This window comes from Argiope bruennichi, chromosome 6, assembly GCF_947563725.1.
Source record: "Argiope bruennichi chromosome 6, qqArgBrue1.1, whole genome shotgun sequence".
NCBI classification, from domain to species: Eukaryota; Metazoa; Arthropoda; class Arachnida; order Araneae; family Araneidae; genus Argiope; species Argiope bruennichi.
Window position 1 is genome coordinate 83,989,893 of NC_079156.1, and position 62,208 is coordinate 84,052,100.

Genomic DNA, 62,208 nt, shown 5'->3' on the forward strand with positions numbered 1-62,208 from the left:
CTGAGGAAGGTCTAAGATGTGGAGATTTATAACTTCTGTCATTACAATACCTTATTTATGCTATAATTCATATGTAATAAAATTAAAAGAATCTTAGAAGATATTATTAAACTTTTTTTAAAATTATTTTTTGTTACTATTAATTAATGTTTCATTTTCCTTCATTTTCTTACTTTGTTGCCACGGTAAAATTCCTTGATAGGAATCGGGCCATTAGAATGAAAAAGATCTTATGCATATGAATCCCATATAAAAATATTTTAAAACCTCATCTCAGTCTATTTTTATTGACTTATTGTAAAGCTTCTTCATCAATAAATAGCATATTGATGAAAATAATAAAAACTTTCTTCAGATGTGTATAATTTCCATGAATACAACTGATTTATCTATGCGGAAGGGGACTTTGTCGTCAAAAAGGCAAGAGTTGAAAAACCCCGTCCTGAAAAATTTAGGTGGGGCGAGAAAAAAAAAAGTCCCGACACCACTCAACAAACAAAAATAAGGCATCCCTCCTATCTGTTACTTCTTTGTTTAAATAGAGCATCTGCTACGTTCTCTTCTTGTCTTCGACCGTCTATTAACTTTCGAACACACACACTTACGCAAAAGCGGGTCGGATAAGAACTTTTTGGGGAAGGGGGCACGTGCAGTACGGCCAGCCTCTATATATAAAACCCACTGTGTAAGGCTGCTCACTCTCAAGTGTCCCTAAAATTGCCCAACCTCTGGATTCCTGCGATGCCGAAATCTATCCTCAAGGTGGCCGTGGCATAAGAATCGTCTGCATAATTGGTGAAGTTCCTTTCAGTAGCAAACAACTCTGTTGGCTTTTCATCAGCTTAGCCATCCAGTATTTTAATGTGATTACAACTGATTTTATCCTATAGATTTAACAAGAAAATTATGATGTTAGATTATAATTTTAACTATAGATTTTGATAAAGAAGATTGGATTTGAAATATGTTCTTTATCTGCTAGGAAAGTTAAGAAAATCGCAAAGGTGAAAGTCTGGAATATCGTCAAAAATTGTGATTATAGGTATATTTTCAGCTCTTGGGCATTTGGTGCGAAATTGTTTTAAGTTGAACATTCTCTGACTTTGATTAAGGCAAATTTTACCTTTAAAACACACCTTCAAAAGGAATCGTTTTGCTAACGAAATCGAATAAGGTAAAAAGCGATTAAATTTTGCCTTCAACAAGTACATTCTTTATATTTTCATTTCAAGGAAAATTAACAGACAAGTAGCATTTTATTAAAGAAAAAAGAAATCAAATTTGGTTAATTTTCTTACAATCAAGCGCAAACATGCAGAATATCAGATGCAAGCATCTGATTGCAGTAATTTTTATCTCGTTTGTCTTCATCTTCTCAGGAGCATTTGTGATTAAAACGAATTCTTCTTCCGTTAATGCAAATACCTTATTTTTGGATGGTTATGATCGAAATATTGAGGACTCTCTTTCGTTTCTGGATGATTTTGTGGTTGAAGATGTTCTTGACTCGCCATTGTTTGATTCTGACTCCCCGCCTGAAGAAAGAAGAATTTCTAAAAGAAGCTTATCCAATCCCTCAGTTCCACAGTACATGTTGGATATATACGAAAGGCTGTTGGATAAACGACTTCATATAAAATTCGATACAGCAAGAAGTTTCCACAGTTCAAGTAAGTGAGGAAACAAATATTTTCGATGATTATTACTAGTTTTTAAGATTTGATTTTCATACAGAAGACTATTATAAAGATTTATTTTAATTCTGAAAGATGACTGTTTTATATCATTGTTAATCGAAGTATCATTTATCACGCTTTTTCCCATAAGATAGAAGAGATCTTATAGTTAATATTTAATTGAAGAAAAGGAATGTTTTTAAACCAACACAGGTAATCAATTGCATCGATTACAATTCCCCAGATTTCATCAAGTTTTATTATTTTATTATGGTTTTAATTTAGATAACATATGACTTTAAAGGAATTAAACGTCTTAAAGTTTTTTTTTTTTTTAAATGTAGTAAAATAATTTTTAACGGCAAGTTTGAGCAATGATTTGTGAAGTTTTTTACATTCTATTTTCAATGCAAATTCTAATGATTTCTCTAATGATTGGAAACGTATTTAAAAAAAGTATTTTTTTACTTACTTTTTAATTAAATGCAATTTTAATGATTTTATTTTACTACTTTTTTCATTGATAACCTACTGCTTTCAAAAATTTTTTGGTACTTTGATTAATATTGCTTTCTGTTGGTTTGCTGTCTATTTTCATGTCTTATTCGATGGCCAGTTTTGAAAATATACAGCCATATTATAAAAATAATCTTTTGGGAAGTTGAAACTATTCTTATCATAGTTGCTACATCAGATCAATTTATCTGGTAAACAAAGAAAAGACTATTAAAAAAATTTATTGAGATTGTGCTCGTCTCGATATAGTCTTACATTTTCCATAAAGAAATCAGTAAAGCTCATAAACGTATTTCAAATGTAATTGATTAGCTTTAGCATTTTTTACATAATCGAAGTTTACTTTTCTTACCGATGGTACTTGCCCCGATTTGTGTTCCTTTTGATGGTATTATTTTCTGTCTTCTCTTCATGTTTTTATTCATTTCGTTTTCATTTTTCGTTGGTCTTCGGATTCTCAGAATGATAAATAAGATACTTGGATTTTATTTTTTAATCATTAGGGCGGAAAAATTAATAAACTTCTCAAAAATCAATAATGCAACTTTATAAAATTATTTCAGTGGCTGATGCAACTCTGCCGGTTTAAGGGGCCACCGCTAATCAATTGATATGAATGTTATTATACAAAATTCACCATTATTTCAAATTTCTAGATTTACTAGTTTATAAGCATTAATATAAGTTATAATTTCTTTATAGAATCAAGAATCAATCAAAAATCTTATTTTTTTAAAATTATCTTTACTTTTCTAAAATAAACATATATTTTTAATTTAGTGTATTTGTAATTAAAAAAGTTTCATCTGTCCATCCTTACATAGTTTGTGCTGTCGTTCCTCGGAAAATGACTTCCTTGGTGAATTTTAGATTAATCCACCTGAGATAGTTCTGCGTCTTTTATGCACCATCATCGATATTCAGTTTATGAAAACTTTACTAATTTTGCTTTCATTTGACTAATATATTATCATTTAGGTATCGTTATATCCCTACATCAATAATCTTCACATTTCTGAATTACAGCGTGATTATAAATGACTGTTCCAATTTTTCAAGTCTGTTAAAAAAAAGTACAGCTTTGTTGTTCATCGGAAATCAAAAATAATATTTGAAAGTTTGAATTCAATGCAGTTATAAATGTTCAATGTGAACTCTTCCAGAAATATGAAAGATATTGCGGCAGTACGATAACTCAGCCCACAATTTTTTTCTGTGCGTTTGAAATGATGCAGATATGTGTGTATGGTGATACTTGATTTTTTTTCTGGGGGTACATCAAACAGCAGATGTTTGTTCCTCCGCTAACAACTGACATTGATAAACTGAAAGACATGCATATCCGTAGGCTTTTAAAGAATCCCATTAGAGATGCTGAAAAATTATGGGATGATTATCGTATCGCCTTGATATAATAGTTTGTATTTCTGGAGATGCTTACAATAAACTCTTATAACCGCGTTGAATTTAATTTTTCAACCATTGTTTGTAGTTTCCGATGAACAACAAGTTGATTTCTTTTGATAGTTCTGGAAAGTCGGAGTATTGATTCATAATCATCCTGTATAATAGTGCCAGAAGTTAATATCTGAATCATATTAATATCTCTTTACCCTCATGAAACTGAGTGACATACCTTGCACTTTTCTCTTCATACATGCAATTTTATGTTCAAGCGTAAGAAATTGACATTCCTTGAAAACTTTAATTATGCCATTTCCAAAAATTCGTAGAAAATTCTTGCTCTTGAAAAATAGAACAACTTCATTTCCAGTTTAAACTTTTAAATTATATTTTTCAAATGCATTTTATAATTAATATTTTAATGCAGTGGAGTCCTTACTTATTGAATGTTCATAAATCTAAAATCGCTCTGTATCCAACCTTTTTTCAGAAATCTTGGATTTTCAAAGCAATAATTTCAGTATATCGAATTTTATTTTCTATTTATCGAAAAAAAATTTCTCATAAAAATTATGTATATTTATTGCAATCGTAAAACCGACTACTGACTTCATTCATAAGAAAGAAAGTAGATTAAATAAGAAGGAAAAAAAAAGCTGCTTTATGACACTTATATGAAAGAAAAACTCAGGAGATCAGAAAAAGTAATAAACATTGGCTGATTAATCATGTTCTATTTTTAACTTCTGTTGTATTTTCTAATTTGATTCAAAACTTTTGATTTAAATTCGATTTAATTCTAAACGTCTTATAGTGAGTTAGTTAATTCTTTATTAAGATAAAAGAAAAAAGAAAACAGAAAAGAAAAGACATATAAAGCACGATAAAAGTGTGAAATTTTGACATATATATCGAATTTATAGCTTTAAAATATATGTTATTGCTTGGCAACGGATTCTAAAACCCTCGCGCTTTTCCGTTTAATTCGTCAAAATAGAGGTGAGAGGAGAAAGGAGGGGATGGAGAAGGAGATGAAAGGAGGGGAGGTTTACATTTAACAATAAAATAAATTCGTATTACTCGCAGACTGAATTAAAATAATACGGACAGAAACCGCGTTTCTCCCCTTAGTGAGACAGAATCGTCGAAAAGTGGTCTCTCAGAATATTGAAAGGAACAGTACTTGTATTCTTAAATAAATTTATTTGATAGTTAATTCTTTTAAGCCTCCTTCAATACTTAAAAACTAATTATGCACAATTTTTAGTACGAAGATGATAAAGAAAATAGTGCTATGCATTTCTGAATACTGAAATTCCTATGCATTTGAATTTCTCTCACGAATCTTCAAGTTCGATTTATACAGTTTCAACTTTATGTACATTACATTACTTTATCATTATTTACAATCTTGGTTCACTCGATACTTATATATTTTCTTATTTCAAAATTGCTGCTCTTTTCTTGATTTGTTTATTCATTAAGCGTTTTTAGTAATCATGTATTTGCTCTGAGAACCAACTTTTGTATGTTGACACGTGCTTTTTATTTTACTCTAAAGGTATAAAGTAAAATAACAATGATAGTATTTGTATTGAAAGGTATCTGACTTGATTTTGCTCTAGAATACAATGAGTCACGAAATTAAGTTTCGTCACAAACACGAATGGTATTTTTATACAATATTACAGCAGCACAGTTATTTAAAAATTAATTAGAAAAAGTGACAAAAAATTAAAAGAAATAAAATTGGTGTCATGGGAAAAGTTTTTTTCTTTTTTTAATTTTAAGATTGAATAAAAATATTTTTTGTGCAATTAATTATTCTGACGCTATGCAGAAAGACATACAAATTTCTGCTAATTTTTACTTGATTGAAAATTTAATTTTTACGCTATAAAAAGTTGACGGTATTCTTTTTCTTTACAAATAATTGTCCGGATTTTGATTGCAATAGACCGTGCGAATTAAGAGATGTGGGACAAACATACTCACACATCCTCAATGACATTTAATTATATTAAGATTTGAACCGGTTGTGTTTATTTCGGAATACAAATTTATAGAAACTTCGATTACGCGTTTTGAGATGATTTTATCTGTGTGGGCAACTAAATAAATAGAACCAAATCTTATGGTTTTTGTTTGATTTTTCCACTTATATAGAAATATATTTTCAATTTCCATGCTAAACCACTAAAGCTTTAATAAGAAGTATCTTTCTGAATTTGATAATTCAAGATGGAAAATTATTCATGGTTTAAAGATCGTTTTCACCTTTTTTGTATAATTCGAAAATTTATCATAATTGTCAATAATCCAAAGTTGAGATTTTGAAAATTTTTAATGTTTTAAAACTTTCTTAGTAACAGAAAACATGCAGGAATACTGTTTGTCCGTCCATACGTTTGGGATCTTCGTAACTCTAAAACACAACGACATAGGTTAGTAACATTTAACTTTATGTCCTTACAAAAAAAAAAAACAACAACAAACACACACACACACACACACACACACACACACACACACACACACACACACACACACACACACACACACACACACACACACACACACACACACACACACACACACACACACACACACACACATTTGCAGATGTTTCGTATTTGGGAGTAAATGACTCAACTAGAAAAAGATAGTTTTTTTTTATACAAATCTTTGATTTTCTTCACCGCACTAAGACACGTTAGAAAAATTACACACATTTATAAACATATTTTAAAAGGAGCTCTTTGTCGTTCAAAAATTTTAACATAATATCAAAATGCAAACTTTATTTATGTTTTCGTATTACCATTCAACTTATTAAAAATATTAAATTCATCTTTTTAGTATTAGATTTTTTCATAGCATGAAATTTTTTTTGTCTAGAATGGAAATTTGCTACACATACCAAGTCGTAAGAGATAGAAACCTCCAGGAATTTTCCCCTCGAAACTTTCTGGCGTATTTCTTAATAAAGATGTTATCCTGCTCTTCCCCAATAAAATAATGGATATTTGGCGTGGCGTTCATGTCCAGGATTTTCCGAATCTCGCACTTGACAGTTATATGTTAAGTATATAACAAATAAAAATAGTACTTCTGCATTAACTGCAAGCCAATGGCGAGCAATAGTTACTAAAAAGTCTGTTAAAATGCGATCTTTGATTTTTTTCGGTGATTCATTGCTGGCATGTGGCTAATACATAAACCCCAGAAAACCAAATATGTATTTTGGATGCTTTTATATTCCGATTGGATACATTCGATAAGGAATACAGTTTTAGTCACAAGATCACATGCAAACTTTCATTTATTTAAGTCATCGCGTTTACATACATGCAAAATTACAGACCGATAGATGGTTGACCTCTTGACAGATTCAGTTCCAAATTTGATATGGATCTACATTTTTGATACTAAACCTTTGTACTAAATTTCATTGATCTAGCTCTTTACGTTTCTTCGGTATCGTGCTCACTTTTGCTCGGACAACCGGATTTCTTTTGGATTTCGATCAAAATTTTTTAAAAACTTAAAATTTGATGCAAAGACTATAATTTTATCAGCCTAGCTTAAAATGATTTTGAATTATCACGTTCACAGACAGACAGACAGACTGAGAGAAAGAAAGACATAATTCTAAAAAATTTGGATTTGAGGACTTTTGTAACATGAAATACCATCCAAATCTCAAGTTCAATAGTTTTTTGACTATTGCAATACTTACTTTTTGTATATGAGAAAATAAAAAGAGTGAATATGTTCTTGTAGTTTTAAAACGTCATCAGTATAATAGGAAAACAGAAAAATCGGTGAATCGATGTATCATCAATAAATAATATATACTGCATATAATATTGATAAGCACAAGTTTTTTTAACTTGTTTTTCTTTGACATTAACTTGTTTTTCTTTTGACTTGTCCATTTTTATCTATATCCTTACCTATGATACCTCTACCAGCAATGAAGGAAATTATGTGCGTGTGTTGATGCCCTACAGAACAAAACCGACCTTTTTTAGAGTTACAAAATTTAGTATAAATGTATGTTGGTAAATAAGGATAGGGATCAAATTTTTTTTTGAAATTTTTATTATAATTTTTACTGATTAAAAAATAAGTGAAATTTTGGAATTCTGCGATGATTTACACAAATATTATTGCATAAAAATGATTTTCACATCACCCTAAAATTCTGTTAGTTGTCGCACAATCCCTTTTGGAATGCTGGCAATTTTTAAATTTCTTCCATAATTTTCATTCATTTATGAGATATTTAATTGCGTGATTTTAATCATTTGTCGAAAAGTAAAGAAGAAAGTTCTGCTTATTTCTTGCACAGTTTACATGAGGAGTTAGAAAGTGGTTTTGCCGTGCCTCGAAATAAAACTGACAATCAGCATACAGATTACACTGACAATAATGTTAAAGATAGCATTATGATATCCTTTGATTTGACTGTATTGGGGAGGCTCATTTAAACAATAAGGCGAGCAGTTATTAAAACAACATGATTGTAATTTCCATCGCAGTTCGATGCTTAAGAATCTTTTATTGGATGAAATCACCAATATAAAAACTATCTTAAGAGATTTCATTGAAATTAAACACCACCCATTTTCACAGCGAATCATTTGGATCCAGTTGGCTGGTATTTGGTATTCACTTTGGCCGTAAAGGCAAAGCACTTAAGAAAATGAGAAAAAAAAATGGTGTCATTGAACAGGTAATTTAACAAAAATTTTAAATTGATATCAAAATTGCTCTCTTCGATAAAAATGTCTGAACTTTACTGCTAGCAAAAATCAAAATATTTTTTTAAAAAGCATCTAGAAGGAAACAAAGATATTTTGAGTAATTTTAAAAGATTTTAATTGATGCCATTCGATGACATATTACTACAAAACATTCAAACGATACTTTTTATAGCCATAAGTTATAAATGACATTCATATGTAAAAGAAAGGGAAGGGGAAAGGGTTCGCATATAAATGATGTGGAATTGCAACCCTTCTTACTGTTTAGCGTATAAATTCTAGAAACTTAAAAAAATTGCATAAAATTTTAAAATTTAATAGCAATAACTTAATCTAATTTTTCTTTTTGTGTTTTTTTTCCTAAAAAAAACACAATAAAAAATTGTATACCTTTGTTTTTTTCGAGAAGAAAAATAACTTTTTGTCATTTTGTCATCTACGTCAATCCTTATTTCCACCCGTTGCGCATGCGCAGAGATAACGCACAATTTCTTTGAAATTCATGGCTTGAATTGGAAAAAATAGATGATGAGAAAGTTTTAGAAAATGTTTTTTCCATTACTGAAAACATTTCGTGAAATTTAAAAATAAGATACAAAGAATAATTAATGATAAAAAATAAATATAAAACATTGCACCATATGCTTTTTCTTATAGATAAGTGTGATAATAATATTCCAACATTTATTTTACACTTTATGAATTTTTTTTATTGTTTAACTGCTGTTGTGTAAGTCTTTATAAATTAGATAAAAGAAATTAAGGAAAATAATTGAAAGGATTTTTTAAAAATTAAATTTGCAATAAAAATTTGTGCAAAAAAACCAGTTATTTGATTAAAAGTTCTTAAGTAAAAACATATGAACCTTATACAAAACATAGAATTATAAATTTTTTATTAATTGATTATAAAAATTTTCGAAATTAATTGAGAAAGTTGAGATTTAAATTATGTAGAACTGTGCCACACAAACGATTGCAATCAAGACCGTCACTGCGTGATGAAAAGAAAACATCCAGCTTTTTTTTTGGTGAGGAATCAAACATTTCGTATATTATCAAAGGGGGGAATGAGCGTTTCAGACCTACCTAAATCTTAAAAACACATTTTTTAAATTATACCTCTCTATGAACAGAATAACTTAAAAACATTCTTCAGTGTTTGATGAGAAAGTTTGAAAGGGAAGTTTGTTTTTTTCAGAGTTCAAATGAACACAATAACTAAAAAAAATGTATGAAACTTAGTAGATAGAATTTGATACATAAAACCAAAATGAAGATTTGAATCAAATATTGAGCCAAATTCATCAAATACTTGCAGAATGTCTGTAGGTTTCTTTATTTAAATGCAAACGTGACAACTCGGAAACGCTAAGATCTAGATAAATAAAATTTTGTATGAAATTTTATTACTAAAATTGTAATTCTGTGTGAAATTTTAATTTTGATTAGTCAGAAAAAATCAACTCAATGTATACAATGTTTCCAAATGTATATTCATATCTCTCTTGTATTTTTTTCATATTAAATACTCGTGCTCGAGATTCATGTCATTTTACACACGGTTCAGAAAGAGGTAGAGGGACACTATTTGTGTTGTCTTGTTTCCAGCTTGTCCTGATCGCCATCTACCATAATAATAATAATAATAAAGCTGAAACATAATAGCGTTTGCAGTCTTGCCTAAGATTTACAATTTTCATATAGCGGAGAGAGGATAGCATATTTATTAGGATGTGTAAATTTCGAGGACCTCCCACATAGGTTAAATTAATATGTGCTTTCTTAATATCATTTTGTATAAATTTAAGCAGGGTTTACAAAGCTTTGGAGGTAACAAATAATGAGCTGTAACAATTTCATTCTAGAATACTTAGTAAGTGATCTTCTTAGGGGGAAGGTAGTGTCAGTTTTGAAACATAATTTGGTTATTTAATATTTAAACTTCAGATACATCTATTAACAAAAAAAGCGAAAAAATATCAGGATTAATAAATTAAAAAAATAATGTATCAAAAATATGTATCAAAAAGAGTTTATTTGGTATGTGGAAAAGCTTTCTGTTTTTGCACCATTTTTTGAAAATCCATGTAATTTTTATGCTTTTTATTTCTTAGTTGTCTTCATAACACTTCATTTTATATTTTCAAATTTTGAGGCAGATATACATGAATTAATATAGTGTGTAAATTTCTGCTTTATTGTTAATGCTGTTCTAAGTTTATAATTTTAAGATACTAATTTATTCAAATTGTTCTATCACTTTGGAGCTTTTGATATTAAAAAGTCTGACGATCAAATTTTGAACATAATAAATTAAAAAAACACCAAGCTACGTTGTTATAAAAATTAAATTTTTGTCTTTAATCCGATCTGTAACTTTTCAAAATTGCCAGAATATAGGAAAATAAAAATAAACAGACATGCAAATTTTCACCACCATTGAAAATGAATGATTTAACGTAACGTAAAAATTAACGATTTTAACGTAAAAATTATAATGTTATAATTTTTGTACAAGGTTAACATTTTTTTCCCTATGTGCTTTCTGAAAGTATTTTATCTTTATTTTTAACTTAATATAGATTTAAAAAGAGAAAAAACTGTCATTATTTTAAGCCGAATTGGAAAACGTATCAATTTTTAGTAAATAATTTGTAAAGAGTCATTGTGCTTCAGAATTTTTTTTGATACAGAAAAAGTGAAAACTTCCAAATATGAAGTTATTACAAATAATTAAAAAGAAAATGTTTAGAAACTTTTAGTCTTTTGAATCATTCAAAGAAATCATTAATAGAATTTAATCTATAGAACGCAGTTATTTGTTCTGCTTTTATCTGTTATTAGCTGCTTCATTACAGAATCTCTCCTTCTGGTAGAAAGTTGCCATCGACTCAAATTATAGAAAATTTTGTTCAGTGAATTTCGACAAAAAATTTTGCATTTTCATATTATCTCTCGTCGTATAATATACGAAAAAAAACAAACTTATTAGACTTTGAAACAAAATGGGCTGAAATAACGGTACCGTTAAACCAAATTGTATAATAATTTGATCTTTTTTAACAGGTCATGAATAGCGATATTATTTTCTTTTCGAAATAATGTATGAAAAAAACTTGGATTCTGACATGAAATGGGATAAAGTAACTGGAACTAATATAATCTTATTATCTGAAGTATATATCTCTCTATAATAATCCAGATCATATCTGTGTAATTTGGAGTGTTAGCAAAAAGAACGTAATCGGATGCTTCAATTAACCTTATTTTAAGCTAATATTTTCAGATATGAGACGGAGAATTTTTAGGAAATAAGATGAAAGTGGAAACAAAACAGTCTTGAGCATAATTTTTCATTTCACTAAAAACAGGAGTTTGTTCAGAATCATTTTTGTTCTTCATTTTTATTTTTGTATAAGCAATTTAGTTTCATCTTTTCATGCTATTAGTTATTAATAACTTCTTTGATTTGATTTGGCTCCATTGCTAGTCAGTGCTAATGCTTTAATGTATTTTTTTAGCAGGAATTCTTACGCGAATTCTATTTTTCTCTACATATTTCGATAGAATGACGTGCATCAATCGTATTAATTCAAATGCTGCCTATTTTTGCAGTGTATTTTATAAAACGTTCCTACTGCAACTTAAACATTAATTCTGAATCTTAAGGACTTCCAATCTTGGTGATATACAGGGAATTCCTAATAAACGATCTTATTTTAAAATTGTCTACAGTGAAAATATTGTTTAGAAAGTTAGGAAATTTTGTGTAGGATATAATAAAAGGATTGAAATTTGTTTGAGCGGACAAAAAAAAAAATACCATGATGTTTTTTTTCAATGAATTATACAATTAGGACAGTTTTTTTAAATTTAGATTTCACTACCTTTTTATCCATAGAACATTCTAACACAATAATTCATATTCATTAAATTGCATAATCTCTAAAATGAGCTTTAACATTTAATTAAAACGCTTTAAAACACTTTTAGTTGTCTTTCAACAGCAACTGCCATCGAAAATACTCGAGATCACTGCTCTCAACTAACAAAAAAGTTGTCATTTGTCTTTTAACAAGAGAAAGATAAAGCATTCAAACAGGCAAAAGGTCTTTCGATGCAGACACTCGAGTTGCCTTTCGAAATTTATCTTAAAATGCACGAGCAACTGCGAGGTGCAAGGTCTCTTAACGAGGTCTCATTCCATTCGATCAAGAACTTGTATAACTAACTTTCTAACAAAACTTTTAAACAAACGGAGAAAAAAGCAAAAACGCAAATCACATTTTGAACAAATCACATTTCACAGTTTTCTAAATAATAGTTTCGTCTGTAGACAAATTTAAAGTAGGGTGGTTTAATTGAGAACATCTAATGCATTTTAAGAAATAAAAAAACGAATGATCTCAAGAATAAAAAAAAAACAGAAGAAAGGAAACATCTGGTAAACATTTTTTAATACAGAAATTTTTATTCCATTTTACCTTTTCTGCATTCATTGAATCAGCTCTTAGATCAAAATTATAACGATTGTTAGTTGCACATCATTAATTATATTATTGGATTATTTTTTATTCTATTGTCTTTTTTTAAAAATCTTTCTTCATTGTTCCTTTTTCGAACTTTTTGTATTATGTTTTTTCCCACGGCAGAAATACAAGCACTTGTTCTAATGTCTACTAATTCTTTTTCTTTAATACCCTAAGTAAGTATATTTTTAGTTGAAAACCCAGTACATCTAATACATTCTTATTTCCCTTATTCACTCATTTTAGTTTATATTCACAAATAACGGACACATGCAGTGGAATCTTTCATTATATTCATTAAGTATATTGCCTATTCATTTTTAAACCATCAAACTTGAAGAGCCCGGGTTGTATTAAGACATAACAAAATAAGTCTTCTTCTCTTTATGTTTTTAAATACGATGATTAATTTTTTTTTTATTCTGGACAATCCGATGATATAAAAATTATAGTCAAAATTCTTCTTCTCATGGAACGAAAAGAACATGCAAAATATCTAAAATGAAAATATGCATTTTCAATTCGTTTAAAATGTTTTTAATTGCTTATAACCGATCGAGTAAAATTGTACAATTAAACGTTTACAAACGTTGATTTTTAATCAAATAAAATTCCAATAAAAAAAAACATTCCTTAGCATCTACTTTCCAAGAAGTTTTATGGCTCTAGGTCCAACAGTCGGCCATGCAGAGAGTTGCATTTTGTGCGTTGTACAATTATTACATCAAGCAATTTAATGAAAATGCATGAACCTAAAAATATTATCATTTTAAAAGTTGGTGATAATAAATTTCCTACCAGAAAATCGATGTTTCCTAACTGCTATATCAAGCAATTTCATTGAAAGCACCACACTTGTTTTTGAAACTTTTTCTAACTATTCAACTTTTGTCAAAACTATTTCAATAACATTTCATTCATCTTTGTATGTTACTTTAACACATATCTTACTGAGCTATTCTACAACTTCTTCCTTGTCTTTGATTACATGTTGGACTATTTCATTATTCATTTATTACTCAACACATATCAACACTTTGTGAATGTTTTGTATTCAAGGGTCCTAATTGATTTTATCTTTGGGGGTACACGATGAGAGTATGAATGAGAAATCATTCTGCTCAATATGCTGGATCTCTCTCCAATTGAGAGTATAATACATTGATTGTTTAGCATGGTTGCGTTAGGTACATTTCTGATTACTGAACTATGAAAGAAGTTAGTGCATGGCTCTGTGATGATTCTTGGGGCCGCGGTGGCCTGGTGGTAAGGTCTCGGCTTGTGAGCCGTAAGGTTTCAGATTCGAGACCCTATTTCACCGAAGAACCGTTATGTAAGGGGGTCTGTTGCACGTTAAATACGTCAAGCCAAACGCCCTTCCGCTGGTCTGGTGTGGAGGGGAGAGGTGGGTGCCAGCTCGGGTGTCGTCCTCGTCATCTGGCCGCTGTTCAAAGTTACGAGGTCCGTTCCAAAATATCCCTAGTGTTGCTTTACAACGGGACGTTAATATAACTAAACTGTGGTGATTCTTTTGTAACTGTAATTACTGGTCATTCAGTGACTCGGACATAAGATAGGCTGGGAATTGAACTATATGATCATAGTTGAAGTACTAACAACATAAAATGCATAGTTATCCCGGTGCCATTTGGTAGTCTAATCTTTACTCCCTATATATAGCGAAACCAATATCAATGTAACTATTTAATCTTTTAATAATAGCGAAAATTTCAGAAAACGTTTCCGAAATTTTTAATTAATTTTAATCTGATACTTGTTAAAAGGGGAGCTGAATAATGAGAATCTATTGTATGCATGAACGAAAATTGATATTTATTGTAATTCTCTTTGATATTAATCTTTTTTTTTTTTTTTTTTGAAATATTGAATTCCAGATATTGTCAATTTTACTAAATGAAAAATATTTACATAATCATTTGGGTTGATCCTAAAGAAAATTTGTTCTATATTTATTAATGGTTAATTTGTTTTTCTTTCTAGGCAATTTGAATAATATAAAGAGCTATTCAAACGAACTAAATGTTGCAAGTGACAAGGAATACAAACTCCATCACTTATTATTTAACGTGTCGCATTTTCCCCAATCAGAGAAAGCACTGTTTGCCCATTTACGGATACAGATAATGCCGAAAGCCAGCCTTAAAATTTTGGGTAAGTAATAATTTTTCGATAATTCTAAAATGTAAGAAAATTTTAAATACAAATAATGCGTGGAATTTTGAAAGGAAAGTTTTAAATAATGGAAAAAGAATATTATAATATTTAAAGTTAATGATGATGATGTCGTGTCCACGCTACCACGGAAAGGGGGTGCAGTAGCTTCTGAGGATAAAGACCCCTGAGCACCCGAGGGCAGAAGTCTGACTTCTAGCTCATATGAAGATGAAACTCACACATTGAGCAACCCCTTTTTACAGGGGGGCACATTCACACACCTCACAGATAGAACACAGATGAAGAACAACCATGCCCGAACCGGGATGACCAGATCAAGGGGAAGATGCACTACCCCTATGCAAGGACGCCGGCATTTAAAGTTAATAATAAATTAAAATGAGTTTCTTTTTAATTCTTAATATTTAAACTTTTAATTAAGCAAACTAGAGGATATAATTATTAACTAGCTAGATGTTATAGTTAAAATCATTTTCTCAGGAGCAATATTCCAAAATACACCATTTAATGAAACGGCCAGAAGCTGAGACAAATAAACGATGAAATAATATTGTAGAACATCTGTTCATTTTACAGTTACCGCATTGTTCAACGACAATGCACAATTTAGCCAAATCGTATGAATTTGCTACTGCTGGGAACTAAAATAACACGCAAAATTGAAAATTAGCCTTTGTTCTTATTAAATTTTCGTATATTTCGTATACGAAAATTCATCAGTAATGTGTATCGAAATCGTCAAGGAATTCGAATTTGAGAATTCGACGAATCTCCACTTTTCAAACATCCCTAAGTTTAAAAAATAGATTAATATATGACTGTTTGTCATTTTGTCCGGTTGTGAATACGATAGCTCAAAAATTCTTAGAACTAGATGATTGAAATTTGGTATGGATTGTTCACTAAGTTTTTAGATTTCAATCGATTACAATTTTGAACAAAATTCATTCTGAATGTCCACCTACATGTGTGCACGATAACTGCAAAATATAAAGAGTTAGATAGGTAAAATTTGATATACAAATGATAGATATACAAATACAAGATAAAATGTAAATCCGTATCGAATTTGAAACCAAATTTGTCAAGGAGTTGACATTCTATACTTCCGCTTGCAACCACAAACCACAAATGGCTATTCTGACCGACCAATAAGGCACACGGATTAAGTAAATTTCTACGACTACTTTTTGGGAAGTTATATTGATTTTTATATTTGCATTTACATACTTTCTAATGCTGTTTTACATGTTTAGACGCTATTTATGGAAATTCTAATCTTTGATAGAATTTCTCATCATAATTTAAAATTTAAGGCAGATCTTTTGTTCTATAATAATTTCTCAATGTGCACAAAAATTTTTGAACTAGAAATTAAGTAATCGATTCATTTATAAATAGTTTATATTTTTTAATGCTTTACAATAGGAAAAAAATGGAAAATTTCGTTTTATTTATCGATTGCACTCCAATTTTTAGATAATGGATAAAAATACAGTTTAGTTTTTTTAGTTCAGGAACTTAGTTTAGATAATATATTTCTTAAGCTAGCTGGAAAATTTTAAGCAAATCATTTGATAAAACTCTAAATAGAAGATTTTTAGTCAAACAAGGCCCTTTTATTCAATTTTTAAAACGCTTTGACCACATAACTAGTATATTTTGATTTCTTAGATGTTTTTAAAAAAAATTTTTAATGCAAATATTCAAAAATATAACTGTTTTCCAACGTTTTTTTTAAAAAGAAATCATTCCAAACGTAGTTGCATACCTTAAATATCGTATGGAAGGTTTTTGCAAATTTCATCTTTCAATTATAAATTGTGTGTTTCATTAATTTGATGCCCCATATCAAAAATTTTAAATATTAAAGCTAATAACGTAGAGATTTTATAGTAATAGGGTCCTTTACCATCACAGAAATGTGACTAACCTTATTTTATTGTATTTAAAAATTTAAAATTTATTAAATAATGAAATTTATTGAGATTAGTTTTAGTTAGCAATTTATTGAGATTAGTAATTTTCAAATAATTTACACAATCTGTAAAACAATGTAGTCATATTTTATACAAAGTAGAAAAGAAATTTCGGATGTGAAATTCTTAAGAAAAATTATGAACATTTTGGTACATTTTTTCAAACTGGCACAAGCGATTGAAAATAAAAAATGCATGGAGTAATGACTCATTAATTCTAGTATTTAAAAAATAAAAATTCTTTAAAAACTAGATTTCTTAATATTCTAAAAAATCGAAAATATTTATTTATAAAAAATAATGGAGGCCAAATAAAAAAATCACAAAAGCTCGAGGCATTCATTGAAATGGTCAAGGCAAAATGAATTTTAATAATATAATAAGTATTATATTTTTAAGTATATATAATAATATATATTTATCAATTATATTGTTTTAATCTTTAATAATTTTTCTCATGCTATCCATTTTGTCTCAATTGCTTTAAAGTATTTTACGTATTTAGAGCTATGTTAAAAAGTAGAACACTTTTTTTTAAATAAAAAAATAAGTATTTTAAAACAAAATTGTTAATCACAATAATAAAAATGTAACATTATCTTTTTGTTATTTTCAACTTTTTTTTAACTTATATATATTGATCCATGGATTGAACTTAAATATTATGTTATAATCCAATACATGGATCATAAACATAAATTTTATAGAATCATTTTGGAATTTCTCCGTTAGGTGACAACAAATAAAATTCTAATTAAAATGACGTGGAATCAAAATTTTATTCGATTCAAGTGATTAATTAAGTTCTAAAGATATTAAATCACCATCTGGAATACACAACTGTGCAAAATTAAAACAAAAAATTGCAAAACTCCTTTATTACAAACATGAAGTAAGTCCAATGAAATAAAAGTTTACAAGGAAAATAAATATCCATTTTTTTCTACGCATTTCATAAAATGTATTTTTCAATCAAACATTTAAAAATCTCCTCATATAGTTCACTAACCCTTCATTTATTCATAAATAAGCTACTTGAAGGAGATTTCATGGCGTTTCAGAAGCAGACAGGCGCCAGACATCTTCAAAAGTGCTCGACTATGCAGTTTCTTACGCATCAACTACAATTTTCGAAATAATATTTTCGGTGAGCCCACCCCTAAACAAGCGCTGTTACGTTAGGATTATTTTTGAAAATTGCTCTCCATGGCAACTGATCAAGTTTAGAAGAGGCAAGCCTTGCTATCGAAATATTTGATTGCACAGCTGGTGCTTTAGTTTATTCAGAAGAAAGTTTTCGTACTATGATTGATTAGCTTTCCAGCTCATTACGCTGAATGTTTTAGAAAATATAAAAGACATGATATTAGACAGCTGGGAAACACATGATGAACGTTGGGAGTATTACCTGCTCCTCTCTTTCGGGTATTTAAATAACATGAGACTTTTAGTCGCAATAAGTGAAGAAAATATATGGTTTACTTTGAATTCTTAAAACTAATAAAATTCAACAAAGTTAACAAACAAACAAAACATGCATTTTTTGGGTAATGAATACTATGTTACTGAAAAAAATATTAAAAGAATTTGGGGCTTTTTTCTTGATTTTATTTATTAATACCATCGACGAATTTTAAGAAATAGATATATTCATTGATCTATTCGAATTTTTTTTTCTTGAGAATTAATCTTTTGTGTTACAACTGTAAGAAATTAATTTTTCGGTCTTATATTTTGATGCAAAGTAGCATATTACGGTCACATAGCAAATTTGTGTCTGATTATTCATGTTCATATTTATTTGTAATTTTTTTTAAAAAAAATATCGAACAAAATTATCCACTTTTAGATTTTTTCTAATCAACCGTTAGGCACAGCATATCGTTATTTTATGGAATTTTCGTTATCTTTAAATCGTTAATTCTTTAATTTTATATTTTGATTCAAAGTATCCCATTAAAGTTGCATAACCAATTTGAAGCTGATTGTTCATGCTCATGTTTATTTGTATTTTTGAAAAAAAAAATTATCGGACAAAATTATCCATTTTTAGATTTTTTTTAAAAAATCAACTCTTTGGCACCGAAGAGTCAATCGTTACTTTTTGAAAAATAGAAATAAACTCAAACGCATCAATTGCAAAACCGTTTAATGGTTTAAAAGTTAAATTACTCAACTAATAAAGGAATGATTGAAAAAATAAGTGTCATTTTTCATTTCTTTTATATAGACGGCAGTTCTTTTTATTCTATGTCTTTACGAAATGCTGAATTTTAAAGTTAGTTTGCAATTCTGAATTATTTTGCACATGATAAATCATATAATTTAACTGCATTTAATCGTAACTCGTTTTATGCAAATTTTATGAAATGTTATTATGTATTTTCTTTGATATATTGTAAAAGTTTTTAAGTTTCAGCTACTTCTTAATCTTTCTTCCAGATTCTAAAGCTATTAATAAATGCTATTTTCCTGAAAAAATTATTTAAAATAATTTTTGACTGTTTTCTTACTTTTATTTACTAACACCATCAACGAATTTTAAGAAATATATTCATTAATCTATTCAAAAAAATTATTTTTTCTTGAATTAATCTTTTGTGTTACAACTGTATGCAATTGACTTTTCGGTTTTATATTTTGATGCAAAATAACAAATTACCGCTACATAGTAAAATTTAAGCTGATTGTTCATGCTCATGTTTATTTGTATTTTCGAAAAAAAAATTATCGAACAAAATTATCCACTTTTAGAATTATTTTTAATAAACCATAACACATTACAGGTCATAGGAAATTTTAAGCTGATTGTTCGTGCTGATGTTTGTATTTTTGAAAAACAAAGTTATCGAACAAAACAATCCACTTTTAGAATTTTTTAAATAAATCGTAATACATTATAGCCCATAACAAATTTCGTGCTCATGTTTATTTGTATTTTTGAAGAAAAATTATCGGTCAAAATAATCCACTTTTAGAATTCTTTAAATTAAACCGTTTGGCACAGCATAATCAGTCGTTATTATTATTATTTTTTTTTTTTTGCAACAATACAAACAAATTTAGAAACTTCAATTGCAAAACCATCTAATGGTTTAAAATATAAATTACTCTACTAATAAATTATTGAAAAAAAAATGAGTGTCACTTTTTCATTTCTTTTGTGTAGTCGGCAGTTCTTTTTATTCCGTGTGTTACGAAATGCTGAATTTTTACCCTTAGCACTCAGAAGGTGACTCACACTTACCATTCAAGACGTGTGTATCATTTTGACATTTTATTTATTTATTTACTTTTGATTGTTAAAAATATTTGCAGAGTAGTAAGAAGCTGCAAATTAATTAAACGGGAGAATTCCACATAAAACAATTACATATATTTATTTTTCGGAGCAATAAATAAGTCTTTGTATTACGTGAATAATTAAGCATCGGCTTGCTTTTCTCTAGTGCGAAGGGTTAAAACTACTTGGCATTTCTGAATCATCACCTGATGAATCATATAGTTTAACTGCATTTAATCATAGCCGGTTTAGTGCAAATTTTATGAAATATTATTGTGCTTTTTTTGACATGTAATAAAAGTATCGAAATTTCATCTACTTCTTAATCTTTCTTCCAGATTCTAAAGCCATAGAAACATATTCAATATCAGAAGACTCACCTGTTTTATTATATTCAAAAATGGTCAATCCTAGCAAAGAATTTTTATTCACCGTGGATGTCACAAATGTGTTTGAAAAAGCTTTGCAATCAGAAGCAAAGCAATTGCTGCTAGCAATATCCCTTCCAGATGTATTCCTCGATCTGTTTGTGCTAGATGATGGAACTCCAGAAGGGCCACAGCTCCTCGTCCTGTCTAAAACAGTTGAAGCTATTTCTGAAGACAAAATTTTAACAAGAATGAGAAGATCGTTAGAAGGAAGAGCTCCTGAATTATCATTATCACAGGAGTCAGGTAATACTACATTTTTATGGTGTTTTCAACTAAAATTATTTTAAAGCCAGCATGCATTTTTCTTTATCTATTGTATATATGTAATAATATCTCTTAATCTAATTTAAATCCTAATCAATTTCCTAATTTTTATCTTAGTTTAGCCCAAATTAACTTCATTCTAAAATGATCTCTTATTTCCTGATCCAATTCCCACTTTTTAAATTATAAATTCTACACGTGGTCTATAAAACTGCCTACTTCAGCATTTTCTGACGCTCTAAGAGAAGGAATTAAAATCCCTAATGCTTACAAAATTCTTTCAAAGATACCGAAGATTCCCTTTCCTAAACGTATCAAAGAAATCCCTATCAAAATGTCATAGTAAAATCACTGAAGGGAAAAGTTTCGGCCTCTTTTGCACTTGTATCGTGGTGTAAACGGGCGCCAATTTTATCATCGCTTCTTGTACATAAAATGCCTCCCGTAGTAAAATAAAGCGATATTAAAATTTCAAAAATTTCTTCTATTCGACCATGCAACTACTAAAACATGTTCACTCAATCTCACACACACACCATTTGAAAATGTTATCTATGGGATAAAATATTTGTATACATATAAATGTAAGATCTGGATAATTACGAATATTTTATAAAAATAATTTCGTAATGCCCTAATAATTATGTGTCAGAGTATACTATTTCCTAGAAAGTATTTTAGTATACTATTTCCTAGAAAGTATTTTTAGAGATAGTTAAAAAAAATACAAAGAGGAAAGCCTTAAAATTATGAGTATGTATACAATTGCATTTAATCCTATTCGATGCATTGACACTAACCATGTCGACATTACATTTGAAAATTTTATCTATGGGATAAAATAGTTGAAGGAACTGATATCAATTGCAATTACTTTTATTTTATCTGGAATAAAATAATTCCAGTTTTTTTCCTTTCCAGTTTTCAGAACCTTTATATTGAACTAGTAGATATTATATTTACTTTTTACTTTATCTTTTTCCCAAACCAAACAATAAACGGAAAAGAGAATAAAACTACTCCCATTTCTTCTTTTAATCTCAAAGAATTCTCACTTCTTTAAAAGTAATCGAAAGAAAGACCGATAGATTTTTACTCCCCCGGGGACAGTTTGATAGATCAATACAAAATTGTATTGTAGGCTATCGTCGCCAGAGGAGCGAGGACGAAAAGGCTGGGGAAAGGAACAATCTCACTGTGGAGGAGTAATTTGTGTTTATCTCATTTTTGTAAAATCTTTTGCAGAAGTATTGAAGCACATCTATATTTTTTCAAATTCTTAGGGCATTCAGTGTCAGATACGGCATGATGAAGTTTTCCGCAAGAATTTTATTATTTATTTCTCTGTTGACTATCTTTTAAAGTTTTCTGTTGGATGAGCATCACCCATAATGAGGCGAATAACCTAAAATCAAAATTTTCCCCTCTTTCATTTCATTTCGAAGATTTTATCCAGAAACAGATTTAAATTCATATTATTTGTATATTAATTGCTTCATTATCTTAGTCTTAATTCGATAAATTGAAGATATATAGGAATTAATTTCAAGCTGAAAGTCGAATGAAACTTCAAATAATTTCAAAAGCTTCAATGGACTTCATAAGTCAGTGGTGGATTCAGGACTTCCCAATCTGAAAGAGGACCTAAGCAGGTAGGTTTTTAAAAATGCTGTTCGCATAGAGGCCCAATAAATATGCAAAAAATACAATCTTTATAAATTATAAAAATTCTAGGATAATATGAACACTTTGTCGAATATAGTGTATCATGTTCTTATGTACCATCTGTTTAGATTCCCTCACTCTATTTACATTATGCTTATAATTATTCTTGTATTTATAAACCTCAAGATTCTGCTTAAATAAGGTTCATGATTTGACTATCGTTGTGTGCATATTATTCAGTATATGAACGCAAATAGATTAAATGTATTTTGTGATCTGTGATTACATCCATGTAATATTTTTAACTAAAGGCAGAACTTCAGTTTATGTTGAAAAGGGAAGAAAAATGTTCGAATGTATGCAAGAGATATACGATGTTATTAACACCGTATTCTTTACAGATTAAAGAGCATCTTGAGATAAAGTTTAAATCTAGATTCAAATCAATTGCTTGATAGGAATGAAATAAAATAATGAACATGTCTCGGAAATTCAGAACTTATAAGTCCACGCTCTTTGTTCAAAACACTGTAGTCACTGCGCGTAATTTATGTGTTTACTTAATTCATTTTGAGGATCTAACCACGAGAGCAATACTTTAATAAACTTCTTAGAAATGCATTTCTTTAAGGAGAAATGATACCTCGTCTAGCAATATGAACTATGAAATTTCAAATACTTATTTTCCCATCTGTAATAATTCCAGTCTCTGGAGATAAATAAGTCGATATGTTTCTCATCTATAACACGTATTTCTTCATTTCTCACTTACTCTGAAAGTAATCGAAAGAAAATAAAACCTAGTAGACTTTCGACTCCTAAGGGATGGCTGCGTGGTTGATCTGTCCAAAATTGTGTTTCAGACGGTGGAAGGTGGAAGAGGAGCAACAGCGAGGACGAAGACGAGGAGGCGGAGGAGCAAAGCAATTACATCGTGGAGGAGCTGGGCAGAATCCGCAAGGGGAAGCTCAAGAGGAAGAAGAACCCCTGCAGAAGGAAACCGATGCACGTCAACTTTGCCGCCATCAATTACGATCAGTGGATTATTGCGCCGCCCAGCTACGAGGTAACAGGTCCCGCTTGCTCTCTGTCTTGTGTCGCAACCACGCACTCTCACTCACACAGGCGAGAAAATGCATTAGTTAGACGAATTACAGGTGTCCAGGGGAATAAGGGGATTGGACTCAGAATCCAAAAATTCGATCAGTCTTCTATTTTTACTTTCTAGTATAGGAAGTATAGAAAAAGTATTGTAATCATCTAAAAATTCGAACACGAGATTTTGACGAATCTGCACTTGTTTGACCTTCCTGAGTTGTGAAAATATTTATATGTCTGTCTGTCTGTGACACAGATAACCCAGAAACACAATGTGCATGTCTATAGCATGTTCAACAACAACACAACGAATAAAATTTGGCATACGATCTTTACACTAAATTTATAAAATTCCATCAAATTTTGAGTAAAATCCATTCGGAGGAAGTCTGTCCATTTTCTTGAATGTAAATTAATTCAATAACTACTAAATGAAGAGAGCTAGATAGATAAAATGTACGCCGATTTAACATCTATAGTGTAGACATCTATAAAATATATAATCGCTAAATTAAACAAGGTGTTGTCAGTCTATCGCTTTGTACTTTCATAAACATGTAAATGCGAGGGCTCAAAAGTGTAATCTTTTAAATGTACCGAACTTTGCCTGTGTATCAGCTGGAATTTTTTTTTTGTTCCAACTGATTTGGAAAAACATGTTTGAAGCCGAAATTAATTTTTCAGACTTTTTTAATCACAAAAAAAATTTATAAGTATCATACGATAGATTCAGCAAAAATGCTAAATTCACGCTAAAGGTTCATATTTCGTAAATATTTTACTCCAATTTCATGCAAGGGTTCCCTGTAAATAATACCTTTATTAGAGAGTACGTGAGAAAATTTTGAGGAGATCAGGCCCGCTGATTTATTTTTAAATACTGTTGATTAACAGTAACTGGTAGATACGAGACCAGAAGACTGCCAGTTTATCAGATATATTCATGTAAAAAAAGCATTTTAATAGCAAAGCCTATATTCATTGATCAAAATATTGCTTAAAATATACCAAATTATATAGAAATTATAGACGTTACGTTTATAGACGTACACGTTTGAACACAAAAAAATGGGTAATAGACCATCGTAACAGCACAAAGCACTCAAACAGAACTTGCAGAAGAAAGACTTAACCCAAATATCCATGTCACTCGATTCGTCTGTTTCTCTCACTGACTCAATAGTGATTGGCTCATTTCACCTCTGTCTCTCGTCTTTTTTATGACAGGGCAAAGAAGCTTCTAGAAAGATATGGTATCGTTGCTCCTGATCTATATATTACCAGCATCCATATATACATCCAATATTACCAACATTCCAAATTTTCTTTGTCATCAAGGCTTACAAGGCCACCGAATTCTCCTATTAAAAATATAGACGAATTTCTGTTTAATAAGTTCTCCATTCCACTAAAAAAACTTTGTTTGAAAGCAAATTTGGTTCATAAATGGGTACAAATTAAATTATTAAAAAGAGAGAAAAAAAAACAAGATTGAAACTTTTCTTTCTACTTTAATAATTTAAAAATGCATTGTAAGTTGTAAAAAAATTCTGTAATCCTGCTTTGGAAAAATTTATTATAAAGAGCGCATTTTTCATAAAAATTTCCATACTTCCGTCAAGATTGAAAAACATTATCTGCAACATCTTTTTGAAGCTGTAATTTCCTTCCTACTATACAAAATGCTATTAGCATTTCTTTTTGTGAAAAGATTTTAATAGCTTTTTTATAAACAGCTACATTACACTGCAATGTCTTTATTACATTTCATAGCAGCTTTTCAATATGTCATGAATCGTAGAAAATTCAGTGATCCCAATATATTTGAGGACATGGAAAAAAATATTAGAACTCCTTCAATCCCTCTCATGTTTCTTCAAATGATGTGACTATTAATAGCAACCAATTTTGCTCATTTTGTTAATACTTTGACATATCAGAATTCAAAAAACGTTAGAAAAAGTGCAAAAATACAAAAAAAAAAGTCAGAAAGATATCTTTATGAATAAATTATCTTTTGCAAAATAAGAGAAAAATGTCATTCAAAATTTAAATAATTTAGAAAGTCTTATAAAATAAAAATAAAAAATTCTAAAATGGCGTTTGTTGAATGGAGAGCCTGCTACCATATTTGATAAAGTTACATTCAAATTCCATCGTTGACCACTGTTAAATGCGATAATATGAGCCTGTTTAACAAAAAGCAAATCGAATATATATAGAAAGAGAATTCCTGTGTACATGGGAAGCATCATTGTGTCTGCTTTGATGATCCAGCATTCTAAAGAATATTAAGTTGAAGACCGAGCCAAGGGAAACGTCTTAGATAGACAAAACAAAGAATTCAAAGTGAATTAATTACATTAAATACTGAGGAACCCTTGTGGGAAGGAATGCTTCGTATATCATCTATGAAACTTTTTGAATGATTTCTTCAAATAAAATTAATCTGAAACTCCGCGTGAAATTTAAAATATTAATATTGCATTAAATCTGAAAGGTATCTTTGAACACTTTTATTTAGGACATTACATGTCAATTTAAATCGCGTCTACTTCTGGTATTTATCATTAAATTTTGCATCTTTCCAATGCACTTTGGAATTTTTCATAAATCTTCACAAAATATCTTTTATTTGTTCATATATTCTTATTTGTTTGAAATGTTTATTTTTAATATTTTATTAGCTGAAAGAATCTTTAAAAACATGTCTATTTAACTTGGTTTGTTACATGCTACAAAAAAGGGACTTTGTAATCAAAGATTTCTCTCACTTGCTGATGTATATATTTGCATTATTTTTTATGACAATTCACAATATCAATATTTTTAATGTTTTCAGAGCAGAATTTTCTGTTAGTTGATTAATTTAATTAATTTTTTTTGTATCATTTGGTATCAATACCGACTTGGTATTTGATTTAAAAATTAATTATAAGTGCTCATAATATTTATAATAATAAATTATAAATAAAACATAAAAAATGGAAAATAATAAAGTATTTTTTTTATCAAAATCGATGTTTTTGGAAATATTAAAAAGAGTTTCGTTTAACTTGACTTGTTTTATGCTTCTGTACTGGCTGATGTATACATTCCACTCATTTGCTAATGCAAAAAAATCGATTTAAAAAAATAATAAAAATGTTTTTATTTATTAAAATAATTTTATTTTAGTTTTATAAGATTTTCTATTTTTGTTTGATTTACTTATTTTTAAGATTTATTTCATATTTGTTTAACGCTTGTGCATCTCGCTTACTCGAGCCTGAGAATCATTGTATTAGAGCACTATTATGATTTGATACTTTAACACCTTTTTCAAAAATTTTTACTATTCCTAACTTATTTCATAATTGTACAATAATAATGTAGAACATTTTTATTTTATATATTGAATAATTACATTATCTTACAATATCTTAACAGTATTTTAGATTATCATAGGATACTTCAGTTTCTGATCAGAAAGTTTTTTTTATGACCCTGAATTATGAATAGAAACAAAGCATGTAGATAAAAAAATTATTTGTGATTTGATAAAAGTATTTTAATTTATGCGATTATTCATAAATATTAGTAAAGTATTTATAAATTAAAATTGTTTTCAATGTATTTTTACTATTTACTTCCTTCAAAATGCCAAAATACATTTATGCCAAATAGGAAAAAAAATGGACCTTCCTCTACAATTTATTTCAACAAGAAAACTCTAGTAATTTCAACATTTTCGTTTTAGCGAGAAGTCTCCAAATTTCTTCAATATATTATCACTTTAATTTGACAAGGATCAGCCCCCTTTCTACCAAAAGTTTTGGTTTTGGATGACTGATGAGAACATTTATTTTTTCAGAAAAGATTCTACGACTGCAATAAAATAAAAAAAAATCATTGCAAAGTCTAAAATGTGTAATTTAAACTAATTTAACTTCATTTAATAGAATAATATTTAAACATGCATCAAGAAAAGATATTTACAAGCAGTTATTAGAATGTAAAGTATAATCCATTTTTTTAATGTGCAATTCTTTTTTAAAGCCAATGTTAAGCAAATTATAAAAAATTAATTTTAAAACATACAATTTTATTACAGTATAAAAAAAAATTTTTTTTTTTATAAATCTGGGAATATAAAAATATTATTAAAAGTCTGATTCCCTAATAAAAATATTTTTAAGTAATTGAAAATTTTAATTACAGTCATAATATAGCTTTAATTTTTAAAGCATGTCCAGAAATTTTCTCTCTTATGCTAGGCATTGTGACTTAAGGCATTATTTTCAAAGCCTCACTCTTTAAAATTTTGCCTAATCTCTATATTTTGAAAAAGATTTTTTTTTTTATTTTTATTAATGCCAAAAATGTGTGCAGTTTTGTAAAATATATATTTTTATTTTCCTTTTTTTCTATTTGATAGTCTTCAATATATTGTATAATTCACTAATTATACAATATATTGAATAAATTATATTATAAGATTATTATAAGATCTTATAATATAATAAATTATATATAGAAACATTATAAGATCTTGAAATCGAATTTTTTAATTCATTACTAATTGGCGTCCTTCATATTGAATAAAAATTAAATAAATTGATTAATTGATGATTGAGTTCTAAAAAATTTAAAATATTATATTGATAACAGGTTAATATACAAGGAAAATATACAGAATTTCTTAAAATTCCAAGATATTAGTAAGTTAAGAAATGAATAAAAATTATATTTTTAAAAATGTGGAACAAATTAAAATAAATATTAGCTTTTAAAAAACTCATTTGCATTGCAGGCATTTGAATGTACAGGCAAATGCTCCTTCCCTATGAGTGCTCACCTGGCTCCTACAAAGCATGCTATCATCCAAACCCTGATGCACAGTTTGGAACCAAAACAAGTGTCAAGGGCTTGCTGTGTCCCCATCAAACTAGCACCTATATCCATCCTGTACGTGGATGACGACGGCACTGTCACTTACAAATACGACTACGAAGACATGGTCGTCGCTGAGTGTGGATGCAGATGACAATCTGTTCTAAAAGATGTGTAGATTGGAATTATAGAAAGTCATTGTAGAAATGATTTTATTAGTCAAATTTTTTCTTAAGAGTTCTGTATCAAGAACGCGGAATCTATTTATTTTTACCGGCTTCTGAGTTTGAGTTTTTAGTTAAATCTTTCATCAAAGATTCAAGATCTGATAAAGTGAATGCTGTTTATTTAATAACTATTTTTACAATTAATTTGTAGATTTTTTTAAAATTCCTCCTCTTTCCTAATAATGTGGCCATGAAATGTTGGAAAATTCTAATTTAAAATCAGCATGAGCTATATTTTCTCAAGAAAATTTCAATGAGTGTACCGCTCATTTCTTTGTTCAGTTTGTAAAGACCTCGTTTCATGCTTGAAGTACAACTTTCAAGAGCTGAGGATGAAATATTGCTGTTATATAAATATTCCTTAAAAATACTCAGATTTTCTCAGAATCATAAATTTGTTTCACTTTTCTAGTCGAAATTATAAATAAAAGCAATTTCTACATTTTGCTGCTTGTTCGTTTATTATTTTTATTTTGTAAGGTAGTTCAAATGAAAATTATGAAGACTAAATTAATATTGTCGATTGATTCAGACTGGACATTTATAAAATATTGATTTTCTTGCTTTCGCTATTCTGTTATAGTGGATGTCTATTAATGCACAAAGATGTATTTCTGCGCATCGTTTTAATCAATTTATCAAATAGCTTTTATATTCTGTAACTGCATTTTTTAGGGATTGTAATAAACAATTTAACTTGATTCTTAGTAATCTTCTTAGTCAATTAATTTGATGCTTGTAAACACGAAGAAAAAAATTATAACAAAGGACTGAGATCTAAGAAATTATAAACAAATAGGTAAAATCATTACGAAAAAATAAAATTAAAAAAAACAAAATTAGGTTAGATTAAAAAAAAATTTCCTTCATGAATGGAATTTATTGACACATATTTCGCATCTAGACTCGTATAACTTTTATCTCTCTGGTTTAATTTAATTTATCTAGAAAATCAGATAAGGTAGTTTCATACAGGAAAAAGCGTTATACCTAATGATCTTTGATGACTAAAATGCGAATACATATTCAATTAATGGCTGAATCAAAAATTTGAGGAGGAGGAATTACTCTCCTTTTGGTAATTTTCTAAGAAAATCATGTATGTAAATCTTCCTGGTAACTCAATCTAGGCCTCCCACCGTATAAACATTTACGCATTTTCTAAAAGACTGTAAATGAGATTTACTCGCAAACAGTGTCAGTGAATTTCCTTCTCCCGGAAATATTCCCCTGCACTTTAATCAGATCAGCTCTGTTGATAATTAACTGAGTGTGTCACGTCTTTCACTGGATTATCCCATTAACTTAGAAAACATGTTCTGGCGATGGTTAAAAGGTTGAAAATGGAAGGTAAAGACCGAATTACAAACACTGTCACAATAAAGGCAGAGAAACAGATTGAAAAACACCCCCGGAAATTGAAAGAAATCTGCATTTTTTTTACTTTAATTGTCTGCGTTTGGAAAAGAAAAATTAAATAAAATGTATTTAAGTATTCAATGTGGTAATTATATTCTGTTCACATTTTATTTTAAATACCAGATATAAGTACAGGCTCTTGTTTAAATCAGCATTACCACAGTCAATTAATCAGAGAAAATTGATATTCAGGATTATAGAACACTAGCCGCCTTTGGCGACCAGCCGGTTCGCCAATATTACCGCTCGCTACAATTTTCAATTAAATATTTTGAGTAACTGGTCTCTTAATAGATTCTCAAACAAAACATTTTTAATCTTCAAATTTTGATAGTCATACCAAACTTATACTGTTGTTTAGATCGTTTCGTTCAATTTACCATACATATTTTCAATAATGTGTTGTCATTTCCGATAAAACTTAATGAAATGCTGAAATTGCAATTAGTATAAAGATATTTTTTAAAGAAACCAAGCTTTTTATTTTATTTATCATTTTTATTGTTATTTATTATTATTATTATTATTGAATATGAGTATTGAAAACAGAATAGCTCGGTATTTAAGTCTTATGTGAACTACAAAATATTTTTCATAATTTATGTAATATCTCAAACAATAATTCAACAAAAATTTCTCTGATTGAGCATAAAATTCAGTTTTTAGTTTTGCTTTCAAAAGGATTGAAATGAAATCAAGAAAAATATTTTGTTCCGGGCTATAAATATATTTCAAAAATTATGAAGTCTAAATTTAATGCAGTAAGGTATCAAATTCTGAGAAATATTCTGGACACACCAAATTTTAAATAAATGAATGAATGTTTCTATTTTCCACGATCAACTAAGACTTATTTATGAAGTTTTGAATGTTAAAAATTTAGAAAAACTCAACATTTTCATAATCTTAGGTCAATTAATCTTGAGAAACCTGTGCGCTGATTGGCGCATTTTCTTTGAAACGATCGATGGAAAATCTAAAATTATCCTTTTTTTATTGAATAGTGATATTCAAATTTTCATAAATAAATCAGTTTAAGTGATTGATTTAGTTGATTGGAAATTAACTCTTTTTATTTAAAATATTAGTGTTTCAAGAGCATTTTGTTGTTCGTGATTTCCACAGCAGAAGCTTTATGTAAAATCAAAAATTCATTATTTATTAGAGCATTTATTGAATCAAGTTACATAAAATATAACCATTTTTCATTTAGACCATTTTAGCAGATCTGTGTCTTACTAAAGGTTTACAAATTAGCTGTGTAGTTCTGATTTGAATGGATATCCTGTTGATATTAAACAAAACTTGCCTTAAAACAAAACTGATTTATTGGATTAATAATATAGACAGTGTAAAAGATCATAAAATAATTTTTCTTGAATTTTTTTAAAAATAATATTTTATATTTGTTTCATTTCCTACAGACACGTGCCGAAAATTATATTTTTGCAGATTTCATTTCCAAAAATATTTAATTTATTTTTAGTTGGAGCTTTAATCAATGTGATGGCAACACTTTGAAAAAAAGCTAATTTTTTCCAATGAATGCGAAACGTGCTCGTGCAACTTAAATTTTATTTTTATTTTGTACGAAAAAAATTGTTGAAAAATATAGTTTAAATATTTATTTAAAAATTCATTAAAGATAGAAATTTAATTTTAAAGTTAAAACATTGGTATCATTTAAAAGATAAAGTTTTGATCTTTAACTTCATGTAAAAATCTTTTTTGTGCGGTAATATTTTCGGACGTTATAGAAGAAACACGCCAAAATTTCGCTTAATTTTTAAATAAATAAAATTCTAATTAAAAATTCGAAAAAATAACCCCCAGGTGCACATTTTCGGCCTCCAAGGTATACACGTGCCAAAGGTTGGCACGTGTATTGGGTAGCTGTAGGTTGAATGGTCTGGCCTGTAAAGCGCCAACACACACACACACACACACACACACACACACACACACACACACTGAGCTTTATTATAAGTATAGGTATAGGTATAGATATAGATATAGATGTATAGATACGAGTTACAATTCACGGAATTCGAAATGAAAAAATAAATTGTTAAGAACCGTAACTACAACAGAAAATAGTTAATGTTATTGCAATTAAACAGACACAAAAATAAAAATTATTTCCTTTTAACTTATATTTGAGTATTAATCAAAATAAATTAATCACGTCTTAAAATTTTGTAATAAATTGACGATCAATTTATTACAGATGGAACAATTCGATTAATCAACTTTGAATCTATTATATATGCCATTCAATCACCCAATATACATAAATTTAAAAAAAAAGAGTTTCTTAAAAAAAAAAACTCCTTAGAAAATCTTCGAATATTCCTGCATGAGATATTTGGAATTCAAATTTTTAGCTGACTAAAGAAGAAATGCAATAAATTTCAGTTGCAAGTTCTGATAATAAGATGAATTCTTCACAAAGTCTATAATGAAATATCGATCCATGTCTGTTTTTCAATTTAGTTTATAGAGTAATTTACAATGAATTGCTTTCGAACGAACTAGCTTAAGACAGCCCATTACTCTTATGCAAATGATTCCAATTCCAATTACCATTCCAAATGAGAATTAACCGAAAAATCAATGAAATTTTGCTTCGAGTGATAAATTTCTGCTTCTTTTTAACGAAGCGGAGTGTCTTCCCTTCTCTTCCGTGCCCACAGCAATTCGAACCTCATCACTGACTTCCGGCCTTCGCGCGGCGCAGTAATTGATTTGTGCGCTCGTAGATAAAGAGTCCGCGGCTTCGATCCAATGACGTCATAACTTCCGTTTTTCCGAGGATGACTTCCGGGAGGATGGGGATGACGAGGGATCGATCGGTGGGATGAGAGGGATGTGAAAAGTCAAAGAGAGAGAATTTTGCAGTTTGTTATTAATTTTGGAGCTTTTTTTCCCCTCCTGCCAAACGGATTGAAAAACGGGTTTATTAGAATTCCGATAAGGTTTTCGCGAGATTTCGCGGTAAGTGCTCTGGAGAGATTATGTCAGAATAAAGTTGAAAGGGAGGAATGATGAAGGATATGAAAGAGAAAAAACTTTTTTTGGGGATTAAGTTGGAGGCAGTGGTGAAGAATCGTATGTAGGCTCTTTATGAAAGATTAAATGTGTCAAAATTTTTTGAATAAATGTTATTTTGGAATGTTTGAAAAATGAAAGATTTGGGTAAAAATCGTCTGAATGTTAGAAAAGTGAACGAATCATTTTTTTCTTCCAAGTTAAAGTGAGATGTCGGAAAAATATTTAAAAATGAAAGATTTAGATTAAAATCGTCTGAATATTAGCAAAGTGAATAAATAATTTTTCCCCCTTCAACGTTAAAAAGAGATGTTGGAATAGATTTTAAACAATGAAAGTCCTGAAAATAATTCATAGACGTCTAAGACATACTTTACTAATCTTGTTAGAAACTTTTTAAATCCGATAAAGGATATTTTTCAATTAACATTTTTTTATTCTACATGACAAAAGAGTCTGCGGAATCGATTCAAAAGACCTTAGTGTCATCATAACCAAAAAAAAAACTCTTTAACTCAGAAGTTTACTGAACGATTTCTTAAGCTGTTTTGTGACTTGCTGATTAGCTCATGTTCTGTGAGATGCGAAATATATTTCAATATTAAATCTGAGTGATTCATCTAATATGTATCACGTAAATATGAAAAATTTCTGTGATGATTTCATGTGATTTTTTTTCAACACAAATTCTGCAATAAATAATTAAGCATCAATGTTATATAATTCTAATAAAAAAATCCTTGGCATATCACTAGGCGCTCTTCATATAAAAAAATAAAAAATCTTTCATTTTACAAAATTATTTTTTCATCTGTTTTACTAAACTGTAAACCATTTCATTCTTTTACAGAAAAAAAAACTATTCTAACAGCGTTCCCCCCCCCCATCGAATCAATGTTTGCTTTCTTTTTTCTAATTAGTTAGATATATTATAATTCCCATACATAACAACACATGAGTTGTTTTGAGGCGAACTGCATTATTTTGTACTTGAAAGATGAGGAGGTGTCTGGGCTGATCTCCCCTTCTGCATCTAGGGGACGTTGACTACCGGCTTCAGATTCGGCGTGCTGCGGGCTTGGAATCATTTTTGGAGCCTGGAGCCTTCCAACCTCAAGACTGAGACCTCACTGCAGAGACGGAATTTAAAAGACTTAGATTGAACTATAATTTTAATAAGATTCGGATTCACTTAAAGGATTTTCTTGATTTTTTTGTATAGCCTTTGAAATTTCAATTAAATCGTTATTATATCTGTATGGACGAAAATTTTTTCGTCAGATTTTATCTTGAAAATAACTTCCGAATCGCTAAATTCAGGACGTATCTTTCAAATGTCAGATTTTGTAATCTAAAACTTTAATGATCATCTCATATAAAATTTAAGCTTCGCCATACAGCAATGCATTAATTTAAAATCAGTATATTTTAATATTTTTAAATTCTAGCAATTAAATTTATTTTTTACTTTCTATATTTTAAAAAAGATAAGAATAATATGAGGAAACATAATATATGGTATTATGTATTCCTTTAACACTTTCAATTTTTTTGAGAAAATACAAAAAAAAAAAAAAAAAAAAAAAAAACTGAGTAAGAGTCCTTTTAGTTTAAATATATGTGACGATTCTTGAGAAGTGAATAAAAAAACTCTTAACATACAAGAATGTCCCTCGCTCGTGCATGAATTGCAAAATTTTTGTTATTTAAATCTGTAATTAACTGGAAATTGCAATTAATCCACAAGACAAAAATGCCATGAATGCACTTAAGTATCACAGGCGGCTTTTACTTTCCAGTATGTATAGAGATAAAAATAATTGTTATAAATGGGGAGAATTAACTAATTAGATTTACTAAAACTGGTGTTAAGAGATGAAGAATCATTATTTAATCAATTTATGCTTTAATTATGTCTGAGGTATTCAATGATTTTCGTCTTTTGATAAATTTTAAAAGAATAAAAAATTAAATAAAACGATTTTTCAACACAAAGTTTATTTTCTTCATTCGTTTTTTAAAATTTAGAATACAATTGACAAAATGTCGAGAAATAATGGATGTCATTTATATATTTTAAAGCGTATAACTTGCATATTTTTTCAATTTACTCAAATAAATCTCTCAAACTACATACAACTAAAAAAATTCACTTATCTTAGTTCTTTCAAAAATTAGTAATAAAATTTCCTTCAACTTTATTTCGTGAAACCCACATGTAATTTCTTTCAATAAAAATCTACAAATAGTTCTATCTGATTACATATTATTTATTTCACTTCTTTTTTAGTCTCACATTTAAAACACTTATACTGAATAGAAAATTGAATAGTTTCGGTACAATTTACCTTTTCCCATGATTTTTTCGAGCTTCAAAACGAAAATTCATTCATGTAGTTCAATAAAATTCATTAATTCAATGTAATTACCTTAGTAACTATAAAGTAGCAAAAGTAATTATAATGACAATATCATCGTTTAAACATGATTCAAAATTCCGAATTTTTTTCCAAAGTTGCCATAAGTATATTTTCAAAAACGAAGCAGCAAGCACTAAATTAATCAAAACAATCTTATTCGTTTGTTAAACATTTAATTTTTCCTTTTTACATAGTTTTTATATAAGCTGATTTTTTTTCCAAATGTACAAAAATGTAATTTTTTTTTATCAGTTTTTTTTTTTTTTTTTTTTTGCTTGCTTAACTAGCATCCTTGAATTTTGATTTTTTTTGCCTGCTTAACTAATATTCTTGAATTTTGAATTTTATCGAAAATAACACATTATTTAAGTAAATTTTATAATTTAAGTATCTGGTAATCGATTAAATCAGTTAAATTTTGATATCAATAATGCCCTTTAGAATTAAATTAAAAAATAATTTTAAGATTTTATTATATTTGTTATGGTAAACATAAATTAATGTCTAATAAAATAAAAATAATTAAAATAAAAAAAATTATTTTTCAGTACGTTCAAAAGATAATTTTATTAAGACTTACTTGATGTCTTACTTCATTTCTGGTTGTCATGTTATTAATTATAATTCCTGTTTACATAAATGGTATTTTTAAAAAAATCTATTTGATTCTTAATACATTGAACTTTTGAGAATAAGTTTTATTAAAATAACGATGAAAATTTTGTAAAAATTTTGTTATCAAAATTTACCATTAGATAATAGACATAATTTGTCCTGCACTTAAAAAAAGAATTAATTTAAAAAATTCTAAAATTTAATTTTTAAATATATTTTTAAGAATAATCATAAATGATATTATAACTCTTCAATAGCAGAACAAAAGAATTAAAAAATTATTTTGCTAGAATTTTTTTTGAAATGAGCTGTAATAAGAATAATATTCCCATAAACTATTGAGATTTTTATTAAAAAAAAGGCTGTTTATTTAAAATGAGACTTTTAGAACATCTACTTCTTAATTTAAATACCACTAAAAAATTCGGAGCAAATTAATATTCATTAAATTACTAAATTCTAGTTGTTAAAAAATTGTTCCTTTTATGAAGTAATTTCCAAATGACAAGAACTTGTGAACTGGTTCACAAAGTTTTATTTGTCACAAAACATAAAAGTGTTTAGATATCATATAAATATCAAAACACGTATAGCACAGCAAAGCTAAAACACTATTTACATAATTTGATGAAAAATATGTGTAGGGATAAAAAAGTTAACAAAAACGTAAAACAATAAAATAGATTAAAAAGCGAGTTACAATTTCTCTTTCATTTTTTCAGTTAATCACAAGATTAATAAATAAGGAGATCAAGTAAAATAAAACAATAAAATATGATGCATATTTATGATTAAAAATCCTTTTAAGTAGGTAATTAACAATGAATTTTAACAAGTGCAAAAACTCTTACATAAGATTGTATTTACATATTTTTCAAGTGTTTACAGAAATAAATGATTCCTAAAAAGTATTTTTCTGACTCAAAATTATATAGTCAACAAATTCTCAAATGAACATAACAATGCGTTAGTTAGTTCTTAATTTAACGTGCTGGAAAATCACAACAGAATAATTTACTTAAATTAAGCATTCTGCATTAAATATTTTGTGATAAATTATCTATAAACAATGTACATGTTTAATAATTTAATAACAATTATTCGACATAATGATTTTAAGATTCAATATAAAGAAAAGAAATTGCACAAAAAAGAATTGCACCATAAAAACAAAAATTACACTTACTAAAACTTGTACTTCTATATATCACAATATTTTGGCACATGAAGTTTTTAAAACGAAAATATATTTAAAAATAACAGTTATAAGTGATCATATTACATACAAACAAATTTTAGTTCTCCATATTTGAATTGCAGCTAAAAAATAATTATAAAATAGAAACAGAACATTTAAAAACAATTTTCTATACACAAAAAAATCGTTTGCTTTTCAAGCAACAGTTATGTGTACAAACGATGGCAATTTTTTCAATCGTGAAAGTAAGTGGAATGTCATCTGGAGTTTGATTCACCCAAAAATGGTGCAAACGAAAAATATGCAACATTTGAAGTTTCTGTAGTTTATAAAAAATAAGCATCGAAAAAAAATTCAGCAAACGAAAAACAGATATTTATCTGTAAACATGATATTTTTTTCAAAGCTAAGATAAAAAAAACTAGAGAAAATTCAAATGAAATCTACGATCGCAAATTTCAAGTTATCATGTGAGAACATTATTATTTTTTAATTGAGATGAAATAACAACTATGATATCATAGTTCTACGTCAACTTTTTAAAAACGCATTTGCTGTCAAAGAATCATACTTAATAATAAAGCAATACTGGTAAAAGCAGGTCAACCTTTTAAAAAAGCATCTTCTTTCAAAGAAGCCCAGATAATAATAATGAAATTCTGTTAAAAGCAGGTAAAAAAATATATGCGATTAAAAGATGATGATGAAAATTGCCATTTATGTTTTTTTCATTGTCTAGGCGATTTCGAGATTCTGTATTCATTGCCTTCAAAAACCCTCTAACCAAAACAACATCATGTTCTCACATGATAATAAAGAAAAGAAAGAAAACAAGTAAACACAGCAAAACACGTGTACACTAGAGTTCCACATGAGATTTATTTAGTTTTTATCGAAATTTATAACGATGAATTTTTGGTATTGTGTTGCTCGGAATAAAATCGTTTGGATGATATTTTTCAGCCCGTAATTTGATTTTTTTTATATTTATATTAAACTTATTTTCATTTTATTCTCAACTGCAAGGTATATGTATTGAAGTCTCTCTTTGTGGATCCCTAGTGTACGTCGAACAAAAAAAATTTCCATTCATGTAACGGATAAATTTTGTTCCTGACTAGATGTTTATTTTTACTACATAAATAAGAGCAAATTCAATTCAAGATTTTTTTTATCTAAATCGTAGTAAACAATAACAAAATTAAAAAAAAAGAAAACGGCACAAATTAAACCTGTATAAATGAGCATCAAAACAATCGTAAATAAATGCCATCATAATAAATGAGAGATTAAACTCATTTATTATGATGGCGAATTTAATCTAGTAGCGAAAATTCTTTCGTACTGATTTGTTTAACATTTAGTGTAATGCACATTTATCTATAACCTACTTCATGATGCTATAAAAAACAGCTCATCTAAGCTATTGGAAATGTAATTAAAACAATACCACAATCAGTCTGCATGTGAAATATACCTTGTCGGTATATCTATGATTATAACGATAAAAGCAGATAATAGACAGACAGTTTTGAGGGTGATTTTCAAATTTTTACCACAACAATACCATAATCAGTCTGCATGTGAAATATACCTTGTCGGTATATCTATGATTATAACGATAAAAGCAGATAATGGACAGACAGTTTTGAGGGTGATTTTCAAATTTTTGCCAATTACAAACAAGCAACTTGAAATTTTAAATACCTTAATAATATTTGATTATTTCTCTCTATTTTATAACAAAAGACAAGGGAAAAAACTACACAGTTTTATACAATGCTACAAATTTAAAAAAATGGCCAAAAGCAGAGTAATAGATTTAATTTAAATAAAAAAAATAGTAAGTGAATATAAAAGAAAAGATTAAATGTGAGGTACATTTTTATTTTACATTTCATGCTTTAAAATTTATAAAAAGAAAAGCAGCTTTTCTTACTTTAAAAAGTTTTAACTTTTTTTTAAAAAAAATTGATAACTCAATTAATAATTGAAAAATATGAATGTGTCAAATATTTTAGAAATTATTTCTCTTTTTTTTCAAAGATTACATAAAAGTGAATTGATTTAAAATATCAATATTCATTATCATTACTGTACTTTACTGTCAACCTAATTTACATTACCGTTAACCTAAAAAAATCTTTAAGAATAAAAAGAATTTGATTTTTAAAGTAAAGAATTTCGCTGTAGAATATAATTTTAATATTAGAATAAAAAATTTAAATAATATTATTTAATGAAAATTTTTGTGATAAAATATACCCTTACATCTCTATAAACTAAACTTGCTGTTTTTTCAATTGTTTCCAATCATATATTTTTCCATATATAGTTTCAAATTTCAAAATGGCAACGGAATTGAAAATCATCCCCAATTACATTGCATATACACTGATATTATCTCACATTAATCAGCGCGGCACTATTTTATCAATTTCTAAATGAAGCACAAAATGGACAGATTCTTCTCATTTGTACATCGATTTAATCCCAGTGGTCTTAAAAACAATTTTTATCATTGAGGATGGAACGCAGAGCAGAATATGTACTTGTTCTGCATGGGACTGGCTGCTTGGACGAATACTTCGCATAGTAAAAAGCTCTATTTTTTAATTAAGTAAAAATTAATTTCTTTAACTGAGGATAGTGAATTTCCATAAAAACATTGATTCCCATCTCAGGAAAGAACAGATCAGAGAAAGATAGCTATTCTCGAGGAATGAAGTACAAACATCTAAAATCATGCTTTGGAATTTGTTAGTAAAATAATTCTTTTATTCAGAAGTTATATGATAATTATTTTTATAAAATTTAATAAATTATCTTGATGTAAATGACATCATTTCACAGTTACATGATATTAATGAAGTAAAAAATCATGCTTAAGATTCAATCAGACTTAATTCCTGCTCATAACGCTGAAAATAATATTTTCGCCGTTTGAAATAATTGTTAATTTTTGTCACATGGATTTATTTATGTTATATTTTTCTTTATGATTGGTTAATATAACTCCAGTTCTTAATTCAGTATTTTTATAATGTTTTGGAGCTTTTATCAATTCTGAAAAATCATGCAACTCTGTATAGATTTTTAATATCGTTTTCTATTTACCTTAGAATTCTTTATGTTCGTTAGCAGTATTAGAATTGTTCAAATATAATTTTAGTAATTATTTTCTATGTTTATATTATATTTAGCTAATCTTAAATAAACATTTCATTAGATGATTTTCACATTTGTGATGTTTGTCAATATGAATGCCAATAAACCTTAATCAATATCATGACGTTAGTGTCTAAAACAACACAGAACGATATGTTTTAATAGGTTTTAAAAAAACTTAACATAAAATTTCCATGGTCGTTACTTTTAATAACTCAGAGTTGTTAATCAGAACGTTAAAACAAATTTAAATTCGGAAACGACTTTTTTGTCCGATTCTGAAGATTTGTGTCATATATAAACGCAGTGTAGGATGTTAGACGGCAAACCCGTGCAAAATGTTACACATTTCCAAATATAATGTCAGATATAGTGCAGCATTTAGTTATAAAATTTAATTATCATGCGCAATTATGTTTATCATGTGAACATATGAATTAACTCTATTATTGCTAAGTAATAACAGAAATAAAAAAAATGTTAAGGAAATTATCGAGTTAAATGTTACATATTAAACAAAAAAAATGTTTGCATCGCATAAATATGAAAACAAAATTTACTTTAAAAGGCCATGAAAAGTAATTAATTCGATATAAAAAGATTCGATTGATCTAGAAGAAAATAGTTTGTATCTTCAAAAGTATGAATGAGATGGTAAAAACATTACTTTCTCTTTTCACTTCATGTCATTTTGAAATTGAATACTAGATCTATTAGTTTTTCCTTAACAGCTTTAAGCATGTAAGAATAAATAATATTAATTTTGATTGGGAAAAAATAATCTTCGCTTGATGGTGTTTCAAAGTTAGATTTAAGTTTGACTAAAAATGTTAAAAAAAATCATGTGTATAACTTTATTTAATTTATAATATATATTTCAAATAAAAATTTTGATAATTTTTTTAATAATGAAATATTTATTCAATTGAGATAAGGAAGAAAAATATCTATCATTAATTTTGACTTAGTAACTCACATGTATTGAAATATTTCTGTTTTACCCCAACAGGAAATTCATCTAAATAATCTGCTTCAAATTTGCATAGTTATATTTTTATAAATTACATTATAATATTAAAATCACTGATTAATAACTAATGACTGAAAATGTATTTGCTTCATGAAGTTCTAAATTAATTGGATACAAATTTCAGAAATACATAAAATCAGCAGACTGGATAATGTATGCTGGAAGAATGGATGATGAATAACAGCATTACTCTGCTAAATGTAAATTTTGAATCATATTTCACAAACGAACTGTATTTATTTTGCATTTTCGGGATTATTTTGATTGCTAATCCAGATTATCTTAGAATGGTTTGTTGATTTCAGAAAAAGTAGGCAATTTACAAAATACAGTACACTCCCGAGTATCCGACCTAATGTGGTGGAAGGGCAGGCTGGATAACAAAAATGCCGGATAGACCGGAGTTCTATGAACTCATTTCTTTGCCCACCAGTACCAGAAGACAAAGTTTTTATACCAAACTCATTGTTATTATACGTATTTTCTCACTTTCTATTGAGTACTAAGCTCTCCATTTATCTCAAGCCAAGTAGAATGTGACCGCGGCTCGGTGAATCTTAGAAGCTGTTGCCAGTAACGTGTTGAATTCCACTAGCCACGTTCCACTTCCGCACCTCCACTAGCTTGTCCAATACATCACTTATCAGTTTCTGCTAAATTTTTTTCAGTCCTTCACTGTACTTTTCCTAACTCAGAAGTTATATTTTTTGCTGCTGCACCAGAGTCTAATTAATATATAGAGCGTAATATTTCCTCCATAGTATCACCCATTTTGAAATCTTCATACCCCAAGAACAATTTGCGAATACTGTACGTACTGAGTTGTCAATGCAACGCCTTGCATCCTTCATTTAATTACGATAAAAGAAAGAAAACTTGGCCGGATAATACGGAAGGCGGATGGTCATGAACCGGATACTCTGGTATATACTGTATTAAAATATATATATAAAAAAATCTTTCGAAGATAATGCACCGGAATTTTAAAGTATTTCATTTCATGTGATTTAATACTCTACCTTAATTAATTAAGAACGAAAACAGAAGCATCAATGTATGTCAAAAAACAGCTAACAAAAATATCACAATGCAAAAGAACAGGGACATTTCAACAAAGGTATCACAATTAGCCAAAAGCCTTTTCGTTCGCGCAAATGAATACAGTGGACAGGTCCTCACTTGTTATTGTTATCATCTTTCAGATAGTCTTTCCTCTTTAGCATTGCGAAATGTGTGAGGTGTAGGCCCCCTTTCTTCTTATTGCCTCTCTCAAGTGTTCCTGTCATGCTGTAACCTTGTTTGAAATCTGCCGATGAGACGTGGGTGGTGAGATACATCCTGAAACAAACAAACAAGTAAGAAATCATACAACAGCAAAAATGCCTTTTAAAAATATATATGAACATTATTTATTACTTTTTATAATAGAATAACAAGTAAATTTTGACAGATATTTCAGTTATTCGACCCGGAGATCAATGGTTCGATATTTTAGTTTGACCACTCCCTTGTTAATACTCAATACCACCGACCGATCTCACAACATCACCTAGGAAACATCTGTGAAGATTTTGGTGGTTTACCCGGTACAGCTTATTCTGTTGAAAATTATGGCGAAGTCTCATCGGATGAATGATAGTTACTTTCCTTGAAAAATTTTTTCTTAGTCAGTCAATCACAAGTCAATCCAAGGACACATGAAATGTACATCGTACTGATAAAATTCAAAGATGTTTGGGGAACTGGACCATGATATCAACTATGAATTTGTAACTGCTTGCTCTGTTAAAAATAGTGGCGAAGTTTCATTGGACGAATGATAGTCATTTTCCTTGAAAAAAGTACTCTAATAACTGTCACAAGTCAATCCAAGGACACATGAAATATACGGTGTACTGACAAAATTCAAAGACGTTTAGGTAAATGGACTGAGATATCAACTATGAATGCGCAGCAATAGTTATTGTATCGTTGCAGAACTTCGTTTCTAATTTCGAGAATTTCTAATTTTCTAATTTCGTTTCTAATTCGCACGACATACCACTTTTGGTAGCGGCGGCCATTTCGAGAACACTGTTAGCACGAGCTCCAATAGTTTTACAGTGAGTAATAGGTGAATTATAATAATTCGACTTTTAATGCCGAAGCTTTATCTAGTGGTGACATTTCACATTTCCGATCTCATTTTTTGATATACTCTAAAAATAATTACACTAATTATTTCACTAATAATCTTATATATTCATATCCCATTTTTTTAAAACCATTTATTTATTTTTTAATTCATATAAGTTTTTGATAAAGTGCAAAATGTGCCATTCTAGATGAGCATAATGCGTTGGAAATAAAGAGAGAAAATTTGAAATTAAATATATATATATATATATATATATATATATATATATATATTAACATTATCTTTGTGAAAAAAATACTTTTTTTATTTGATAAATACAGGATCTATATAGTGAAGCATAGTTATCTCGCTTTTCCGTGCTAGTGGTGGATTTCCAACTAGGCAGACTAGGCAGCTGCCTAATATCGCTAGGCTGAGAGAGGGCCGCAAGTATATCGATAAAACAACTTTATTTTTCTAGAAGCCCAATAAATAAGCTAGTGAAAAAATACAAATTCTATGAATAATGTAAAATGTGAATAATGACAACATTTGATAGGAAATAATTTGTCAATTCTAACCTGCTTTATTACATTCACTTTTTTTTAAATTTTAGATTTTTTTACATTTTAGAATAGAATAAAGCAGTATGTCCTATTCAATATTTCTGTATATAAATATGGATATCGTGAGATCTGGAGTCGTATTAGATAAATAAAATAATACATTTTCACAAAGTTAACGAAATTAAAATAAAAATTATTAGCATACAATATTTTTATCATGCTGAAATGAGAAACTGAATTGGCCAGCTTTTTAAAAAAAAGTCCTCATAATTTGCAACTGGCTATCCCCGTAAAATGCTTAACTCCACCACTATATGAAATAGTTTCCTCAAACCCATTCAACCGTAATCTGCAGCTGTTGTGTAATATAATGGAAACTGGTCACCATAAAAAAAATCATAAAGTGAATGAATCCATATTTGCATTATCAATATCAATGTTACAAGAACACACACAGAAAAATGTAATTGGTTATTTGATATAATTTGACATTGTATAAAATATTGAAATATATTTTTAAAGCTGTATAATCTTTAAAGTAATTATGACAAAACATAATTTTTACTTAAACCATAAAATGGATTCATTGATAGTGAAACGATAAAATTTTAAAGGCTTTTTCCATATTTCAAGCAGTTTAAATCGATTGAAAAGAGAAAATTCGATTTTTACAAGATATTTTTTTGCATAATTTTTGAAGCGTCTAAAGTTACGCTGTTACCAATTTTATTTTTGGAAAGAGTTTCATTTTTTTTAACTCCCTCACAAATTTCGCTATAAGGAAATAAACCTTAAAGTTCCCCACATTCTGAAAATTGAAAAGAGCTGTTCATTTTACACTTTATGTATCAGAGTTCCGAGAAAATCCACATCATCGAACTGTAATTCTTAGGAACGAAAAAATAGAATAGTTCTACATTTTTAAAGCAAATTCTAAGAACGCAGCTTATTAAGGTTTTCTTTTTTTTTCCGAAAGAAAATCGATTAAATAAAAACTAACAAAAAGAGAAAAAGACCATTCATTTATTTCCGAAATATGTAGCTTCGCTTTTCATCCAACGAGAAAATTCTTTTACTTGCAAACGATTTTTTCGCTGAGAAGAATTCAAGCGTGTTAAGCTGATAATTTATTCATTTGAAAAGACCGATCATCGATTTTACTTTGAATGGAATTTCACGAAAAGCGTTTTCTTTTAATAACGTCACCTGTATTTTGTACTGATATTATTTTTATACAAAAGAAAATTCATGGAAAAAGCAGTTTAATTTTTAATTGTGAGGTTATTAAACCCAAAAATCGACAAAGAGTGGTTCGTTGAGTACACTTGAAAATGAAAATATGGCTGATATATTTCTGCTTAGAAAGATTTTAGAAATTTTTATTCAGATAATGGATTCAAAGACTTTAAAACTAGCTGTCCGCATATATTATTATATAAGCAATGGCATGGAATTTTTCTATTCGAAATAAGCGAAGAAAAATTATAATAATAAACAAAATTTTACCATCGACATTTTAAAGAATTGTAACAATTTACATCGCCTGAATCCGAAAAACTGTTTTAGAAATTATGTTTATCCATTTTTCCGTCTCTGAAAATTAAATCAAAAACAGAATAATCTAGATGAATGAAATATGTAAGAAGTTTTTATTATTTAATTGAAGATATAATTCAGATTTAGTTCGATTTGCAATTCTGTAATAAATATATCAACAAGAAACTTCTATCTGTCCTTGGACGCATGGACACATTAATTCACAAGCCGCAAAAAGCTAGATGCATGATCCTGACACCAAATGTACAGATCACTATAGAAATTGTTGGTTCAAACGATCGGTAAAAAGAAATCTGAAATACATACTTCATTTGAAAGAAGCCGAAAGTTTATTGTTGCTTGCAAAGGAAACGAAAGCTTTTGAATCATGCTGTATCAGAGCAGATAGCTTTTTCAAAAAAATTTCTGATAAATTTATTCCATTCTTTCATGACAATCGAAAGCGTAGAAAATACTTAGAGTTTCTGTTCTTATTCTTTCTTTTCTATTTCTGTTGTTGACCTCATTGAGTCAGCCAAAATGGAAAAATTCGTTTCCCTCTTTTCATGCAATTTCAGAAACTAAATTACCATAGAAAGATTTGAACTAATAATATTATATTAATACAGTGTTGAAATATATTAGTAAGTGTTGAATTACATGATATAATCAATATGTTTCAGATAAATAGCAATTTTCTTGATTGTAAAAGTATTTATGTCAATTCTGAAGTATTAAAATTGAATAATGATTTAATTTGAAATGTTAAACTTTTAAAATATACGCAGTTGAATTTTCACAATATTGCCCCAACAATCGATTCCTAACTCGTATAATAAACTTCTAAATTAAATATGATAAGTGTTCGAATGGTGTTGGTTTCCAATAAGAAGTAAAAACTGTTTGTTAAAATGTATCCACTTTCTTTGTGAATTCTCTAGGAATTGAATAAAAAAATGAATTGGGGGGGAGGGGAGAATCTGTAATGAAAATAGAATTTATGTTGAAATGACTTGAATGAACATAACACCAATCGAATATTTTTACCTTAAACTTTCAGTGGTCATTCAAAATTAAAAAAAAAAGAATTCTATTAAATGAACTTCTTATTACAAATTTTCTTGAAGCAATATAGTTATTTGCAAAACAGAATGAGAATGCCCTTATTATTTTTATTAAATTCTGAATTTAGTAAATTTTATTTTATTTAAAATATATTTAAATACAAAAGAAAACAGAACATCTTTTCAGCTTTACTGATAATATCAGCATATAAAGGTATGCAGTGATTGATTTTTTGTTAAATTCATAATATTCAGGAAATACCTTTTTTCAGTAATGAAATGTTAAATAATAAATATTAAAGTGATGCAAAAATCTGAATAATAAAAGATTTTGAGCAATTTTATGATAAAACAAAATTTAAAATTACAGATGCAAGAAAAGAAAAAGAAATTCATCGTAGTTCAGATATAAGTAAAATGCAACCCTTTTTTTTAGGGCATTTCCAATATAAGCAAATTATTCTATTTTCTTTTTTAAACAAAATCTTTTGGAACGGACACCTGATTTAACTGTCAACCGTAAAACTACAATTCATTTGAAGGTAAGAAGGTCAAAATATAGACTTTTATATTTAAGGAAAATTAGTAAAGAATTAATGAAGAGGAACCGCAAGTTTTGATACTTGCTTACACTTCACACTTTCTCTTTATGGTGAGGAAATAATCGAACATATACAATGAGTAGAGATAGATGATGATGAAAAGAGAGAGAGGATAAAGAAGACAGACCAAAGAAATTATATGAAAAAAAAAAAGAACAAATGAAAGGTTACAAGATTTTATAAATTTTGACTAGCGATTTTTATTTATGCCACGCATGATGTTATGAGATTTTATTGTTAATAATATAGAGAAATTTTTAAAATTCACCAACAATTTCGATGACATACATATATCCGTGGTTAGATGCTCTTGCATTAAAAAATGTTTAGCATTCTTGTTACTATACGTATGTTAATTTTAAAATGTTCTTTAATTTCTTTTCCTGGACAATAAAATTACGTGAATTTACTTTCGAATAATCTGAGGAATTTTTGTTATTATTTATTTTATTTTATCTGATAAATCGAAAAAAAAATTCTATATACTTTGTTTGTTCCAATATCTATATATAGCATCGTAAAAAATGAACCGACAGATTCTTGAAACTTATCAAGAAAAATCAATCGGAGTGGTTGAGATCCCATTGTTTTCGAACAAGAGAGACTCTATTTCAATGATATTTGAGGAGATAGACTTTTATTACAAAAAAAATGAATTTCATGTAATTTTGGAAATAAGAAAAATAAAAAAGACGTAGGACATTTACTTGTTGCAAGCATCATATTAAATCTCCTAAATTAATATTATTCTCAATAGTTGTTTATATGCAACGCTCCCAATTTCTTTTACATCGAATCGAATTCTTATATGCATCAAACAATATAATAATAATTTATTAAAATTTATATATAATAATTTTATATCAGCTTTAATAATAATTGATATAAAGTTATATTTTAATAATAATTGATATTAGGTTATTTTCTATAATCTAAAAATTGTAGGAATGAACCTAGATGTTATTTTGATATTGTATGACATTTGTTGAGGGAAGAATATTTTATATCTAGAAGATAAGGCAAAATCTTATTTGTTCAATTTAGTAAAGCCCTTAGTGGCAGATGTAAGAGAAATTTTATCAGAAAATTGAGGATTCGATTTTTTTCTATCCAGCTTTTATCATACTACGTATAAAAATCTCATTCAATTTTATATTAGAATAAAAGTTTACAATTTTCTAGTTTATTTCAATACTTATAACTTTTCGTATTGAAAAATCAAAGGAGAAAAAGGAACTAAAAATGTCATTATAAAAAATCGTTGATGCTATTAGTTGGTGAGAAGCATATAAAGAATATCACATATTCTTTACAAATATACAATATTTTCATAGCACGTAGTGAAAAAAAAAACCTGAATTTTTCAACTGATAATATATGTTATTAATGTCATTCATAACATAATAACTCATAACATATGTTTTCTACAAACGTTATTAACATATTTGTACACCAATTCATATGTTACTTCAAAATATTAAAATTTTTAAAGTATATTATTAAATATGTAAATTATTAAAAAATTATGTGTGTATACCATTTAAACAATTTCTCTGTGAAAACATGTATGTAATTAATTTCAAGCATATATTTAGTAGTATCTGCGTAGGAGAGGCTTTCCTAAAACTTTCGAGCACATTTTCTAATAAAGGTTTTATCTACTCCCCCCCCTTTGCGTGTTATTCACCACGTACCATTAGTGAACAATAGTTAGCAAGAGCCTATTTAAGTGCGGTCTTTCGCCTATTTTGAGATTCGGTTAATACATAAGTACCAGAAAACCGAATGCATTTTGGGTGTGTTTTTCCCAGTTGATCGAAAAAAAAATTTGACACAGTTAGAATTGCAGTTACAAAGTTATATATCAAGTTTCTTTTATTTAGATCATTATGTTTTTGAGTAATCTTGTTTGCATGCTTGACAAAATAGAGACTTACAGAATAATCAATGCCTTGATATATTTGATACCAAATGGAATGCATATCTAAATGTGTGCACCAAATATTATACATCTAGCTCTTTTCGCTCTGTAGCTATAGTGTTAATTTGTACTAGAACCACCGAATGGATTCCGTTCAAAATTTAATATGTCTATAAATCTGAATTAGAGATCACGTATCAAATTTCATTTGTTTAGTTCTAAATGTCTTTGATTTACTGTGTTCACAGACAGACAGATGAACATCAAAATCTTCAGACCGACCGACAGACAGATTAGAGATTTTTTCTTTGTATACGAGGAGGCAAAAACATTGCAAGTCATAAGAAGTATTTTTAAGTCATAAGAAGCAAAATAAAAAGGAACATTACTTAGCGTAACGATAATTTAATCACCTTAATACTGCAATTCATTTACAGAGATACAAACGAATTAACTATCATTCTTACCGGATGCTATTTAGAGCGTAACAGAGAGAGAGAGAGCGCGCGTGAGAGAGTAAATTAGTTATAATTTACTCTCTCTATAATACTCTATTTACTCTCTCTATAATAGAGAGTAAATTAGTTATAATAGACAAAATCTGGGTTAAAAGCCATCGATGTACTGTCCGTTGACCTTTTTTTCCTACCTGATACGATCTGATGGAGGATACTTGGATTTTAACCAATTTATACTTTAATAATTCTGAAATTTTATAAAATAAATTATTAAATACCTATTTCAAGGAAATCATAATAATCTCAATCTTCTGCTTTAAGTAGATTTTTTTTATGTCTAATTAAGGTTGTATCTAAAAGAAATCTCTATTTTTGTGGAGAAATTCCGATTTTGAAAAGAATTCTTCTCTATTCTTAACCCCGAAAGTAATTATAATAAAAGTAGCAGAACATACAAACTGAGCAATAATAATCTTTCAGTTTCAGGCTATATTTATTCTTTATTTGGAAAATGATTGCGAATTGAAAATTTTACAAAAAAGTTAATTGGTATTTATATGTAACTCTACAATACCATTATCCTATGATAAATCTATAAAAAATTAGCCTTATAGTAACATTGCAGTCTTCACTTTAATAGTTTAATATAATTCATTTAAATCAAATTACAATAATTTAGCCCATTAAACTGTAGGAAATAGGGGATACCCTATTTCTTTGTTACCGATTCAAAGTAATTAATAAACTAAATATTTTGATAGGTAATCAAGGTCATCCCAAAAACGTACAAAGCTCTACATTCTTGGGAGTCTCGCGCCACTGACTGATTTTGGAAAAGAAAAATGTCTTCAACTTATATTTTCACGTTTTCAAGTATAAAAAGAGAAATATTGTAAACTTTAAAAAATTCAAAATTGAGATTTTAAGCAATCTCTGCATTTCAGACTTCTCTGAAGCCGTAAAACAGATTTTTTGGAATTATGTCTATTTCTGTGTGAGCACAATAACTGAAAAACACTTTGAGATAAATGAAGAAAATTTGGTTTATGATCTTTATACTAAATTTGTTGATTTTTTATCAAATCTTGAATGAAATTCATTGACAAAAAGTTTGCCTGTTTGGCTGCTCGAATATGAATTAACCTCATAGCTACGAAATGAAAAGTACTAGATGGAGAAAATTTCAAATCCAGATTTAGCGTCTAAATTATAGATTCTTATTAAATTTTAAATCAAGTATGCCAAAAGGTTTGATTGCCTGCCGGTCTATATTTTCACATGTATTTAAATTCAATAACTCGGAAACGCAATAACTTAAATGTAATTTAGTATGTGATCCTGTGACTGTGGTCTGGGTCAAATTTTGCTCTCAGTCAGTTGGAATAAAAATGTCCAATATACATATTTGGGTGTTTTTTTTCACCTGTGCATTAGATACATCCAAGCACTAATGTTACCCCCTTCTTAAAAAGATTCAAATATCGCATATCAGTAGGATCTTTCGTGACAATCGCCCATTAATGGCATGAGGTTATTTCACAAGTACGAGTTTGCTTTGCTATGGAGCACAAAGCTCTCATATGCAGAATTAAAAAAAATCTAGCACTCATTGCATCCACAGCCTTGTACAAGGAGTACACATTTTTATATCACTCTAATAACAGATTTATAAGAGAGAATGCGATAAAGTTTCAAGAAGATCAAGCTGGATGGTTTTAAAATCTAAATACGAACATATTTGAATAATATTTGGTCATTTTTCACATCTTAAGAAAGCCTCTCATCTCAAGTTTCAAGGCAAGGTGCTCGGAATCTCGTTGCAAGATTGAAAATAATAGAAAATTGCTATAATAATAGAAGAAGATTAATCAAATATTATTAATCTTCACCTGTGCATTAGATGACACATTAGACATTTTATCTATCGGATTCGAATTAGATGTTCTGCTTCCTAAATTCTAATATCATCAAATTTTCTATAAGACATGTGAGATAATGAAAAAAAATATCACATATGCTAGTAATTTGCATGTCAAATTGTATTTTGCGAGTTTATGAAACAATTATTATATTTTTATGTATCAATTATTTTTTATGTTGAAATGTTAAGTTTTAGAAACACTCTTTTTTCATTTGAATACATACCTTATGTCATTATTATATCAGTTATGCAATGTAAGAATTAACAAAATACGATATATTTTTATTTCGGAGTACAAAATTTATTTCAAGGTTCCCGAAAACCAATTTTGCTCCTGGTAACCACTCTTTTGTTCTGGTCTGACCGATAGGTAAATTTATGATATTTATGGCATGAAATATTCAAATTTTAAATCTGAAATTTTAAATAATTAACAATATATTAGCAATAATTAAACTAAATGATTTAAGAAGTCAAATAATTTTATTGACGTGAATGCTTAAGACAAATAATTTAAATAAATAATAAAACATTCTTTATATTTAAATATTTTATAACAATAATAATAGTTTAACAAAAAGAAGGTAGTGGTAATAAAACGGATGACTTTTAAAATTTCTTATTACAAAGCTCCATAGTTTTTTTTTACAGATTTTAGTATATAATATACACAGATTATCAAAACATTTTATGCTTTTTCAAGCATTGGAAAGGCGGGAAGTCGTCAAGATTCAATGAAACAAAAGAGGCTGTGACAATTACATTATTTTTTAATTGCTAAATGTCACATTTTAAATTAAAACATTCCAGCAAACCCAATAAATACTATATTTTAAATCACATTAATTATCGCGTTATAATAAAGGAAAATTCTATAAAAAAAGTTCGGTAGTTTTTATTTTTATTGATAATATCAGAAACCAAAATGAAAGAACATGATGTTGAAGTTCTACAAACTAATTTAATAAATATCTTTAAAAAATTCTCTTTTTAATAAATTTTTATTTGCTTTTTAACAAATTTATTAATGTCCTATCTTTTAGTTGTTTTCCTTTTTTTTTAAAGTGAACATTTTAAATATCGATGTTTCGTCATATATTGCAATGGATTTTCTTTTACTCAAACAGGATACGTTTATAATTGAATACAAATTTGCTGCAAAAAATTTTCAAAATAAGAGCGTCCGTCGTGAAATTTAAGTTTGTTTTTCATACACTTTTTACAGTATAAACTGTTATTGATCCAAAATGCAAACTTAGTTTTTGTGGTTATCTATAATCCTACTTATGAGATATATAAATAATACTATATTTTTCATTTCATTTACTTATATTAAAAACACTTTGCATTTCAAAATTGTGTGCTAACAAACGAAATTAGACCAATCTTCTAATGATTTAAATCAATTTAATTCTTCAGTTCATTACAAATATACTGAAATCTATTTGCATTTCAGGATTATGAGCTGACAAACGAAATTAGATAAATCCTTTAATTGTTTAAATATTTGTATTTCAGGACCGTATGTTGATAAACGAAATTAGACAAATCCTTTAATTATTTAAATCAATTCAATTCTTTACAAACATTCTTTTAGGGCAGAGAAATTTGTAGTGATATTTTAATAGAATACATAATTAATTTAAAAAAAATAGATGAACGTAGATGATTGTTGGAATGATCATCAATGGGAAGGAAAAATTAAAAGGAATAAAATAAAATAAAAAGTTTTTTTAAAAATCATTGATAAATTTTTAACCAGTTCACTAACCAAATTCTGAGGCATTAAAATTACACTGAGAGTAATTAATAGTTTATAAATAAATGAACACTTTTAAACAAATTGGAGCTTCTAGTCCAAAATATAGCAGCATGTTGATGTTTAGGATTGATTCTTTTATATCATTTTTGAAAATTTATTTTTAATTATGGGAACTGTACCAGGCATTCAAAAAAAATGCATTTAATAAATATCATTGCAACGTATACATATATGAACAAAGTAATTAAATCAATGAAAAGTGTTGTTGCACAATATACTTAAAAGTATCTTCTTAAGATTTATTAAACTTAGAGAAAAAACAATAAAAGGGGAAATAAAATTGATATTCCTTTAAAGCTTATTTTTTAATTTGAATGAAATACAAATATTATTTTTATGCGATAACATATTACGAAGTTGTTGAGGAAAAAACAGTAACATTTCAATTGATATTTAATAATATTTTTCATTTAAAGAACATTGAAATATTCTTTCTTTATTTCTGCTATGCAGGAAGATAGAGTTGCAGAATGCCGCATGTTAGATTCGATATTCAAGCTTTAAGCATGATGCAATATATATATGGATGCTAATCTATAATATTATTGTGTTAAAAACAAATTTTAAAATAAGTACAAATATTCATACCTGAAGTCTGGATCTTCGACTTCCTTAAAGCGTCCCTTAATACACATATTTCCTCTTCCAAGGTCCACGATCTTGGCTCTTGTACTGATTCGACGAGTCGCCGTAATCTCGGTGATTTTGCAGAATGTCCGGCTCCACCAGGGTCTTTTTAGTATCCAGTGGGCAGTAGGGGCCGTCTTGGCATATCCCTCGTCTGCAAACAGGAAGATTTTGCTGGGAGAACCTTCGTGGTTTAAAATCTTCCGGCAGGCTTGTCCGTGATTCTCATAATAGAACATCTGTACCATTCTGAGCGATTTAGTAGATAGCCAGTTTTACTAAATTTCAAGCCAATATAGTATACATAAAATCAGGTATTACTATTTGTTGAAAGTGTTCTTTTATGTTATAAAATGGTATGACAAATCTTCATTGGATATAAAGATGGATTAGAAAATATTCGTTTAATTTCGGAAAAGTCTTTCATGCAATTTCGTTCGTAATTTGTATTAATAGGAAGAAATTTAGCTATTTTTTTATTATTAAAAAAGACTTTTATCAGTCTTGGCAATCATGAAGAATTTCAGTATTATTTAAAAATGTTCATTGCCTGTTATATTGCTAATTATTCCTCAAAATCTCAAGACAAGAAATTAGAGTACTTTGGTTAGATCGTTACGTACGTATTTTTTCCTTTAAAATTAATTGTATTCAAAATACACATTCAAGATAATTTAGTCCACCATAAATGTCTCAACTAATGTCAACACTCAGAATAATTCACATTTTCCCTGTCAAATATAAAGTTCTAAAGTCAAAAACTCGAGGACAATAACCGAAAATCACGGCAGAGACGTTAAATCACACTTTTTTTTCTTCCCTGAATCACTGTCCACATTCAAACAACGCGTACAATGTAAATAAAACAAACCTTTCTCTTGCACCACTGATGCCGAAACCGACTCCCTACAAGTTTTCTCCTTACCTTTCCAGTCTAATCAAATAAAACAACTTCTTTCAAAAATCAAATCCTTTACCAGAAGTGATTCCGAGAAAAGAGAAACCTTAGAAATGGAATAACTGTCCGGATTGAATCCGAAACCTTCTTTTCGCGCAGCTGATGGTTGCCATGCTACCAGCAATAGAAGCGACTTCCCTGATTTTGCCCTTCCACCCCCTCAGCGACGCATGCGCGGAGACATAGGTCGGGGATTTTAAGTGCGCGAGGACAAAAGCATCCCGCCGAGAATAAAAGGGGGAGGAGGGAAGCAGAGGATGCTACTTTTGGAAGGATGCCCAATTGTCAACCCCCCCCCCTTTTCATATCCTTCGTGTGAGGATTTATAACGATGAACCCCTCCCCCTTTCCCTCACTAATCTGGAGGGAGCATAGAATGAAATTTAGGGTTGAGTGAGGTTGAATTACCAAGTGATCAGAAAGGGTTGAGCTGCAAGCATGATGGAGGGGGGGGGGGGGTACTGATCAGCCTGTTGATAATTGAAATCGTTGTCTGAAATAAATGGAAAAAGGGGACGAGTCTTGATTATAATAGTGATCAATCTTGTTCTGAGTGATTTAAGATAAGAATCTATAAAATTTTGAGGGAATTCTATTTTGGAACTGAATTTTTTTTGTCATTACACTTGAAGCAGGCATAAAGAAAATTTTTCTATTTAAGTCAGAGAATTTAATTCCTGGACAAATATTACTAATTAATTAAATGATTAATCAATAATTCTTTACTTAATTTGTTTTCATTACACAAAAAGACTTTCGTTTGAAGAATCAAATGGAATGAAAAATCAAGATTTGATCTCAAAATAATGTTTGAGGGGAAAAGAAAACATTGTTAACGGGTTCCCCCCCCCCAAAAAAAAGAGACAGACTACTGCAAGGATACCATGATGACCTTTGTATTTGAGTTGACCTAAAAAATCTTATTTAAATTTGGTGTGTGTTCATCCAATTACTAAGAGGATGTAAAACTAGATGAGGTTCACCCCACCTCCAGAATTCTTCTATAACACGCAGCTCATATAAAACTAGGTATTAGTAGATACCTACCTAACAATAATATTATTTTCAAAATAGTTTTAAAAAATATTGATTCGTTTCATAGATTAAATTAATTTACCCTTAAAATACTGATAACATCCTTGACGCTTTATAACAAACCTACATTAAGCATATAATCTTGATCAATTAACTTCAAAAATTATTCTTCCTCAAATTTATTGACTCTTTCCATTAATAAAGTTTTTTGTTTGAACTTAAGGTAATTGTTGTCTAAAATCTGTATTAAATTAGTTACATCCCATAATTTGTTATGATTTAAGTACTAAAATACATCTCGATAATAATAAAAAAAAATCATTAGTTTTTACTGAAAAACAGTATTGTTTAAAGTTTAAATGTAGCATCACCAAGACGCATTTATTTTTAAAAAATGCATGTTCAACAAGATTTGACAAAAGTATGAAGATTTTGCACAAAACTTTGAAAAAAAATCTATGTAATGGAATAAATGTTTTCATGATTTAAAGCAATTAAATGGAATTTTCTTTCAGAATGGGCAACAGTAAGAAATGATCCCAAAATATTAAATTTTAATGTAGAAGATAAGATATTTTGATATTTTGAAAATAATTAAAAATTTGTCAACTCATAATAGAACCTCTTTGGTCCACCCTGAAAAAAGAACTTTACAATATTTCTTACTTTTCCTGCTCAATCCCTCCCGTGCTAATATGAAAGATTGCATAAAAGAGAGAGTAATAGATAATGATAATGGATAATAATGATATGATGAATGAAATGTAATATCTTGTTATTTTTTTTCTTAATAGCACTTCATGCACTATGTACATATTGAAGCCCAGTAATACAAAATTGCAATTATCTTAATCGGTTTTGTGAGATAAAAATAAAAAAAAATATCAAAACTGGGGACTTGAAAATTACGTCGTTGGACGTGTCTCTTCAAAATCGATGGAATATATTTTTAGCAGTTAAAATATAGTATACGGATATTGAATTGTTAATACAAATTCTCACTAACTTATTTTTCTTCTCAAGCTTTCCTTTTCTCTGCTGTAATAATAAAAAAGAAAACAGTGGATTTTAATTATGATAGACTTCTGATACAAATATCAAGCAAAATTAATGAATCAATAATACTGACAATGATAATCGAAAATAATGAGAATTATTTATCCATGAGATGACTGAACGTAATTCTCGTTGGTCAACAAATTCTGCAACTAGTGTTATTATAACAAACTAATACATTAGTAAATCAACATCTCTATTCAACTATTATTTAGGAAATGCTACCCTACATTACAAACCATTTATACGTCAAAATACATGCAACTAGGAAATATTACCAAATACTCATACAGCTGTTTTTATTTTCGTTAGAAATTATATAGTCAAAATAAAAATTAAGTATTTTATAGATTTAATTATGTAATACAAAATAACATAAATTATACATATAGTAAAAGAGAATAAGTGTGCTTACATCATGAGCGTGTATTAGGAACATAATGTAAGCACGAAAGTTAGATCTTTGATTTACATCTACTAAATAGATACAAACTTTTTTAGAAGTATTAGGATGTACTCAACAGAGAATTTTTAAAAATCTTAATTAATTAAAATTAAGCGGAATTTTGGCATCTTTCCGTGATACCTCCAAAAAAACATTAATCCTAAAAATAGTTTTGATACCATTTTAAAATTTTAAAAATTATTTTTTCAATAATTAAAATTTTTTAGGGATATTATTTGTTTTCTGATTTTTGATTGTCTGTTAAAAATATTCTTTTTACAAATATTACCAACAATGAATATCATTATTGCAATGAAATTCATTCTCATTGTTTCATCAAATATTCAGTAGAACGATTTTTTTCTAGTATTGAAAGCTAAAGCTAAAAAAATATATTTATTAGTTTGAAAGATTTGTCTCTAATAACTGATAATAAAAGCGGATGCGTGTGTATGTGTGTGTCCGCGTGTATGTCTACTAGGCAGAAATCGAATTACATTAACTCAAAAGGCAACACGAAATTTGAAATGAAATGGTCAAACATTAAATTTTTTTTTATTTCATCATTTTACACGCACACACACACAAAAAATAGAAATTACAGAAAAAATCGAATTATTAGATTAAAAAAAAGAAATTACAGAGAAACAACATGAAATAAGATAATTGTTCGAAGAATGTTAGCAATATGATATCGTGGCATTTGACTTCATCATTAGATTTATTCATCTATATAATAAACAACACAGGTGTAAGGTTATTAAAATATGACTGTTTTAATGTCTGTCACAATTTGATGCTTAAAATATTTTGTCGAAAGAACCTTGAACATTAAGTTATGCATAAGAGATTTATTTGTAATTGAACACAATCAGGATACCGCAGCAAATCAGTTAGTCATAAAAGGAGTCTAGTAAGTGAAAGATAATTTATATTAATGTAACTCTTATTAAATCGTTCTTTTATTCGACTTTGGTTTGATTACTATTTTATTTTGATATTACGAGAGCACTATTTTGAGACCTACTACATAAGTTTAATTAATGAGGATTGAGGTCAGATGATGAGGATAGCATTTAAATAAATTAAAATTAGATTTAATATCATGTGAGAACATGATATTGTTTTCGCTTGAGGATTTTGGAGCCTCAAAATGTGAAGGCAACAAATTGGCTATTTATCCCTTTTTTATTTTGGAGTCGGCTTTCACACTATAGCTTTTGAAATATCTATCGTCTGCTAATGTAGTTTTATTTTGGAGTCGGCTTTCATAGTATAGTTTTTCCATTATGTATCTTCTGCTAATGTAGTATTTCCCTTGGAAATCACAGTGTTATTGCCTAACTCGCGCAACGTTTTTTAAAAATAAACCAAGCAAGTTAAAATATTGTTTGTTTAATCGATAAAGATTGTTGTTTCAGAGATAATTTCAACTAATTAAAATAGGATTATTAGAAAATAAAGCAGAAGGTTGTCACATTTGGCGATTTATCGTCAATTAAAGTTACAATTTAATTTCTAAATTATACATTCTCTGTATTCTTACGAATTGTCTTAATTAATTTAAGTCATTAACCAGTTTAAACCAGTTTGAAACAATCATGAGACTATCAGATTACACACGCGTCGATATTTAGAAAAACGATGAATTTTTTTTCATCTCAAAATCGGTCGAGCTCCGATTGAAAATGAAAGCTAAAAAAATTATATACATACAGAGAGAGAGAGACAAATTGGTTAATGACTTAAATTAATCGAGACAAATAATAACTTAAAAATAATAATGTTCTCAGATGATAACTTGAAATTTGCAATAGTAGATTTCATTTTTAAAAATTAAAATTAATGAATCGAAAAGTGGCCATGTTTAGTTGAAATTTTTTTGTTAAAAATTTTCCTTACTCACTCAAAATCAAAATTGGCTTTGAAAATTATTTTTTTAGTTTCAAAATTAACTAGAATAAATAGTAAATAATGCCAGTATCAATCATTTCGATTAGTAATAGAAATTTTTCAAACTGTGCTTCAATACTCATAGTTCTCTTTGCAGTAGTCAGATTTCTCGTAAGAGGGTTCTTTATTTCTCGATAATTAAATTTTTAAAAATATCCTTATTAAAAATATGTTTAGTAGGTTAATTAAAAATAATCATATAAAAAACATGTTCTAAAATGCATCATTTCAAATTTTATTCTAGAATTTTTATTCCTCCTTAGATACGAGATTAAAACAATTAAGAAAAGATTGTGTTCTTTTTTTATAAGTATCCAATGCTTTAACTGTACACATTGTGAACTCTAATGAATTTAGCTATTCTAGCAATACATACATTAATTTCACAGATTAAAGCAGTTTTTTACGAATTCGAAATCAAATTATTGCAAACCGCAACTGCCACTTTTTTTTTTAATTTCTCGTATACGATGCATTTAGAGAGAAAGTATATTAATTGTAAAAAAATATCGAAGTCGGGATTTTGACGAAAACTCCACGTTTTAGACCTCTCGGAATCCAAATAACTCAAGAAAAAGAAAGAAAGACATTTTTTTTTGAAGTATTATGTTCACCGAATAACTATTTGTGAGCATGATAATTCAAAAACTCTTTCAGCTAGATGGATGAAATTCAGCTAGATGACTCACTTGATAGCAAATTTCTGTATTACTATCAAGTTCCGAATGAAATTTTGTCTGTTTTTTTGTCTGCCTATCTGAGAAAAGATTAACATGATAATTATAAAACTTAGGATTTGATGAATAAAATCTGGAAAAAATTGGTGTTGATCTGTATCTCAGTTTTAATCAATCCGACTAGAGGTTGAATATCTATTTGCCTGTATTTTCGCATACATCCATGATAATTAGGATCTAGTGGTAAGGTCTCGGTTTCGGAACCGAAGGGTTTCAGGTTTGAGACCCGATTACACCGAAAAGCCGTCGTGTAAGCGGATCTGGTGGACGTTAAACGTCCTCCCGCTGGTGTGAAGTGGCGTAGAGAGGGGGGAGTGCCAGCTCAATTGTCGTTCTCGTCATCTGACCGCAGTTCAAAATTGCGAGGCTCGCCGCAAAACAGCCCTAGTTTTGTTTTAAAGCGAGACGTTAATATAACTAAACTAAACGATAACTAGAAAATGCAAATACCTAGATATGTGAAATTTGGTAAATGGTCTTGTTATTAAATTTGTTGTTGCATATCAAATTTTAGTTTCGTTCATTCGAAAATTGATGGGAGTGATCTTTTCAAAACTTTATCGCATACAGTATAATAACGATGTTACCCCAGTATACGTCTTGCATGGTATCGACCCACAATAATTACGAAATAATAACCTTCTTTGTGAATTTAGCATTTTTATCGACTCTATTACATCATTCTTGGTGGGTATTTTGGTGATTAATCCCTGGCATGCGATCAAAAGTATCCGAAAATCGAATTTCCGCTTCAGTCGCTTTCTTCTAACCTATTGAAATAAAAATTTGACATAAAATTATATTAAAGTCACAAAATTACGTACCAAATGTACCACTGTTTATGTCACTGTGGTTTTGAGTTATCGCATTTGCATTCTTCTGAAAACACAGACCGACAGACGGTCAACGGCTCATTGGATTTCATTTGGGACTTGGCAGGTGTCTATACTAAAGATGTTTAAATCTGTATACCGAATTTTATTTATCCAACTCTTTTCGTCTTCTAGTTATTATGCTAATTTATATTCGAACAATTATAAATTAATAGTTATAAAATAATATATTATATACTAATTTATATTCGAAGCCGTAAAGACATACGTCCTAATGACTGAATTTGCTTAAAACTTAACAGAATTTTACAAGTTCGGTTTTAAACCTGTATACGAAATTTCATTCGTCTACCAGAAAACGTTTTTGAGTTATCTTTGTCACAAACAGACAATCATTTTCCAAAGATGTGTTTTTCGAACTCAGTGAGGTCTAAAAAGGAAGATTCTTCAAAATCTCGAGTTAGAATTTTTTTGACGAAACTATACTTTCTTTATGCCTCGTGTACGAAAGAATAAAGAAGCTCCTAAAATGCACGTTCTATTTCCTTCATTGGATTAAGAAATACAGAATATTATATGCCATTATATGCATGACTCTAAAACTGAAAGTATGAGTATTTGTGGTATGGGCGTACAATTATGGTGGACGTACAATTCGGGAGCGGGGGAATTATACCTTTATTTTGGAGTATGAGAGAAAATTTCGGAAAACCACTGCCACTTGCTTTTATTGCTAAGATCAGAATAT

The 62,208-nt window shown here is 28.4% G+C and overlaps 2 protein-coding genes across 2 annotated transcripts; one reads left to right on the forward strand and one right to left on the reverse strand.

Annotated features, from left to right (window-relative positions):
- Positions 1 to 696: 696 nt before the first annotated feature.
- Positions 697 to 29,358, forward strand: LOC129972977 (bone morphogenetic protein 10-like). The gene is made up of 5 exons (XM_056087310.1): positions 697 to 1,670; positions 14,899 to 15,069; positions 20,694 to 21,029; positions 23,579 to 23,781; positions 28,606 to 29,358. The coding sequence occupies exons 1-5, from the start codon at positions 1,313 to 1,315 to the stop codon at positions 28,837 to 28,839; spliced, it is 1,302 nt and encodes a 433-aa protein (XP_055943285.1). The 5' UTR covers positions 697 to 1,312; the 3' UTR covers positions 28,840 to 29,358.
- Positions 29,359 to 39,890: 10,532 nt separating this feature from the next.
- LOC129972276 (uncharacterized) lies at positions 39,891 to 55,507 on the reverse strand. The gene is made up of 2 exons (XM_056086353.1): positions 54,405 to 55,507; positions 39,891 to 43,148 (listed from the first exon to the last, which is right to left on the reverse strand). The coding sequence occupies exons 1-2, from the start codon at positions 54,689 to 54,691 to the stop codon at positions 42,986 to 42,988; spliced, it is 450 nt and encodes a 149-aa protein (XP_055942328.1). The 5' UTR covers positions 54,692 to 55,507; the 3' UTR covers positions 39,891 to 42,985.
- Between the last annotated feature and the right edge of the window lie 6,701 nt (positions 55,508 to 62,208).

What these genes read in the sequence shown, in the direction of transcription:
- LOC129972276 (XM_056086353.1), bottom strand. Translation starts at nt 54,691, where the DNA reads ATGGTACAGATGTTCTATTATGAGAATCACGGACAAGCCTGCCGGAAG. An exon ending in GTCGAAGATCCAGACTTCAG is followed by an intron (nt 43,149 to 54,404) that starts GTATGAATATTT and finishes TGTTTGTTTCAG; the next exon opens with GATGTATCTCACCACCCACG.
- LOC129972977 (XM_056087310.1), top strand. Translation starts at nt 1,313, where the DNA reads ATGCAGAATATCAGATGCAAGCATCTGATTGCAGTAATTTTTATCTCG. An exon ending in AAGAAGTTTCCACAGTTCAA is followed by an intron (nt 1,671 to 14,898) that starts GTAAGTGAGGAA and finishes TTTTCTTTCTAG; the next exon opens with GCAATTTGAATAATATAAAG. An exon ending in AGCCAGCCTTAAAATTTTGG is followed by an intron (nt 15,070 to 20,693) that starts GTAAGTAATAAT and finishes TCTTTCTTCCAG; the next exon opens with ATTCTAAAGCCATAGAAACA.